Raw genomic sequence first — 72,089 nt, forward strand, 5'->3', positions numbered from 1 at the left:
AATGGTCCAGGATGTAAACGTACGACATGTAGTGTATATATGAAGGAAGGTGAGCATGTAATTGTCCATAGTGTTCATGGATGTAAGAAGATTGATGGATTTGATCAATTATGAAAAAGATGAAAAGATTGTTAGTTCTGCATAGTGGTTGTTGTGGTTGAGAGACCTTATCGCCTGCGGGAAGAAGCTCCTCCTCAGTCTCTCTGTGTTGGCCTTCAAGGAGCGGAATCGCTTCCCAGACCGCAACAGAGTAAACAGTCCGTTATTGGGGTGACTGAGGTCCTTCACGATCTTCCTGGCCTTGGTCAAGCACCGCTTGCTGTAGATTGAGAGCAGGTCAGGGAGCTCGATGCGGATGATGCGCTCAGCTGATCGCACCACCCTCTGTAGAGCTCGTCTGTCCTGCATGGTGCTGTTCCCGAACCAGGTCGTGATATTTCCCGTCAGGATGCTCTCTATGGTGCAGAAGTAGAAATTCCTGAGCACCTTGGAGGGCAGTCTAAAGTCTTTCAAGCGTCTGAGGTGGTAGAGACGCTGCCGGGCCTTTTTTACCACGGTGTTGATGTGACAGGACCATGCCAGGTCCTGCGTGATGTGAACACCGAGGTATCTGAAGCTGTCCACTCTCTCCACTGGGCTCCTGTTGATGACGGGGGTCTGGTAGTTCCTCACCTGCTTTGTACTAAAGTCCACTATCAGCTCCTTTGTCTTACTGACGTTCAGGAGGAGATTGTTTCTCTGGCACCAGTTCTCCAGATTTCCAACCTCCTCCAGGTAGGCCGTCTCATCATTGTTCGTGATCAGGCCCACCACAACAGTGTCGTCAGCGAACTTGATGATGGTGGTGGAGCTGGTAGTGGCCACGCATTCGTGGGTGTACAGAGAGTACAGCAGGGGGCTCAGAACACAACCCTGGGGGGCTCCAGTGCTGAGAGTGAGGGAGGCTGAGACATGTCCGCCCATCCTTACTGCCTGTGGTCTGCCAGTCAGAAAATTGGAGATCCACTGACACATTGATGAGCTGAGTCCCAGGTGCTCCAGCGTGGTGGTGAGTGTGGAGGGAATTATGGTATTAAATGCAGAACTGTAATCGATGAAGAGCATTTTCACATAATTCCCCCTCCGAGTGTCCAGGTGAGTGAGAGATGTATGGAGGAGATGAGAGATTGCATCGTCGGTTTGTACGATAAGCGAACTGTAGTGGGTCTAGTGTGTCTGGTAGTGAAGAGATGATGAAGTCTCTGACCAGGCGTTCAAAGCACTTCATCACTACTGAAGTGAGGGCTACAGGGCGATAATCATTGAGGGAAGCAGGATGAGGTTTCTTTGGGACAGGAACAATGATGGACTCTTTGAAGCATGTGGGGATCACCGACTGAGATAAAGAGATGTTGAATATCTCAGTGAACACAGGTGCTAGCTGGTCTGCGCAGGCTCTGAGAATACGGCCTGAGATGCCGTCTGGTCCTGCTGCTTTCCTGGTGTTCACTCTCTTGAAGGCTCTCCTCACGTCATGCTCTGAGATGATGAACGCGCTTCCGGTGCTGGCAGTGACTTCCTGTCTGCAGCCGTTAGCGCCGCTAGCATTAGCATCGCTAGCGTCTTTAGCTGCAGCCTCGAAGCGAGCATAGAAAGTGTTGAGCTCGTCTGCCAGAGACACGTCTGCGTTTATCATACCGGATGTTGGTGCTTTATAATCCGTTATTGTTCTTAATCCCTGCCACAGGCTCCTAGAGTCACTCTGTTGGAGTTGTGACTCTAGTTTCCTCCCGTAGCGCTGCTTCGCAATTCTAGTTAAAGGAAACTAGAAAAATCTTGTATAGACAAAGATAAACACATTTCACAGAATATCTAGCTATGAGGGAAATTAAAGATATAAATAAGGCTACATACAACCAGAGTGTGTAAAATAATTCTAATGGTGTGTTAACGCTATGTATTGTTCCATATTCCAAAGAGTTTGTCATTTGTCAATTCAGTAGTTTATAATTAACTAATGCAATAGGCTACTTTTGCTCTTATGTGGTTTTATTATATGGTGTCCATTAAAATAAATTAGATGTAAAATATCTAAATCATATAAGTACTTTATGACTTTGATTAATAACCTTTAGCTCATACATGTTGATAATATTAATGTTACATGCCTCAGTGTGTTGTATCTTGTTTTCTTGCATTGGTCACAAACGCAGACCTAATTGTATGTGTGTGTCGGTGTGTGTGTGTGTGTGTGTGTGTGTGTGTCTGTGTGTGTGCGCGTGTGTGAGTGTGAGAATGCGTATGTGCATGTACGTTTAGATGTTGTGGTTACTCGCTGTTGGTCTTTCCTGTGAACAAAAATGTCTTAAATTAAACTATATAAGCATTACCTCAAACTCACTGAGGCTCCTGACCTAGAGTGTGGCTTTTTTGACAATTATGGTCTGCAAATCTATTTGTTACAATTCCACCCCTGATTGTGATATGATTTTAATGCCCTTGTTTCACAATAAAGAGGCTGCAGCAATAAACCCAGTATCGAGTCACTTATACTATTTACTGTGTTAATTTTATATGGTTATTTAAATTGATATCAGTGTCTCGTCTCTTTGTATAAATATGATAATTATTTAAAAAACAACTTTTGATCATATTGACACAGAATGCACACAAATACTGTAAGAATTAAAACATTTAAAGGTCATTATTTATACTATAAATACCTTTAATTCAGGATAAAGCTAAAGGCAGAAATACAGCCCAGGCCTTTATGCTATAAAATGTTGAAACATAAATCAGATCTTGTTTTAGCATAAATATCAAACACCATGAATAAACTTGGAAATTTATGTGTTCCGTGGAAATACGGAAAGCTAACTAAAGGATGGATTAATAATTTCCATCCCAAAACCTGCACAAGACTCTTACTCCTTATAGATCTACAGCCTTTACATCTGTAATAGAAATAATTATCTAATGTTTGCTGTGCTTTTTGGAGATAAACCAGTTTTTAAAGACCAACAAAGTGGTTTATGAAGAAAATAAATACATATAGAAACAATAGACAATACAGTTTTGCGAACATTCCGTAAGAGGAGCAAAGATTTTTAATTACCTTTGACTTGAAAAAATGAGCAAGTCTTGGTTTACAAGTACCGAGTATCATATAGCACGCATGCGCTTTTTGTTTTGAGCACATGATCACAACTAAGCCTGGTTTTTCTTTTTCTTGTGCCTCGGAAATTGTGGGTAATCGTCTCCCCTGCTTGGTGTTTGTGCTCACTGGTATGATCACCATTCGTGTACGCATGTGCGCGTAAAGCATCTTTTATTTTGTGTTTGTATGCGTGTGTGTACAGCACGCATGTACTGTTTATTATAACACGTGTGTGTGTGTGTATGTGTGTGTGTGTGTGTGTAAAGCAAAGGAAAGTCTTATTAAAGAGGTTAACGATCCATCTGATTCCTCCTCTTTTCTTACTTTAGCCTCACATTCATACATTGGATTTGGATTTGTTGCTGAGTCATGCCGTGTTTGGTGGTAAAGTGCACTGAAAGATCTTAAATAAAACAATAATATTCATTGAAAAGTTGTATAATGAAAGTCTTACATAGTTTTTTTTTTTTTTTTGCAATCTTTTATAGTATGAGTTAATCCACATCAATTAAATGGAAATATGTATGCTTAAACATATTAAAAAAATCTGAATCTTGGAATCACTTTCACTAATCAGATCTAGTTTATACATGATTGTAAGGTTTAAATAGCACTTTTTTTTTTATTACCTTAGTGACAAATGCAGAACTCAAACATGTGTTTATGTGTGTATGTATATGTGTGTGTGTCTGAGAGAGAGAGAGAGAGAGAGAGAGAGAGAGGATGCTTTTAGCAGTTGTGGTTATTCTTTGTTGGCCTTAAATTAATCTATCTAAGCATTACCTCAGACTCACTGAGGCCACTAACTCAAACACAATGTGCTATTTTAGTGACTATTATGGTCTGTGCAGCACAGAATGAACCCAATATGACTCACACACACATTTAAATAATGGTCAATCAAAGTTAGCTGTTCATGTTAAATGAACACAAATATTTTAAGTTGGTTTAACATAATCCAATGGTGTTAAGATAATGTGGTGTAATCATGTGGAACCACTACACTATTGAATCATGTTCAACCAAACTGCTATTTTTTTGAGTGTACTTAAAAATACTTTAAAAAATAAATTCACTGATAAACTTTTTCCCTGGTGTAGAAAACCCCTTCAAAACATCTTTTCACCAATATACTTGTGCCCCCAATCTCTCTCTCTCACACACACACACACACACACACACACACACACACACACACACTTTTTTCTACTTATGAAAACCATGAATTGACATTATTTGTTAATTCATTAAACCTCAGAAACCATTTTATTTTGTTCAGTCTTACTGTGGATCCAAAGCGTATTCTAAAAACACTGGATGTGATGCAGGAATATACACTCAATACAAATCTACACACCATGCACACACATATTCACCTATAAGGGGCAATTTAACCATGACACTTTACTAGCATGCGTTTTGGGAGGTTGGAGGAAGGCAGAGAACAAAGAGAATAAAACCATATGAACATGGAAACATAGTTTTTGCAGGTGACACATTGTGCACATGGAAGTGCGTCTCTGCTCTTGTCTTAAACATCATCAATTACTTAAATGTAAAAATAAATAAAGTCATCCATTATTACTAATGCCATTTAATTTCCCATTTTGAGTAGCAGAGGCTTAGCAGCTTTATAGGAGATTTTGACACCATGACCAGGGACTTTTTATAATCTTTTTAAAATGTGTGAAAGCAAAAAAATTAAAGAAATATGATAGAATATAAACATTCTTGTGTTAATTCAATCTTTAAGAAAGACTTGCAAAAAAGTTAGTTTGATCCTTTAGATTAAAACTTTTCAGACAAATCAACTAAATGTCCAGTTGAGATTAATTATAAAGCTGAGTGAAGTAGCAGTGGAACTGCACATGCTCAGTAATTAAATAAAGTTATGTTTTGTAAATTATTTGTTGGTATACTTTAAATTGCATAGGTATAAAGTTTACGTGTAAAAAATAACTTTTTTCAGAAATGATGTGCTTCTCTCTCTTTATGTGCATGAACACAGGAAGTATATTGGCTTTAACAGAGAACACTGATCAGTCAGTCAGTCAGTCATCAGTGTGACAGGATGGAGCTGCGTCCACTCTGTGTGATGATCTGTAAGTAAATGTTTTATTTGTCTTTTAGAGTCAATAGTGGTTGAAATAAGATCTGTTGTCCTATGTGATGAGGTTAATAGGTGCTTAGGACACACTAGAATAGTTTTGTGTTTTGTGAGGTAATATGTATTAGTCAGGACTTTTTTTGTTTTATTTCTGACTTTTATGGTAGTTAATGATGTTAAAATAAGGATTAAGGTTATATATGCAGAAAACTGATAATTATCTGCCTTATTTTAAATCAACTGATTGAGAGAGGTTGAGAGAGTGAGAGAGAGAGATTCAAGAATTTTATACAACAGTAGTGTGAAATGCAACAAACTAAATAAAAATAAGACTAAGGAAACTAGGATATAAATTATATACAATATAATCTATAAAAATTATACAGAATAAAAAAAAAAAAATGTGATACCAGTGCAATGCTATGTGATAGTGACCACGTCACTTGTCACTCGGTCATTGGAGGTTTTGTGTTTATTGTCCTTATAGCCTAATGGAAAAAGCTGCTGTTCAGTCTTTCAGTTTGTGCCGTAAGTAACCGGAGTCTTTCACCAGATCGCAGCCACTAAAACGGATTATGATTATTGTGGAGAATATCTTTTATAGTGCATCTTACAATGGTCTCCTGGACCTGCACCACCTAATGTAAATGTCCTGTAGATCAGGTAATTCAGTCCCACAGTAGTGATGCGCTCAGCACACCTGATCACTCTCCTGAAGACCTTTTTCTCCTGGGAGCTGCTATTCCCATACCAAGCGGTAATATTACCAGATTGGAGGTTCAAGGAGTAGAAGGTTTTGCACAGACCCCCGGAGATCCTGAACTTCCTCAGCTGTCTGAGGTAGTACAAGTGCTGCCTAGCCTTCTTCACCAGTCAATAGATTTGAAGTGTCCATGGTACTGTATGAAGTCCTCAGAGATATGGATACTTATAGCTGGTCACCCTCTCCATGAGAGAGATGTTCATGTAATTTGCATGGGCTTAATTTAGTAGTTTTTTGTGCTCCTTTAATATCGGGTTAGTGTGATCAGTAACCTGTAGCCTGTATGTGTTCATTATTCTGTATGTGTTACTGAGACGGAGTTCACCCATATAGTTCACATGACCAGGTCTATCATATATTGCAGCACATGACATTGCTTTTAATGATATAATGCGTTACATCATGTTCTCTGTTCCTCTCCTTTTCTTAGTGCTTATTTCACTTATCCAAGTCGGACAAGTTCAAGGTGATTTACACATCCTTTATTGCTTAAGATGTCTTGATGTTGGATTTTTATTAAGATGGAAAAGATTATGTTTGAATCTAAAAAAATTTAATTTACACTGACTGTGTGCGTGTGTATGTTTGCTATTTGACTTTTCCTGCAGAGTTTACCCCAGTTCTGTCTGCGCAGCCAAATTTACCACAAATATTTAGTGGAGAGACAGTTACACTTACATGTACTGTTCCTGGAGGGAGTTGGCTGTACAACTGGTACAAAGATGGTGTTAATGTTCACAGGTCTAATGAAAATACCTACAATATAAAAGTATATCAGAGCCACAAATACGACTGTCAGGCAAGTAGGGATGGAGGACAAGTGGCATGGAGTAATGAAGTGACTCTCTCAGTGATAGGTACATGTCTGATCTTACACTCCTGTAACATGCACTAATACATTAAAAAACAAACTGATTAAACATGAGCTGGTCAGAGAAGGGTGTGTGTGACTGATGTGAAGTATTTGGTGTAACTGTACAGAGAGACCAAAAGCCGTTCTGACTCTGCAGCCTGATGGACAGATATTCAGTGGACAGGAAGTCACTTTCACATGTGAAATACCAGGACATGCAGACACTGAGTGGACGTACAGCTGGTGTAAAGATGGTGTCCAACTTTCCTCCTACAGTGTGAGCAGGAAATATTCATTCAGTGCTGTAGAGTCTTCCAGCGGTAAATACACCTGCAGTGGACAGAGAAAAGACGACTCTCAGACCTCAGAGACCAGCAACGCTGTTACACTCACTGTATCAGGTGTTTACTGTATGTGTATGTGTGAGTGTGTCAATCTCTTCCTTCTAAAAATATTTATTAACTCCAACATCACTACATGCAGTGTGGATTAAAGTCATAAGATTATTTAAGTGCCCTAAGTGTGTTTGTTTAGTTTTTAACTGTTCAATCAATTAATTGTATCAAAAGCAGGGCTTCTCTGTACTCTGGTTCTGATTCAGACCACACAGCAAGTCAATCCTGACCCAGCTCACCTCAAACTAGTAATGTAATATTACAATGTTTCCTACCTTGGGAAAAAGTAGTGGTTTTGTAGTCTATTTGGAGATCCTTACAGAGATCCTGGCTCAAGATTAAAGCTAAACATAATAGTTTCCCTGTTTGACAGCTTTGCCATGGCAACATTAACAGAAAAACAAGACTTCTGCATCAGCTGTCAGTTCTACATTTTATCCGCTTTGCAGTGAGGATGTAATGATCCAAATAAACCAAGAAAAGGTCATTGTCTCTGTCTAGTGATCATTTTGGTCTGAAGTCAGACTAGGCTGTCTGTCCTCCGGGATTAGCTGGTGAATCACTCCTCGTTTCTCATGCTTCAAGGATGAAAAGCACCACATCAGACCCCATGGGAGCATAAGCTCACGCACATTTTGGAAAGAAAGCAAATGATGCATGACTGGCATTTTCACACATTTTTAGATGTGACACACACAGGTAAATACACCTGTAGAGGAAGAGAGAGAGGAGGCTCACACACTTCACACAACAGTGATGCTGTTATACTGACTGTATCAGGTGAGTGTCATCATCTCTTCAGGACTCATTAATGCCTGAGCACTCAGTACTGGTGTAGATTAGAGCTGCACATGATGGACGAACACTGTGAGATGTGATAAAGTCTAGGATTTTTGCACTGAAATTGACTAATGTCCAAACAGTGCATCCTGATGTGCTTTATTCCCTTAATACCAGAGCAACATTGCAACATTTTTTTTATTAATGATGACACATGCATTTAGTTACTGTACATGCATGTCATTCACAAGTTCTGACACGTGTCTTTTGTTACACAGTGTCACTGACGACTTCAGACGTTTCGTTGATTTCTTTGTCTCTTGTTTATTTTCAACATCAAAAACAACGGTTGTTACAGTTTCTTGCATTAATCCACTGTAGTCACGACAAGTCGCTTGCTGTGTTCTGTAGCTTCGATAGATTACAGTTACAACAACTTATTTTACTGTATTCCTTTTAGCTTACTGTCTCACGGTCAAAAGCTTGTGTGCTCCACACCTTTCTGTATCCTTCCGTGTCTTAACAACAACTAACAACTGACGTGCGTGATAGACATGGAACTGCATAACTGTGGGATGATGTCACAGAACAACTCATGAAATGATGTCACAATACAAATTATGAATATGATACTTAATGCTTAATGCTTAACTAATAAACTGAAATAAGATAAACATAACAACAAATCACAAGAATGAAATATGGCCCTTACAGTTACATTGAGTTCCATGAGGCACATTATGACTTTTACTTCTTGTAATCATTTACATTAAACCAGCCATAAACATACATTTTCTTACCAATTTCCTTCCTTTCTCTCACTGAACTTAATGAGAAAAAGGCATTTTGTCACATTATTGAGAAGCCAGAAAGGCTGAAAATTCTCTGATCTGAATACTTTTTATTTCATGGCAGAAATCACAGTGCTGAAAATAGAGACTCTTTCCATAAACATTAAAACAAATGCACCCACTTAGAAAACATCACCACATTAATGATAAATGTAAAAAAAAAACATGTTCAGTGTAGTGTCTTTGATTTATAACCGTATTAATGTACACGTGAGTCTTTATTAGGGTTTTGTACAAGATTTTAATATTACAATATTTGTTTTTCTACTTATCCTGTCCCGCACTTACAGGAGCTCCAGTGTCAGGGCTCAGACTGATCAGTAGTCTAGTGACGCTCTCTGTGTATCTGATACTGACCATCGTTCTGGCAGAGAAATGTTACAGATTTCGAGGTAACATTTATTCTTTTTTTTTAACATCTATAGATTTTAATGAATGTTGCAATAGTCTGGTCTTTTTAATGATTTTTTTGTTTTGTTTTGTTTTTTGACAGCTCAGACTGATAGAGAAAACACCCAGATTGCTTTTATCGAGGAATGAACAAAGTTAATCTACAGAATCTTGTCAGGGTCCTCTCATATTTGTCACATTTTCATTTGTATCTCAGGATTTTTATGTTGATGTTACCTCATGACTGTGTTTTCCATCATACTGTACAATGCACCCCAGCCATGTTCTAATTGTATCCACCTGCACCTCGTTTAGTTGATTAGTCTGTGTCTATATAATCCATGTTGAGTTGTTGTTCCTTTCGTCTGTGCTGTTCTGTTCAATTTTGCTATCTGTTATGTTTAAACTGTTCTATTGAGTTTATAATTTTTTTTGTTTAATGTTGGTATCTTGTGTTGGTTTTTATTAGCAATTACCTTAGCACTAGTTCCTAGCCATAGTTCATGTAGTGACTTTCATGTTTGTGTTTGTGTTATTTAAATTTCTTTAAACTCCACTTTAGAAAATACATAAATATTACAGAAAACAGAAACAGAAATACATACATAAAAATATAACTTTATTGTAGTCGGTTTTGAGATAATAGTGATGTGTTACTTTATTTTCAGTTTTACATGATGTTCTGAAGCCTACACATCCTTGATTGGTGTCACAGTGGAAATTAACAGTGTGTGAAGTTGAACAAACTCCACATATGCAATAAAATTTACTTTTAATTAAATTTAATTAACTACTCAATTATTCTAAAAAAAATATTTTTGGTCTGTCTGATTTAGTTTTTCTTGCTCAGCATACAGTACTGTATACAGACAGGTGCATACATATTAGGTCATTAACATTTTTTTTTGTCTTTTAAGTTTCATAGACAGCCTGTTGTGATCAGGTGAACAGTTTAAGAATTACAACACAATTATAACTGCACTTTTTAAAAAATATTATTATTTTGCTCTTTTTGAAGAAAACTAAAATAATCAGAAAATTGGCTCACCTGCTGATCTTTGACAAGTTTGTATTCTTTACTCATTATTTCAATAACAAATAGGTAGAAAACCCATTTAAAACATCTTTTTACCAATATACTGGGTGCTTCTTTCTTTTTTACCCATAGGGACAATGTTTGAATAAGTTGGTTTTTATATGATGATTACATCTCTGAACTAATGCAATATATGAATCAATGGCTTGACATTGACTATTGATGTTGTTGTTAGTCTTTCGGCTGCTCCCGGCAACGGGTCGCCACAGCGGAATATCCAGTCCACACAGCAACTTCGCACAGGTTTTTACGCCGGATGCCCTTCCTGATGCAACCCTCCCATTTTATCCGGGGTTGGGACCAGCACTTGACTATTGATAAAATATTAAATTTTAAATGATTGATTAGAGGTTTCTGAGGCGTTGGATGCATACAGTATCTCTAAGTAAATAATAGCCATGAAATATTTAGTATAGTAATAAATGTAGTAGTAAATATATAAAAGGAAAGTCTGGTTGGTTGTTTTTAATGGACCTGATGCAGCTGATTAAATTAATATAAAAAATAATTTGCTGGTAAATGCTATATTGTTGGTGTAGCAGGAGCACTGGGGTGTCAGGTGTGACTGTGGAAAATACACATCTTAACACAACGTGTTTTTGTGTGTGTGCGCGCGCACATGTACAGTATATATACAGTTCTTGGTAGATTGCTGTAACGGGTTTAACCCTTTTTGCACGTGCGGCACCATAAAGCACAGACACGAGGGGAGGTCTTACGGGAAAAGGGTCATTTTTAGGAATAGATGAGGTAGGAAAGGGTTAAAGGAGGGAGGATGGAAAGGTTGGAAGGCTTTCCCCGGCTGGGAACAGGATCGTAACGTATACCTCCTAGCAGAGGGAGACTGGGGACAAAAAGTGACCCTGGACTTCCTGGCCCACAGCAGCCCACATCATAATACATTGGCTCATTAATGTAGAGATACATTTTTAACACCAGTTACTAGTATAAAAATATAACACAATACAGAAATCAATGCGATTTAAACATAATATTTGAAGTATCACTGAACATATATTGGCATATTAGTAAAACAAAGAAACAAAGGAAAGGACATCAAGACAAACAACATATAAAACTATAAAGACAATATTTTAAAAAGAATGGCAATAAAACTGAACAGGTAAGCTGAAATAAAATCAGTAACAGCATTAGCTCAATCTAGTAAACTAGTTACTTATTTTAATTATTATGGTAGTCAATATTAATTCGAAATAATGCTAAGAAATTATTATTTTAAATTAATATTGACTACTATAATAATTACTAGCATGAGTTAATGCTGCTACTGATTTTATTCCAGCTTACCTGTTCAGTTTGATTGTGATTCTTTTCACTTGGCTCTGGTAGATCAGGGGGTTGGTGTTGGTCATCATCAGCAGGCACTGGTTCATCATCACTGACCTGCTGCACTTACAGCTTACACTGATGAGTGGTATATCTTATGATGATACCCCCTGTGAAATGTTCATGATATCTCACAAACAAAAAGGTCAATTTGTCTTTTCCTCATAAAGTGTTTAGGTGAAATTCCACCCATACAAGTGTGACAAATATGCAAAGAAAAAAGAATTTAGTAAGATTGTTCCACTGGGATGTACCAGGTGGAGTTATAGCACTTTTAAAATCACAACACTGATAGAATAGACCAAACTAATTAATATTGTGGGAGGGCGATACATCCGCATGCACGGTAACATAAACACCAGGGGCCTCATGTACGAAGACTTGCGTTGAATTCATACTAAAACATTGCGTACGGACAAAGCTGTAAATGTGCTCAATTTCAAGTTAATTCGGATGTACAAGGAGAATATGCGTGGGATTCCATGACGCAGTGTTTCATACATAAGATTTTTTTTACTGCGTACGTGGAATCCCACGCATATTCTCTTTGTACATCCGAATTAACGTGAAATTGAGCGGATGTGCACGAGCACAAAACCCCTCCCTGCCTCCTCCTCCGTATAAATATGGTAATGACTCCACTTTGGCAAAACCAAACGAAAAAGCAATGGCAAAAGCAAGCAAGAAGAGAAACTTCACAGAATGTGAATGGGAGGTGCTCCTATCGGAGGTAGACCGGAGAAAAACTGTTATTTGCAAGTTTGTCCTCCGGGAATTAATAACAAAATAAAAAAAAAAAACTTAGCTGGAATAATATCTTTAAATACATTACTCACCAAGAAGCCACCCATCGCGCACCCTGCCAATTTGGAGCCTCATCCCAACCATGCTGTTTGTGAGGATGAATGAATCATGGGTTGACCCAGGCCACCTGCCTCAATATTTGTTAGCAGGGCTGGACTGGGACAAAAAATCGGCCTGGGCATTTTGACTAGAGACCGGCCCACTAGGTATTATTGGCAAAGCCATAAAGCCTTTGAATGAAAACAAACGCTGTTCTGACAGCGATGTACACTGTCCTGTTGGTATATATGTATCAATCTAATAAACTTAAACCTACACCATCCTCCCTATTCTGGTGTTCTAAACAGTACTTAGCGGAAAACAAAAAGACTGCTTGGTCGAGTTAACCTCCTGAACTATCTACAACACATGGTGGAAACCTGAAATTAAGACAGAGAAGACTAGAGGTAACACATGATCTATAATGAGTATTAAAATTAATAAATTAGAGATTTATTAGAGAAACTATTTATTTACCACATCAACAAACAGCATGGCAGCACAAAATATTTTTTAAACATGTCAACCTTTAAAAAGTGAAAAGGGACAGAGAAAGAAAGTTGAGAAAGAATAACACTTAATTGAATTTTGGATGCCATTTTACACACAGTACATGGCACAAAAACTGACAACACAAGAAAACACAGAGATCACGATCGCTGGAGTGTCATCCAGAGACCTGGGCTGCCACAACCAGCTAAACAGTAACACAAATGCACAGAAATCAATTATTTTTCTACAATAATTAAATAGATTCAACATCTTTCTTCGACATAATTTCAGACTGCACAGATGGTAAGCTTACTAGGCTTCCAGAGACTTAATATTTTTAGACTTAATATTTACTATAAACGAAAATGGATTTCTATATATTTAACATCAAATTACCACTTTGGTTGTAAGATTCAGATAATTATTTAAAAGCTAGACATTTAAAATGAGAAAAAGAAAGAAAAGTATTTCTTTCTGCCCCCCTTTCCTTGTTAATGCCCTACCTGGCCCCCTGGCAAAACTTTGCTAGACCCGCCCCTGCACAGTTACCAGCTGTCAGCTATGTAGAAAAGGATCCTGGTGTTATTTGTCTCTCAGAAACAGTTCATAACTTCACCTTCAACTCATTCATGTCACCTAAAAGATAAACCTGTTTCTCCATCACCTGTTCAACTCCTGGTTTCACCTTTATGTTTCTCTCTCACATATCCAAACCGATCATGACTAGCAGCTTTTATGGCTGTGGCTCCAGCAAACAGCTGATAAACCGATCAGTTGATCAACAGGAGAAGGAGGGGAGAGAATGAGAGAAGCCGAGGCAGCTGGATAACTCCAGTTTTGTTTTTTTGTTTTTTGTTTTTTTCATTCTAGCTGAAATACAGGACAAATCGCGTTTCTTTTCACCTCAATACGTAACGCGTAATATTTTCTCTGAATACGGGACGATTGCATTTTTTACGTTTGGCAACCCATACTAACTGACCTTATCAATAATTCACTCTCAGTAACATCATAGCACCAGCATAGAAACTCTGTCATCATGCTAACTAGTACACAGTAGGAATTATTGTAACTGACTGTAAAAAGTTAGCAAGCACAACGAAAATAAGCTACACCTACTTGGTTTATAAGTTTTTTTTATGGTTTTACTTGGTTTTACTTAGGCTACCTCAGGTTCAGTTCTGCCACTTGGACCGGCGTCTCTCCTCCTCCTGCCTCCGCTTTCCCTCTTCAACCTGCGGCTGCTGGCCTCCATCACTTGCTAATTTTACTGAAGTGGAAGCTCCACTATAGCCACCAAACAACTGTGATATTTTAGCACATTTGGCAGCATCTGCCTGAAGGGCTAGTTTATTTTTGGCGCTAATTTTTTCGGCTCCTCCTGCTGCTTTGCGTTTTTTGTTCTCCATTTTTGTTCAGCAATAATATGTGATTGCTGAGCCGTTGCAAGGGGGAGGGTGCATCTGACCTCCTCGGCTGTAATTGGTCCAGCCCAGAGTCGATCATGACCAATTGGCCAATCCGCCACATTTAATAGTTTATAACGTTACAAAAAAAAAAAAAAAAGAACATCGGCGGCCGGCCCACAAAAGACGAAAATCACCATCGGCCCACCGGGCAAATGCCCGGTATGCCCTATGGCCAGTCCAGCCATGTTTGTTAGGCGCATTTGAGCATCACATTATTTGCACATTTATTAATTGGAAATGTTTCCGATTCACGTATGCAAATTCGTCTTCAGATGGCGCCTTTATAGCAATGTGCGTGCAGTCGATCGCTCCGATTACATTAGGAAAACCGGCGATCGCTGCAAATTGCGCTTTTTGCGTTTTGTGAGTACGCAGCGTTGATACATGAAGCCCCAGCTCTTTCACGGCGAATGTGCGATCGACACGCTCAAATTTATGTGTAAAAATCAAAAGATGCAATATTATGGTTACCGTCATTTTTTATGTATTTACATAAAAAATGACGAAATCAGACTATAAAATAAAGAATCAGACTCCGGCTGATTCGCGGCTGTCCTTGTCGAAAAGATTAAAGGCACCTTACACTCACCTCTTTGAAGTCCCTGGGGCTCGTTTCATTGTCCCGTGTGCATGCCACTCTTCGGAGTGTTAGTGCGCAGCTACACTCCCCGCTGGGCCCGGGATTCATTTATGGCTTTCAATTTATTAGGCACCAGGATCCATTTATCCATTTATTAGGCACCAGGATCCATTTATCCATTTATTAGGCACCAGCTGTGCCTATTCCAACGGCCCAGCCCCCTCACATACCTGTTCTAAAGTCTACCCTGACTGGGTCACAGTAGAAGTTAACACTTGTGTGAAGTTAATCTTATTATTATGGCCTGCATGTTATTAATGGCAAATTCCAAGTACGCAATAAAATTTAATATTTAATAATTTTTTTAAATCTATATTTTTTGTTTCTCGTGAGCAATCCACTATGTTGATTCTATCATTTTGTGTTGCTTTGGTAAGCAAATTTTAATATATCACCCTAATTTCATTTTGAAATTATTCATTATGAGCCAACTTTCAGTAGGCCACGTGCATATTGCAAGGACCGAACTAGTTAGTATGATGGCCTAATGTTACCATGTGCAAAGTGTTAAATGGGTTATAAGACGAGGTAAAGAGTAATTTATAAGTGTTAAAGTACTTAATAACTGTCAAAAATTTGGATTAATGTGACATTTGTGGCCTGTGTGTATGCTTTTATAATGAAAGTGGTTGAATTAAAAGTTAATCATTATATTGCCTTGTGTTTTGCAAGGTTGGTTTTTTTTTCCCTTATGTTTGTGTCTATATAAACACGTTCTTCTGCGAAAGTTTCTGCTTTGTGCGGAATGTAAACCCATGATGAGGGATCGTTCATGTATGGTACGCGATTACATGTGCACAAAAGGCCAGTCGGATTCAAAAGCTCCCTTTTTGATACTCGAACTTGAGTGGTTTTTTTTATTTTCGCTCCTGGAACAGAGAGACTTTTTTTTTTCTTCTGATTGGATCAGTGTCATCTCTTTAAATACAAGTAATAGAAATACATATATGTATTTGGAATTAAAATGCATTGGTTAAAGCTTTCTTTAAAAATTGTGAAACAAAAACAAAACAAAAAAAAGACAGCTACTATTCACTAAAACCACACATACACTTATGTGCTCTCTGTTGCACTGGTGGCTGTTAATATTTAAAAAGGTAGATTATTTATATTAAAAAAAGTAAATGATGTAAAAACACAAAACTTATAAATATACTTCGGCTTCTATCACTCTGTCTGGTCTGTTGTCCTCCTTAGACTCAGCTGTAAAATACAAAATAAACCATTTAGCCTCTTATTTAATGTTGTGGTTTCATTTTATGGAAAATAAAGACAGTGAGTTCAGTACTGACTGGGAGGAAACTAGAGGGAAACAGTATGGATAATAAATTAATAATACAATTTAAATGTTTAAATGTTTAAAACCTAATTGTTTAAATTGTAAAGATCTAAACAGTTAAGTTTCATTTTAAAATAAGTGTAAGGGTCTCTGTGGGTCGAAGGTAAAAAGTTCCAGTATCCAAAAAGTTAAAAAGGGATAAAGTTCCAGTAGCAGGAGATTGATGGATGAGATGAAGTGTTTAAGGTTGAGTGTGTTTCGAATTTGTGTTATCAAAACGTCTGGCTCTCCCTTTAAGTTATGCTGTTATAGTTAGTCCTGCCAGAGTCTCTGTTTGCACTCTACACTAAATATACATTTACATTATACATTATGTGACTGCGACCATACCTAACTGTTTTCTCTCCTGTTCTGCTCTACTCTCTCCTGTTCTCTCTCCCCCTCTCTCTCTTTCCTCTCTCTGTCGAGCTACACATGTCATTCCTGAGCTGCCAGTGATCCAGACTCCCTCTGCCCTCCGGACCTGTCTGACCCATCCCGTTGCCCCGCTTCTGGTTGAAGATCTCGTCGCATGGATGCCCCATGTGTCTCTTTGGGATGCGTCCGGTGTCTGGGGACGGTTTCACTTTACCATGAATTTGGCCAATGTATTGTTCATTGCATTTTCACCCTATACTGTTGAACAATACCGTTTAGTTTTGAAAGGAAAGTGTTTATTTTAAGAAATGTAGATTTGTGTTCTGTATTCTTAGTCGAATTAATTATCTTCCTATGATTTCTTTTGCAAATTAGAGTAATTGAATGCAATATTTTGGTTAGAAGTTTATTATTGTAAACTGATTTGGTCAAGGTGAAAGCGTTAGACTATTGGTTTTGAGAACTTTTCTTTGTGTGACAAAGTATATATATATATAGTGTATATACTGTATATACTGTATGTACAGTATGTCTGTGTGTTATTTGATTTTTGAATTTTTATACTAATAGAGGTAGGGTTCATATGAAAAAAAGCACATCACCTTGGACAAAGGGCAGTCTTTATTCATCACTTTGTGTGAGAACACAGGAAGTGTAGTGGGTTTAACTCAGACCACTGATCAGTCAGTCTGTCATCAGTGTAACAGAATAGAGCTGTGTCCATTCCGGCTGATGATCTGTGAGTAAATATTTCCTTTGTGTTTTCAATACCTTAAGTAGTGAGTTTAAAAATTAAAATATTTTAAACAAAGTTTGATGTCTTGTGTGATGAGATTAATAGGCGATTGAGACATTGTATAAACCAGATCACTTAGGCATGTTGGGCAGATCATGCAGAGAAAATAAATTTTTGATTAAAATAATTTAATTATGGTTACTGAGGGCCAGGCTCAATTCCCGTCTCTGTGTGCATGGACTTTGCATGTTCTCCCCGTGCTTGGTGGGTTTCCTCCGGGTACTAATTGGCGTTCCCAAATTGGCCATAGTGTGTGAATGAGGGTGTAAGTGTGTGTATGTGTGTGTCCTGCGATCGATTGGCACCCTGTCGAGGGTGTACCCTGTGTCATGCCCTAAGCCTCCTGGGAAAGGCTCCAGGTCCCCGAGACCCGGAATACAGGATAGAGAGGTATAGATGATGACGATGGTTACTGAGGTTAAGGGTTATTTATGTGTAGAATATCATTAATTAGTTACATTAGTACATTTATCAGTTAAAGTGTCTATAAAGATAAAATAACATATATTTTGTATATCATTGATACAGTGAGATAAGTGTGTGTGTGTGTGTGTGTGTGTGTGTACATGCATGTACTGTACTAAATGGTGTCTGTGCCCCTGTTTTGTTTTTGTTTTCTTAATGGTCCCTGTGATTATAATCATTTACACTCAAGGATAATGCCAATCTAATATCAGCTGTTTTCATGTTTTCATGGCACAAATTAAAAAAATCAACATAATGATAGTATTAACTCTTTGTAGAGTTGATGTTTCATTTTTCATATTATACAGATATAACATTTTATTTTCATGTGCCATGTCTGTTGAAAACTGCAATAGCAGATAGCAGTAGCCATCACAAGGTTGAAAAAAGTGACATGACGGTAAAGGTTAATATATTTATGGCAAAATGATAAAATAAAATTATGTACATTTAGCGAATTATGTACATTTAGCGAAAAATGACATAATATCAACATGTAAAATGTATACAAGTCCAGAAGCTGTTAAAGTTGCTGCGTTGTTGGACGGTGCTGTGGTCCTTGAGGTGTCCTTGACTGTACAACAGCTTTATGAGTGATGTTTTGTCAGGTTTGTGTTCTGTACATTGAATTTTAAAAGGAATGGCCATCCAAACATTATTACTGGGCTTGGGGATACACGCTCCCCTCAGACACAAGTTGAGAAACAAACTCTTGTTGCTATAAACACTTTTTTTGTGTGTGTCTGACATACCGAAAAAAAAAAAAGAATAAAAACAGTTAATTTTTATTAGCTTTTAATATGAAAGAATCAATAAGAGACTGATAAGCTCATTTTGTTTATTTGGTTATTTACTTAGTTTTACTACTATTTAAATATAGAACCTGCAAATTAGAACCTGTGTTTTAATTGTTAGAGTATTAGACCATAATTTGAACCAACTACATCAATGCACTGCAATGTAAAAAAAAAAAAAGAGCTAAGTCAACCCTAAAGACATTTCACAGTCATACACAGTACCAAATGTAGTGAAATGCTTATACGACCGCCAGTGACCTTAAAAAAATAATTAAAACTTATAATAAGAAAAAAATATGAATAAAAGAAATACGATAGAAAAATTAAATAAAAAATAAAAATAAAATTGAACTAGGAAAAATAGAAATATACTGTTGAAATTGTGAAATTTTGATATTTTGGGGAGAAAGATGGTGTGCAAATATGCATAGAAAAAAAAAGTGACTTTGTGCAATGGTTACTAAAGTGTCTTTGTGCAATGGTCCAGATGTAAACGTAAACATGTAGTGTAGATGTGAAGGTAGATGTGCGTGGAATTGTCCATAGTGTCCATGGATGTAAAAAGTTTAATTGAATGATTGTGAAAAGATTGTGTTAGTTCTGCATAGTGGTGTGGTTGAGAGACCTTATCGCCTGCGGGAAGAAGCTCCTCCTCAGTCTCTCTGTGTTGGCCCTCAGGGAGCGGAATCGCTTCCCAGACCGCAACAGAGTGAACAATCCATTGTTGGGATGGCTGAGGTCCTTCATGATCTTCCTGGCCTTGGTCAAGCACTGCTTGGTGTAGATCGAGTGCAGGTCAGGGAGCTCGGTGCGGATGATGCGCTCAGCTGATCGCACCACCCTCTGTAGAGCTCATCTGTCCTGCATGGTGCTGTTCCCGGACCAGGTCGTGAGGTTTCCCGTCAGGATGCTCTCTATGGTGCAGGACAGTTTTCAACATGTGAATCTAAGGGAAGCATGTGTCTTCAAATCCAATAAAAATGTTTTGAAGGCTTCATAGGTGTCTGTCCAGTCCTTTTGGAATTCATTGTACAGAGCACAATCCTGATTAAACTCCTGATATCACTCGTACAGACACCCGGCCCTCAAGGACTACAGCACCCCCCAACAACGCAGCAAATTCAACAGTTTCTGGCCTTGTTGATGCTGATATTGTGTTAGTTTTTGCTAAAATAAATTAACATAATTTGGTTTAACGCCCCAACACCACAGCAAAGTCAACAGCTTGGTCACAGTCCTCCAGTAGGTCCAAAAGGCCATCTGCCCCCCAACCCACCCCCCCCCCCGACCCGATCCTCCACAGCAGAGCTCTGGTTAAAGAAAACTAGAGAAATCTTGTAAAGACATAGATAAAGATAAATACATTTCACAGAATATCTAGTTATGGGGAAAATTAAATATATGAATAAGGCTACATACAACCAGAGTGTGTAAAATAATTCTAATGATGTGTTAACGCTATGTATTGTTCCATATTCCAAAAAGTTTGTCATTTGTCAATTCAGTAGTTTATAATAAACTAAAGCAAAAGTAGGCTACTTTTGCTCTTATGTAGTTTATTATTATACTGTATGGTGTCCATTAAAATAAATTAGGTGTAAAATATCTAAACCATATAAATACTTTGATTAATTACCTTTAGCTCATACATATTGATAATATTAATGTTACATGCTTCAGTTTATTGTATTTTGTTTTCTGTATTGGTCACAAAGGCAGACCTAAATGTATGTGTCTGTCTTTGTGTGTGTCTGTGTGTGTGTATGTGTCTGTGTGTGTGCGCGTGTGAGTGTGAGAATGCGTATGTGCATGTACTTTTAGAAGTTGTGGTTACTCGCTGTTGGTCTTTCTTGTGAACAAAAATGTCTTAAATTAAACTATATAAGCATTACGTCAAACTCACTGAGGCTCCTGACCTAGAGTGTTGCTTTTTTTCACAATTATGGTCTGCAAATCTATTTAATACAATTCTACCCTGATTGTGATATGATTTTAATGCCCTTGTTTCACAATAAAGAGGCTGCAGCAATAATTCCAGGTTATAGTCACTGATACTATTTATTGTGTTAATTTTATATAGTTATTTAAATTGATATCAGTGTCTCGTCTCTTTGTATAAATATGAAAGTTATGGGTTATAAAAAACAACTTCAGATCATATTGACACAGAATGCACACAAATACTGTAAGAAATTAAACATTTAAAGGTCATTATTTATACTATAAATGCCTTTAATTCAGGATAAAGCTAAAGGCAGAAATACAGCCCAGGCCTTTATCCTGTAAAATGTTGAAACATAAATTAGATCTTGTTTTAGCATAAATATCAAACACCATGAATAAACTTGGAAATTTATGTGTTCCGTGGAAATACGGAAAGCTAACTAAAGGATGGATTAATAATTTCCATCCCAAAACCTGGACAAGACTCTTACTCCTTATAGATCTACAGCCTTTACATCTGTAATAGAAATAATCATCTAATATTTGCTGTGCTTTTTGGAGATAAACCAGTTTTTAAAGACCAACAAAGTGGTTTATAAAAATAAATAAGAAAATAAATACATAGGGAAACAATAGACAATATTAGAGCATTGGAGAACAAAAATGAAAGACACAAGCTAATAAGGATTCTCATTGATGCAAGACGAGCAAAGATTTTTAATAAATTTTGACTAATTATTTTGAATAATCAAGTCTTGGTTTACAAGTACTGAGTATCATGTAGCACGCATGCGCTTCTTGTTTTGATGCAGAGCATGACATGATCACAACTGAGCCATTGGTTTTTCTCTCTCTTGTGCCTCGGAATTGTGGGTAATCGTCTCCCCTGCTTGGTGTTAGTGCTTACTGGTATAATCAACATCCGTGTACGCATGTACTGTTTACGGTAGCACTGTGACCATGTGTGTGCGCGTAAAGCATATTTTATTTTGTGTTTGCACACATGTACTGTTTATTGTAACACACGTGTGTGTGTGTGTGTGTGTGTGTAAAGCAAAAGAAAGTCTTATTAGAGAGGTTAAAGATCCATGTGATTCCTCCTCTCGTCTTACTTTAGGTTCACACTCATACACACACACACAGCGCCTGCATGCATAAACGGAAACACTTATCTGTCGGGATTTATTTTTACTTTTTTTTAAGTTAAAGTGCAGTTAAATTTGTTTTATTTTTACTTTATATTTTGTATTAATTATTTTAATGTATTTATTTTTTTGGGCTGTGAAACAAATACTTTAGTTACATTACAATGTAACTATACATTATAGTATACAATACAATAGTATATAATACTAGATTTACATTATTTCTTAGGGGGAAATTAACTTTAATTTATAAGTTTTGAAATACGAGCCTGCTTCTGGAACAAATTATGCTTATTGTCCAAGGTTTCACTGTAAAGTGTTTTGTTGGATTCAGTTATTGGACAATTATACAATGCAGGTCTGGGTAGGTTGGCCTCTCTCAGATAATGTGTAAATAATATGGGAACCAACAGGGACATTTGATGAGCCATGTCCTGTTTAACATCTTGAATAATGATCTTAGCTGAGTAAGGGAAAGGAATCTAAACTTCATTGTAAGCAGATGATAGGGCAAACTGCACTAACTAAAGTAATCATGTTTGTGTTAATTAAATAATTCAAAGAGCATTAAACATCATGAGGAACTGGTAAATACAGTACTTTAACACAGGGCTTTACAGATTGGAAACACACAAACAAGCTTTTCTAAAGTACAGATAGTCCTGGGTTTGGATTTGTTGCTGAGTCATGCCGTGTTTGGTGGTAAAGTGCACTGAAAGATCTTAAATAAAACAATAATATTCAATGAAAAGTCGTACAATAAAAGTTTTATGTAGTTTTATGCAATCTTTTATAGTATGAGTTTATCCAAATCAATTGGATGAAAATATGTATGCTTAAATATATTAGAAAAATCTGAATCTTGGAATCGTGTGTATGTATATGTGTGTGTGTGTGAGAGAGAGAGAGAGAGAGAGAGAGAGAGAGGATGCTTTTAGCAGTTGTGGTTATTCTTTGTTGGCCTTAAATTAATCTATCTAAGTATTACCTCAGACTCACTGAGGCCACTAACTCAAACCCAATGTGCTATTTTAGTGACTATTATGGTCTGTGCAGCAAAGAATGAACCTAATATTACTCTCTCTTACACACGCACACATACACACACACACACACACACACACACACACACACACACACTTTTGTCCACTATCCGTATGAGAACAATAAATTGGCATTATTTGTTAATTCATTAAGTTTAGAAACCATTTTATTTTGTTCAGTCTTACTGTGATGAATATACACTTAATAGAAATGTACCGGTACACACCATGCACACACATATTCACCTAAAGGCAATTTAATCTTGACAATTTACTACATAAATTGAAGAACTACATACAGTACATACAGTATACATTAAACTTTATATAGCTATATATATCTAGCAGGTGACACATTGTGCACATGGAAGTGCGTCTCTGCTCTTGTCTTAAACATAATCAGTTACTTAAATGTAAAAATAAATAAAGTCATCCATCATTACTAATGCCATTTAATTCCCCATTTTGAATAGCAGAGGCCCTACTTAGTAGTGGCCTTAGTAGCTTCATAGGAGATTTTGACACCTTGACCAGGTACCTTTTTAATCTTTTTAGAATGTGTCAAAGCAAAAAATAAATAAATAAATAAATAAATAAATAAATAAATATGATAAAATATAAACATTCTTGTGCTAATTCAATCTTTAAGAAAAACTTTCAAAATAGTTCATTTGAATCTTTAGATTAAAACTCTTGAGACAGATCAACTAAATGTCCAGTTGAGATTAATTATAAACCTGAGTGAAGTAGCAGTGGAACTGCACATGCTCAGTAATTAAATAAAGTTATGTTTTGTAAATTATTTGTTGTTATACTTTAAATTGCATAGGTATAAAGTTTACGTGTAAAAATATATATAAAAAAAACTTTCTTCAGAAATGATGTGCTTCTCTCTCTTTATGTGCATGAACACAGGAAGTATATTGGCTTTAACAGAGAACACTGATCAGTCAGTCAGTCAGTCATCAGAGTGACAGGATGGAGCTGCGTCCACTTTGTGTGATGATCTGTAAGTAAATGTTTTATTTGTCTTTTAGAGTCAATAGTGGTTGAAATAAGATCTGAATTCTGATCTTATACAGAATTATGTTGTAAAAAATGTGATACCAGTGCAATGCTATGTGATAGTGACCACGTCACTTGTCACTCAGTCATTGGAGGTTTTGTGTTTATTGTCCTTATAGTCTGATGGCAAAAGCTGCTGTTAAGTCTTTCAGTTCGTGCCGTGAGTGACCAGAGTCTTTCACCAGATGGCAGCCACTTAAACCGATTATGATTAGCGTGGTGAATGTCTTTTATAATGTCTCCTGGACCTGCACCACCTAATGTAAATGTCCTGTAGATCAGGTAATTCAGTCCTGGTGATGCGCTCAGCACACCTGATCACTTTCCTGAAGACCTTTTTGTCCTGGGAGCTGCTATTCCCATACCAAGCGGTAATATTCCCAGAGACGACAGATTGAAGGTTCTAGAAGGTTTTGCACAGACCCCCGGAGATCCTGAACTTCCTCAGCTGTCTGAGGTAGTACAAGCGCTGCCTAGCCTTCTTCACCAGTCAAGAGATTTGAAGTGTCCATGGTATGGAGTCCTCAGAGATATGGGTACTTGTAGCTGGTCACCCTCTCCATGAGAGAGATGTTCATGTAATTTGCATGGACTTAATGTTGTAGTCAGTTTTTGTGCTCCTTTAATATCGGGTCAGTGTGATCAGTAATCTGTAGCCTGTATGTGTGCATTATTGTGTATGTGTTACTGAGACGGAGTTCCCACAGGTAGTGCACATGACCAGCTCTATCATATACTGCAGCACATGACATTGTTTTTATTTAATGATATAATGCGTTACATCATATTCTCTGTTCCTCTCCTTTTCTTAGTGCTTATTTCACTTATCCAAGTCGGACAAGTTCAAGGTGATTTACACATCCTTTATTGCTTAAGATGTCTTGATGTTGGATTTTTATTAAGATGGAAAAGATTGTTTTTGAATTTTGTCATGCAGAATATTAATTATTTACACCGACAATGTGTGTGTGTGTGTGTGTGTGTGTGTGTGTGTGTGTGTGTGTGTGTGTGTGTGTGTGTGTGCATTTTGACTTTTCTTGCAGAGTTTACCCCAGTTCTGTCTGTGCAGCCAAATTTACCACAAATATTCAGTGGGGAGACAGTTACACTCACATGTTCTGTTCCTGGAGGGAGTCGGCTGTACTACTGGTACAAAGATGGTGTTAATGTTTACAGTTCTAATAAAAATATCTACTATATAAATATATATCAGAGTCACAAATACGAATGTCAGGCAAGTAGGGATGGAGGACAAGTGGCATGGAGTAATGAAGTGACTCTCTCAGTGATAGGTACATGTCTGATCTTACACTCCTGTAACATGCACTAATACATTACAAAACACACTAATTTAATATCAGATGGTTGGAGAAGGGTGTGTGTGACTGATGTGATGTATTTGGTGTAACTGTACAGAGAGACCAAAAGCTGTTCTGACTCTGCAGCCTGATGGACAGATATTCAGTGGAGAGGAAGTCACTTTCACATGTGAAATACCAGGACATGCAGACACTGAGTGGACGTACATCTGGTATAAAGATGGTGTTCAACTTTTCTCCTACAGTATGAGCAGGAAATATTCATTCAGTGCTGTAGAGTCTTCCAGCGGTAAATACACCTGCAGTGGACGGAGAAAAGACGACTCTCAGACCTCAGAGACCAGCAACGCTGTTACACTCACTGTGTCAGGTGTGTACTGTATGTGTATGTGTGAGTGTGTGTGTGTGTGTGTGTGTGTGTGTGTATGTGTGTGTGTGTGTGTGAGAGAGAGAGAGTGTGTGTGTGTGTGTGTGTGTGTGTGTGTGTGTCAATCTCTTCCTCCTAAAAATAATTAGTAACTCCAATAATGCTACAGATTATTTAAGTGGCCTTAGTGTGTTTGTTCAGTTTTTAACTGTTCATTCAATTAATTATATCTAAAGCAGGCTTCTTAAAGTCCGTACTCTGGTTCTGATTCCAACCACACAGCAAGTCACTCCTGACCCAGCACACCTTAAACTAGCAATGCAATATTACAATGTAACAAAGTTTATGTTTCCTACCTTGAGAAAAGTAGTGTTTTTTATAGGCTATTTGGAGATCCTTACAGAGATCCTGGCTCAAGATTAAAGCTAAACATAATAGTTTCCTTGTTTGACGTCTTTGTCATAGCAACATTAACAGAAAAGCAAGACTTCTGCATCTTCTATCAGTTGTAAATTTCATCCACTTTGCAGTGAGAATGTTACGATCCAAATAATCCAAGAAAAGGTCATTGTCTCCGTCTAGTGATCAGACTGTGCCATTTCTCAGACTAGGCTTCTATGGATTTTGACTGTTTTTGGTGCAGTTCACATGTCGCATATTCTGAATGCTCAATTTTGTTATTTAAATGAAAATGTATGACAAGTATGCTTAAAATAGAAAGCAACACCACTGCGATGCTCATGTGTTTTCCATGAGCGCCCATGCAGCAGCAAGAAGAAAAATCCAAACCTTTTAGAATTCCACAAGAGCACTGCAGGTCACGTGACAAGAACAAACCAATCAACTTCACCTTTTCTGTCCTCCGGGATCAGCTGGCGAAATACTCTTCATTGCTCATGCTTGAGGGATGGAAAGCACCACAGCAGACCCCATGGGAGCATAAGCTCACACACACTTTGGAAAGAAAGCAAATGAGGCATGACTGGCATTTTCATGCATTTTTAGATGTGAACAACTTCTTAGGACAATATATAACTTTTACTTCAAAATCAATTTTTGTTTTGGTGTATTGTTAGTATTGTATTGTCAGTTTGTTTAATCGGTTAATTCATGCTTAAAAAAACCACTTTGTTCATTTAGCTTGTTTCGGCATAAAAATGAATCAATGAAGATTTTTCACCTGTAAACCTTTTAATGTTGAAAGGTGGAACAATTTGCCAGCAAAGAGTGCCATTACTTTTGCAATAATTTGAAACGTATTTTAACTTTTGATCTTTATTTAAAATCAGATCTGGACCCCTGAATATTAGGTTTGAGAACCCCTGATCTAAAGTATAATGATAATCATAATAAAAAAAAAAGGTTGTGTAATAAAGTGGAATCAACTGCAACTGCTCAACACATCATGTGATTAGGATAATTAAACATTGTTTATGTTGTAAAGAAAAACATTTTGATTCCATTATCATTTTATATCAACAGCAAAACCCAAACCGACTGTAAGTGTGATGTCTCAGAGCTCCGTCTACACTGGAGACAGAGTTACTCTGAGCTGTAATCTGCAGTCTACTGGATGGACTTTTCTCTGGTACAAAGATCAGCATCTTCTATCCCAAGTAGCTAAAGACACCAACACACTCCATGATACAGTCTCTAATGCAGGAGTAACAGTGTATCAGTGTAAAGCACGCAGAGGAAACTACGACTCAGAGCTCAGTGATCCAGTTACAGTTACAGTCAGAGGTACGTCATAATCTTTACAAAACACACTGAATAAATATCAGATGATCAGAGAAGGGTGTGTGTGACTGATGTGATGTATTTGGTGTAACTGTACAGAGAGACCAAAAGCCGTTCTGACTCTGCAGCCTGATGGACAGATATTCAGTGGACAGGAAGTCACTTTCACGTGTGAAATACCAGGACATGCAGATACTGAGTGGACGTACATCTGGTATAAAGATGATGTTCAACTTTCCTCCTACAGTGTGAACAGGAAATATTCATTCAGTGCTGTAGAGTCTTCCAGCGGTAAATACACCTGCAGTGGACGGAGAAAAGACGACTCTCAGACCTCAGAGACCAGCAATGCTGTTATACTCACTGTGTCAGGTGTGTGTGTGTGAGTGTGTCGATCTTTTCCTCCTAAAAATATTTATTAACTCCAACATCACTACTACAGATCATTTTAGTGCCCCTGGTGTGTTTGTTCAGTTTTTAACTATTAATTAAATTAATTATCTCTAAAGCAGGGCTTCTTAAAGTCCGTACTCTGGTTCTGATTCAGACCACACAGCAAGTCACTCCTGACACAGCACACTTCAAACTCGCAATGTAATATTACAATGTAACAAAGTGTATGTTTCCTACCTTGAGAAAAAGTAGTGGTTTTGTAGTAGGGCTGCTCGATTATGGAAAAAATCATAATCACAATTATTTTTGGTCATGATTGAAATCACGATTATTTTACTTGATTACTCATTGACTTTGAAAATATGTTGCATTTATTAAACAGAACAGTGAATTCTCCTTAAAACAAATTAAGACAGATCAAACAGATAAAGGCAAACAAGATCTACAATGTAGTGCACTTCCACAATCTTTTGAAAACAAGTAATAAATAAAATATAAATATTAAATAAAATTATAAATAAATTATAAATAATAAATTATTATTAATGGTGTCGAGATGGCAAAGCATAACGCTTGTCCAGAGTATTTATAATTTTCCTGAATCCTCCATTCTTAACCGTGCTAATAGGGCACATGTCTTTGGCTAAAAAGTATGCAACTGCATCAGTTATTTTTTTGTGCCTTTCTGACCTGGATGGATACGGAGTTGCACTGAAGGGCGTGTCTTTCATGGATGATTGTGTTGCGAAGGAAGTTGTGGGGGTTGCTCGTCATTCTTTCTGTTTTTTTTATTAGTTGGTCATATGTCGGTCTGTGTTTAAATTTTAAATGGTTAAAAAGATTTGTGGTGTTACCAACCGGTGCCGACACAACCGCGTAGCAAATCTTGCACTTAATATGTTTTTGGTCCATGTTCGCTTCTTCAAATCCATACTGTTCCCAAACAACAGAGTTGCTTCTACCTCTTTTGTTGACCAAAGACTTCTGTAGCTGTTTTTTTTCTGCCATCTACACTCGCGCTGATTTTTAAATGTGATCAGATACCACATATGCAACTTCTTTGCTGACAGTATAGAGTGAGAAAGTTTGGGCTTCTGGAAGGGCGAAAGTGCGGATGCGCACGCGCATCAAAAAAGCAGGTCAAAATAACTTAAAAAAAAGTGAATAATCTTTTTTTTTTTCGATTACACCATTTTTGTGATCCTTGAGACCAGAAATCGAAATCGAAATTCGATTAATTGCACAGCCCTATTTTGTAGTCTATTTGAAGATCCTTACAGAGATCCTGGCTCAAGATTAAAGCTAAACATAATAGTTTCCCTGCTTGACATCTTTGCCATGGCAACATTAACAGAAAAGCAAGACTTCTGCATCTTCTGTCGGTTTTACATTTCATCCACTTTGCAGTGAGAATGTTACGATCCAAATAATCCACGTAAAGGTCATTGTCTTCGTCTAGTTATCATTCTAGTCTAAAGTCAGACTGTGGCATTTCTCAGACTAGGCTTCTATGGATTTTTACTGTTTTTGGTGCAGTTTATGTCGCATATTCTGAATGCTCAGTTTTGTTATTTACTGTAACTAAAAATGTATGACAAGTAAACAAACCAATTAACTTCACCTTTTCTGTCCTCCGGGATCAGCTAGTGAAATACTCGTCATTGCTCATGCTTGAAGGATGGAAAACACCACAGCAGACCCCATGGGAGCATAAGCTCACACACACTTTGGAAAGAAAGCAAATGAGGCATGACTGGAATTTTCACGCATTTTTAGATGTGAACAACTTCTTAGGACAATATATAACTTTTCATTCAAAATTTATTTTTGTTATGGTGTATTGTTGGGATTGTATTGTCAGTTTGTTTAATCGGTTAATTCATGCTTAAAAAAACACTTTGTTCATTTAACTTGTTTCGGCATAAAAATAAATCAATGAAGATTTTTCACCTGTAAACCTTTTAATGTTGAAAGGTGGAGCTGTTTAGGTTTACAAACAACAATTTGTCAGCAAAGAGTGCCATTACTTTTGCAATAATTTGAAACATATTTTGACTTTTGATCTTTATTTGAAATCAGATCTGGACCCCTGAATATTAGGTTTGAGAACCCCTGATCTAAAGCATAATGATAAAATAAAAAAAAAGCTGTTTGTTTAATAAAGTGAAATCAACTGCAACAACAACACATCATGTGATTAGGATAATTAAACGTTGTTTATGTTGTAAAGAAAAACATTTTGATTTCATTATCATTTTATATCAACAGCAAAACCCAAACCGACTGTAAGTGTGATGTCTCAGAGCTCCGTCTACACTGGAGACAGAGTTACTCTGAGCTGTAATCTGCAGTCTACTGGATGGACTTTTCTCTGGTACAAAGATCAGCCCCCTTTATTCCAAGTAGTTAAAGACACCAACACACTCCATGATACAGTCTCTAATGCAGGAGTAACAGTGTATCAGTGTAAAGCACGCAGAGGAAACTACGACTCAGAGCTCAGTGATCCAGTTACAGTTACAGTCAGAGGTACGTCATGCTTTACACTCTTTCACTGCAACTTATTTCTTATTATTTCTTAGATGTTCAGAAGTAAAAAGTAAAGTACAGCTGAGTGTGTTTTTAGAAAAATAACCAATATTATAAGATACACAAACGATCAGATATCAGTGTTATGTAGGAATAATTGAAAATAAATCACTTGCTTTGTCTACAGTATAAGTGCTGACTAATCACACAAATGTTAAATGGGGGCAGGAGCCAGATAACATCAGGACCTTTACAATATGAATTTGTACAATATACATTTTTCTTAAGCTACACTCTATTTTCTTACCAATAATAAAAACATTGAATTATAAAGAACAAAATATTATATAAAAAATATTAAAATCTTTTTGAATTATTTGCAAGCATGATAACAAGCAAATTAATGATTTCAGTAAATATTTCCATGTCTGTGTACAGAAATCCCAAAACCTGTGGTGTCCATAGATCCTGATAATCAGGTGTACAGAGGAGAGACTGTCACTCTCAGATGTGATATACAGGATGAACAGATCTCTTACTGGAACTACAGCTGGAATAAAGATGGTTCTGGTGTCAGTAGTGAACAGGAGTACAGAATCAGTAGTGCTGAAATGACACACACAGGTAAATGCACCTGTAGAGGAAGAGAGAGAGGAGGCTCACACTCCTCACACACCAGTGATGCTGTTACACTGACTGTATCAGGTGAGTGTCATCATCTCTTCAGTACTCATTAATGCCTGAGCACTCAGTACTGGTGTAGATTAGAGCTGCACATGATGTGATCAAGTTGTGGGATTTTTGCACGATGATGTGAGCTGCTGTAAATTAGCATAAATGTTATGTCTTTTATTTATTTAATAACTTTATTTAGGTGGAATGTGTTTATTAATAATTAAACTGTAACAAGAGTATTTTCAGTGTATCAGTAACAGTCAATATCTGTCTCTAGTGATGAGTGTATTAAACACTGAGAGCATCATGTAAACTCTTAATATCCTATGGTGTGTGTGTGTGTGTGTGTGTGTGTGTGTGTGTGTGTGTGTGTGTGTGTGTGTGTGTGATTTCATCAACAATGACAGAAAAACGTAAACCTAAAATCACATCAGACCTTAATGGAGCTGCACTGATAGGAAACTCAGTGACTCTGACCTGTACACTGAATCTGCAGTCTAATGGGTGGAAGTTTTACTGGATTAAAGACACACAGAGCACTAAGACTGAGACTGAAACACACTCCTACACCATCAGATCAGTTAGTGTCTCTGATGGAGGTCAGTACAGGTGCAGAGCTGGAAGAGGAAACCCAGTCTACTACACACACTACAGTGATGCACTCTGGGTAAATGTTACTGGTGGGTGAACAAGGTCAAAAAACATGGCTTTTTTAACAAACATTTGATATTGTTACATACATGCATGCCTACATATTCGCTGCATTATCGCTAATCACTTACATACAGTAAAATACAGTAATATTAGAGCTGTATATTATTGAAGTGTGTCTGTATATGAGGTGATAAAAGTATGTTTCTGCAGAGTTGCCTAAAGCGGTGGTGACCATAAAGCCTGATAATCATGTGTTCAGAGGAGAGAGAGTGACTCTCAGGTGTGAAATACAGGGAGGAGGAGACACTGAGTGGACATACAGCTGGTATAAGAATGATTACACACAAAACCCATACCGCTTATTACAGAACTTCAGCCTCAGCTCAGTTAGAAATGATAACGGGGGTAAATACACCTGCAGAGGGAGGAGAAGCAGTGACTCTCAGAGCTCAGAGATCAGTGATGCTCTTACACTCACTGTATCAGGTGTGTATGACTATTTTATCTTGTCATTAATTATACAAAAGTGCCCCTCTATATTACTTTATGTATTTATTTTAAACATTTGTTATCCATCAGACCCAGCAGAGACAGTAGTGAGTGTGTCTCCACTGAGCTGGCTGACTGAAGGAGACTCAGTGACTCTAAGCTGTGAGGTTAAACACTCCTCTACAGGCTGGACATTCAGCTGGTACACAGATGTTCCCTACAGAGACAGTCAGGGTTCCCTCAGGTACAGGACAGCGCTCCTCTCAGACAGCAGCAGAGGATCTGGAGGCTCCTACACTCTCAGTCCTGTTACTCTGAATCACACAGGAGTTTATATGTGCAGAGCAGAGAGAGGAGAACCAGTCTTTCACACACACTACAGCAAACCACAGGCACTGTGGATCACTGGTAAGGAAATACATCAACAACGATAGTATTGAGTTTTAGCAAAATAGTATTGAGTCTAGCAAACGTCTGCATTAAGATCAAATGGATTAACAGTATGTTTACTAATTTAAGTTTTATGCCTATCTGTGCTAGTGGTTTGTAAAATGCTAGGTGATGTAAAATATAAATATAAAATTGAAACTATTTAGTGACGAATGTGTGAAGTTGCTGAATAAGGATCTGATAGTAGATTTTTTTTCTGTGTCATTGTCTAATCCAAGCAAGTATTAATTCTTGGTTAATTTTTAATGTTTATATATACAGTGGAACCTCAGATTACGAGCATAATTTGTTCCGGAAGTGGGCTTGTATTCCAAAATACTCGTAAACCAAATTTAATTTTCTCATAAGAAATAATGGAAACTCAAATTATTCTTTCTATAGCCCCAAAAAAATACATAAAAATAATTAATAGAAAATATAAAGCAAATAAAACAACCTGCACTTTACCTAAAAATAAATCCCGACAGATAAGTGTTTCCGTTTGTGCACACAGGCGCTGTGTGTGTGTGTGTAATGTGCATTCACACACATTCACACATTAACGGAGAGACTGTTTTATCTGAAAAATTAGCAAGGAACATCGCTAATCACACTCGCGTGAGCGCATACTAACGGAATCACTGCTGTGAAGTAAAAAAAAAATTGTTGAACCTGCACTTTACCTTTGAAAAGAATCACGACAGAGCGGAGTTCCTGTGTATGTGTGTGTGAAGCCAAGAGTAGAATGGGAAGGGGGCTGTAAAAGCGAGTGTGTGTGTGTGTGTGTGTGTGTGTGCGTGGTGTGACTGAGATGCATGGTGTCAAATAATGCACGCGTACACACATTTACACACACACACACACGCCTTTTCAGCCCCCCTACAACCCCCTCCTCCTCTCGGCTCCCCCGACACACACACAACCTCTGCCTTACCCAGAAACTCTGCTCTGTCGCACTTCTTTTCAAAGGTAAAATGAAACATGACAGGCTGATACAGAGAGGGAGAGAAAAAATTGATCGTTACCCTCTACTAAGACTTGCTTTTGCTTTTACGCGTGCGCAGACACGCTTACAAACACAAAATAAAATATGTTTCACACACACACATGGCCACAGTGTTATGGTAAACAGTACCCGCATGGATGGATGCTGATTATACCAGTGAGAGACGAGCACTAAGACCCAGCAAGGGAGACAATTTAACCACAATTCCGCAGCGCAAGTAGGAGAGAAAAAACGTTGGCTCAGTTGTGATCATGTGACGCTCGGCGTCAAAACAAGAAGTGCATGCGTGATACATGATACTCGGTGCTCGTAAACCAAGACAACACTCGTTTTTTAAGTCAAAATTTATCAAAAATCTTTGCTCGTCTTGCGGAACATTTGTAAACCGCGTTACTTGTAATCCGAGGTTCCACTGTATCTTAAATCAAAGTGTATGTTAAAAGTAACACCATGATGTTTCATTTTCAGAATTAGATCTGATTTAAAATATTTCATGTTTCAGCTGAATCTCTCTCAGTATCTCTGATCATCAGTCCCAGCAGAACTCAACACTTTACTGCTGACTCTCTCTCACTGAGCTGTGAGGACCAGAGAGACTCTACTGGATGGACAGTGAGAGGATACACACACAGTGAGACACTGTACAATTGTTCATCAGTTTCAGGATCTACATGTAACATCAGCTCCCTCTCTACATCACACACTGGAGTTTACTGGTGTCAGTCTGAATCTGGAGGACGCAGTAATTCTCTTAACATCACAGTGCACAGTGAGTCTTTAATGTAATATATTTATAATAAACAAAATAATAGATGAATAAAAGTAAAAAGAATCATATTGTAAATAAATTATCGTGTGTGGTTTCACCCACATTGATTTGCTGCTGATTCCAAAAATTAGACACATACTTTCCTCAGCTCATCTTTTTAATGAGAGGTTATTAACATAATCTTATATAAAAGGCAGAACCGGCAGAACTAATAATTGCATTAACAGACTGATCGAAAAGAACTAAAAAAAAAAAGAGCATACATATACTGAACAAAAATATAAACGCAACACTTTTGTTTTTGCTCCCATCTTTTATGAGATGAACTCAAAGATCTGAAACATTTTCTACATACACAAAATAACCATATCTTTCAAATATTGTTCACAAATCTGTCAAAATCTGTGATAGTGAGCACTTCTCCTTTGCCGAGATAATCCATCCCACCTCACAGGTGTGCCATATCAAGATGCTGATTAGACAGCATGATTATTGCACAGGCGTGCCTTAGACTGGCCACCTGTAAAAGGCCACTTTGAAAGGTTCAGTTGAATCACACAGCACAATGCCACAGATGTCGCAAGTTTTGAGGGAGCGTGCAATTGGCATGCTGACAGCAGGAATGTCCACCAGAGCTGTTGCTCGTGAATTGAATGTTCATTTCTCTACCATAAGCCGTCTCCAAAGGTGTTTCAGAGTACATCCAACCAGCCTTACAACCGCAAACGACGTGTAACCACACCAGCCCAGGTCCTCCACATTCAGCAGGTTCACCTCCATGATGGTCTGAGACCAGCCACTCGGACAGCTGCTGAAACAATCAGAGTGCATAACCAAAGGATTTCTGCACAAACTGTCAGAAACAGTCTCAGGGAAGCTTATCTGCATGCTCGTCGTCCTCATTGGGGTCTCGACTTGACTCCCGTTCTTCATCGTAACGGATTTTGACAGATTTGTGAACAATATTTGAGAGATATGGTTATTTTGCTTATGTAGAAAATGTTTCAGATCTTTGAGTTCATCTCATTAAAAATGGGAGCAAAAACAAAAGTGTTGCGTTTATATTTTTGTTCACTATACATGTTCACCTAACACACAAAAATCCATAAACAGTTCCATGGATCTTCTCTTGACATTTTTTTCTCTCCTCCAGATGGTGATGTGATCCTGGAGAGTCCTGTCCATCCTGTAACTGAGGGAAATCCTCTGACTTTACGCTGTTTATATCACAACACAAACATTTCAGACTCTGGTGCTGATTTCTATAAAGATGATTCAGTTCTCCAGAAGCAGACTACAGGAGAGATGACCATCAGTAGTGTCTCAAAGTCAGATGAAGGTTTCTACCACTGTACACACCCAGAGAGAGGAGAGTCACCGAAAAGCTGGGTTTCAGTCAGAGGTGGGAATGTTGATTCCCATTGTAACAGCATCACTAAACATTTCAGTTATTACTACTACAATAACAACTACTACTACTCCTCCTACTATGACTTCTACTACTACTACTACTACTACTATTATTATTATTAGTAGTAGTAGTAGTAGTAGATTACATTACTTTTATGAAGAACATAGCACCTAACGCTTAAACTGACTGTATATATGTATGTAAAAGGGAAAAAAAAAGACTAGCAGTAAGAAAAAGAGAAAAGTCTCATTACAGAACGTGTTTTAGGGAAAAGACTAAGGTGGATTATGGCACTAAATAATAGAGTGTTGCTTTACATGTGTAAAGTAAGAAGTTGTTGGTTTGATTCTCTGTGAGCTGTGTAACCAGTGTTAATAAATATGGACTATAGGAAATATATTTTCAAACATAGCACAGTTTTTTAGATGTCTTAAAAACAGTTTAAAGAGTAAAATACATTGACATAAATGTGAAACGGTGAAATCATTCAGAAGGATTTCATCATCATTCTAACTAAATAAGAGCTACGTAAAAGCTGATAAAAATTAATTGCTGTAAGTGACATTAAATTTAAGCATTGGCAGACACCATTATGCAGAGCGACTCACATTTTTATCTAATTATACATCTGAGCAGTTGAGGACCGTGCTCAAGGGCCCAACAGGGGCAATTTAGTGAGAGTGGGGTTTGAACCTGAGACCTTCTGGACCATAGTCCAATGCCTACATGCCTCCAATGTCCAAATTATACCTACATGTTTTTTAACATTTTATGAAGGTTCAGTGGAAATGCCATCAATATCAACTACAATATTTGTAATTTGAAACATCTGATTTTTATTTTTAGTTAAGAATGTTGAAGTCCATTAGTTTGGATCTTGAATTTGTAGTTAGTGGCAGAAGAGCTGTGGTAGACCGCATGCTGAGATAAATTTAAATATGTGTAGAATAGCTACAGTAGGATAGTAGCTAAGATCATTTTGAACATTTGGGCAAGTAAATGCATATGTGCTTCTAATTAAAAAAAAAAGAGGGGGGGGCAAAGAGCTAACACTTAAGGAATATTATTGCTGGGTCAGGAAAGAAAATTAATATCTATTACCAGAATATCTTTGATGGAAACAAACCAAAACTTATTTGGGTCTTTCAACCACTGTCAGGACAGCAGATTTTTTATTTTCTTATAATTTGCAATTTGCATGTGTGTTTTTTTATTCCTCAGTTTCAGGTTCTGGATCCAATGTTGTAAAAATAGCTGTGGGACTGAGCTTGGCCTTGTTGTTCATCATGATTTCAATAATTCTGCTGTGGAGGCTCAAATCGAACAAAGGTCTGATGTTATACTATTTAAAAAGCCTTTATTAAATAACTAGTTATAACCAATTAAATGTAAAAAAAAAGATAGTTAGAATATAATGTATGATTTACATTTACACAATATAATTTGATATATGTTATTTTATGCTTTTGCTGTCTTTAATGTTACTTTGCAATTTGGGAAATAAATTACAATAACAATAAACATACAGTAAAGAGAAAAACCTTGAACAAGTTGGTGTGTATGATGTACTTTATATGTACTCTAGAAAAATGACAAATGACAAAAATCATCTCTTAAACCAAATTTGTGAATTGAGCAAATGAGGAATGTCAGTATTTTTATATATAAGAAAAGACATAGTACAAAACAGCAGTCAGACACTGGGCCAGAAACCTATGACTTACAGTGAGGATGCACACCACTTCAGACCATTTAATGTGTTATTTAGCAAATATATTTTCTTATGTATATAGTAATTCAATATGGAATATGTTCTTACAACAAGTTTGTTTAAACAATAATTTCAATGCAATGGAACACACACACACACACACACGTGTAAAGCAGGATTTAGTTTTCGCTGAAGCTGTGTTTGTTTTATGTTTTTCACAGTTACTGTAGATAATGATGCTGGACCCACTGATTTGACTTACAGCGAGATTATACCCAAGCCACTGAAAAAAAAAAGAAAAAATCAAGGTAAAGCAAATAAAAATAAATAAATATAATAATAATAATAATAATAATAATAATAATATAGAACATAAATTAAGGTAAAGCAAATAAAAAACAAAGTAAATAATAATATAAAATATAAATCTGGATGCACGATACCTTTTAATGTTTTCTGAATGATCAACAAATTTAAGATCATACCTAAGTCATATTTTGGATGGGTTGTAGTTGCAGATATAAATTTATGCTTCTTGTTTATACCTAGTGAACACAAGTGCGGGATCTGAAACTATTTACTCAAATCTGGCGTACAACACACAGGTAAAACAAAGCTGTCTTCACAAATCAAAAGATCAGAGTGATTTTAGGTGTCACCAATCAGCATGTGCCTGATTATGTAAAATATGATCATTTAACTAAACACACACAAAAAAAACACATGCAATTGTTTTACATTGAACAATGATCATTCATTTAATTATTTGTTATTCATGTATCATGAGTATGTATCATTTAAAAGTAAAAAGTGAAAAGTAAAGTTTGCAAATATACTTCAGTGTGTCATGTAAAAAAAGGTACTTTATTGCATAACTCATGTCTTCATGATTAAATATAAAGGAATGTTTGGATTAATAATAAACATATCTTAGGTAATACCTTATACACCAGGTTATTATATAAAACAGAATAATATACAGAAATACAGAAGTGATGAGCAGGATGGAACAATAGCATTAATTTACAGTAACAGCATATCTTCAGTTAGCATGAAAGTTAACCTCTTTCTTTTAGAAGAAAGCTCACATCTACATTAGCTTCATATACAGTGTCTGGCCCAAAAAAAACATCATATTTAAAAAAATCACCTTTAGTTTTACAGTGAACAATGTGGTGGCCAGGTCATGTGTGCAAATGCTTCCTCATGCTCCCAGAACAACTATTTCCCAAGTCTGGTACTGTATGTGCCTGTGATATTAGAGAATAAATATTCTATAGACGTTATAGCCTGGTCATTCAGTGCATTCAGGTCATCAATTCATTTTATTCCCACATAACGTTGCTAAGCCTAGATCTGACCATGCGAAGGAACCCCAAATCATCACACTGTCTCCAGAGGCTTGTACAGTGGCCACTATGTTTAATGTTGACATTGTTTTGGAATAAGGTCTGTTTGGACTCATCAGACAACATGATCAATTTCCATTCAAAGTCCAATCTTTGTGCTCCCTTACAAATGATTTTTTTTTCTGTTTACCCTCACTAACAAGTGTTTTGTTTTTTTTTTTTTTTTTTTAATGACCATACAGCTGTTTAATACCAGTCCTGTGCACATAATTATTTTTTTACCATGCTACCAACTGTTTAAGTGATCTTGCTTCATGATTTTTCTGACCACATTTCTTTCACAAAGTTGATGGTTCAGCAGTATCCTTCCAGATTTTCATAATGTGTTGAATAGTTCTTAACCCAGTTACAGTAATTTAAAATCTTTTAATAAAAATTTTCGTTAAAAAGTGGGCCTCCGAGTGGCGCAGTGGTAAAGTGCTATCATCCGGAGATCGTTAGTTCGATGATGCTGTTACCTCCGGAGATCGCTGGTTCGATCCCCGGGTGATGCTGTTACCTCTCACAGCTGGAGGCCTAGAGAGAGCTGATTGGCCGGGCTCTCTCAGGGGGGAGGGATGAGAGGTACTTTGCGCTCCCACATTAATCACGGCTTTACAGCCAATCAGGGGCGTCTGTGAGCTCGCACACGCGGAAGAAGCGGCTAGCGCTTTCCTCCAAGTGTGTTACTCCGCCCCCAACAGTGAGTGAGCAAGCAGTTCGAAAAGATGCGGTCGGCTGACGTCACGCAAATCGGAGGAAACACGTTATAGCCATGACTAAATTAGGGAGAAAATCTGGAAAAAAATCCAAAAGAAATTATTAATATAAAAAAAAGTCAGTGTATTTGAATAAATGTTAACTAAATATCTAGCTAATGTTTGTTCTTGACATGAAAACTTAATATAAGGCATTGTTGTGTGATGAGGTAATATGATTCTGTAAATAAGAATGTTTTGCTGCTTTTTTTTTCAGAGCATCTCAGCCATGAGAGCAAATTGGCAGTTGAACGAGCAAGTTTAGTCTTGGAGTGTGTACTGTACATCCAAGCTTGTAATATTGACGTGAAAATTATATAAATTTGCATAAAAAGGCAGCACTAGCAATCTATTGCAGGTTGCTGGCAGCCTTACCAACTACTGAATATCATGATGCAATCACTGCATAAGGAAATTATAAATACATCATAAATATAGGTGTCTATTCTAGTTACTCTCTCACCTGGGCAGTGTGCAGTTACTGTAGGATACATTATTTTAACTTAAAGTGTTGCATTTATTTAAACACAAGAAATGTTCATATAATCAATCACAATTTAATTCTTAATTTGACTATGAATACTAAAATATATATTTGCATTGCCTTAACTGATTTACTGTTGGCTGAATATGCCAGTTTAAGCATTTAAGCATTTGACATTAAAATCTAAAACAAATCCAAAACAAATCTAAAACAACTTTAAACGATTATTTACCAAAAGTGTGTGTGTGTGTGTGTGTGTAAGAGAGAGAGAGAGAGAGAGAGAGAGAGCATCTTGTATCTATTCAGGGTAAAATTGGACGCTTAGCTTGAAATACAAGTGTGTGTATTAACAGCAATGCTATTATGGGTTCTTTTAAATATTGGTTGCTTCCTGTAGTTAAAAACATTAAGTATTATTTCATCACAACCAAAGCAGTGTTTTCACAGTATTTTGGTATTATGCATTTTGCTAAATACAGTTGTTAGACTGTTAAACTCTTAGATTGCTAAAATGTTGATTTTTAAAGACATAGAATTTACTACTGTATGGCATTTAATTACATATAAAATTATAACCTTTATGTTTACTTGAATAAATACCAGTCTGTATAGCTGTGTGAGTCAATTCTTTCACATCATCTAAACCTCTAAAATATCCATTCTTTTACATCATCTAAACAGTTCCTAAAATAAATTTTAGCAACGACTTTTGGCCTGTTATGATTGTTTTTGTACTGTAAATACACATCTCTCTCATTTAATTATCCGTGATGTATTTGTTACTTATTTATTTGTATTATTTTTATTTATTATCTGACTACATTCTAGCAGCTCACATCAATAAATAACGCAAGTGACAAATCTTCTACAGGATAAACACTTATACTACTACTATTAAAATATATAATTGCTTTGGTGTTTTGCAATTGACATTCAGTTTTATTTGTTATATATGTATTTAGTTTCTATTATGCATATGAGTGTCCAGGTGTACTCAGAGCACTGTGAGTGGCGCTCAGATGTAGTTTGACCTCTGATCTACATTGCAGCCTGCATCAACCCAAGTGCTGCTACAAAGACACTGATATACCAAAAAGCAAATTCACAGTAATAATACAAATCAGTTTTATGTGATTTTGAGATTTTTGTGTTATAACAAATAAGTGCTCTTAAAAAAAATTAAGGTCATATCTATTATATTTTATTACAGAGTAATATGACGTTGAGATGTTATACAAATAACAGTAAACACAACATGTGCAGAACATATGGAGAAAAAGATATAGGCACAAAATGAAAGATTTCCACTTTCATTTAAAAATATGTTATATGATTTATTGGGTTCTGTATACCATCAGGTTATGTCATGTAGAGTGACACTTCAAATCTTATTTACAGTAAATTGATTCTCACAATTAAAATTGCTTCATGTTTCTTTTGTTTCTAATCGTTCTTCATCTTACATTATCTAACAGTTGCTGTTGTGATCGCAGTTGCTGAGTTGATGTAGCCATCATCTACATAAGCTATGACCTATGTTAAATGTATATTTTGTCTCTTACAATAGCTACTCTACAGTGTTGCTGCTGTAGCTGTACTGCAGTTTTAGTCAAAAAATGTTGTTTTAAAGCAAACATGAAGTTAAAGCAGATTTTCAAGCTTTACACACTCTGACAAAGCAGACAAAGCATGCATTTACTTTCATAAAGTAGGCTTAAAAAAGAAATGTATTCTCTATGGAAAGTACATATTGACACTACATCCACATGTTGTAACGGGTTCGACCCTATGTGCACGGGCAACATCATGAGGCACGGATACAAGGCGAGGTCTTATGGGAAAAAGGGTAATTTCATTCAGGTAAAAATAGGGAAGAAAATGATTAAAGGAGGGAGGATGGAACGAAAGGGAAGGAAAGAAGTAAAAGGTGCACATGCAGGCCCGGCGGGAGTGCCCAGCTGGCATGCGGAGTGGCAGAACGCAGCACACAGAGGCAGCATTCCTGCACGCTCCCTAAACGGGTATTCTCCTCGCTGACGTCTGTCGGCTAAATGGCTTTTTCCAGCTGGGATCTGGGGCCTTAACGCAATCCTCCTCGCATACTTTCCTCTTCGGCGGCACGGCTGCAAAGACAGGCTCGGCGCGGGAGTGAAGGTGCCGTCCTCAGCACAGAGATCTGAGGGCGGGATTCCAGTGTCCTTTTTACAGTCCCTGGGGCACGTCATATCACCACACTCGCATGCCACTCTCTCTTTTATAATGCTGGGCAAAAATGGCATCCGTGAGAGAGTTCAAAGGTAAAAGCCACTACTGGCCAAAAAGAACACAAAGGTTCATCTCACATTTGCCAAAAAAATAACTTGATTAGAATTTCATTAAAAATATCTTAGGAGAATTTTATAAAAAGAACATAATACCAACAGTAAAACATAGTGGTGGACAAGTGATAATCTGGGGTTGCTTTGCATTTTCAGGACCTGGATCAGTTGCTATTGTACCAATGTATTTTGCACTTTACCAGAAAATTCTGAGGGAGAATGTCCAGTCATCACTCATTAGCAGACAGAGGAGAACCAGTGAGTCACATCCACTACAGCATTGTAGGGTCTTGCAACAGGCAACATGGGTCTTGCAACAGGCAACCCCAAGGGCAACTACACCCCGGATGTTCATTTAGGCAGATCCTCGTCAACCCTAGCACATGGTCACTAGCCAACGCCGCCAAGAGGTAATCAGAGGGAATTGTTTCTCATGCTCAGTCTCAGTGCGCCTGCATCACTATAGTTAATATCCTTTAATATCCACACTCCGTGTGTGAGTGGTTGTGCACAAATAAACACACACAAACACTAACAAAAACACTGCTGTGTCATGATTAAGGTAAAGTGAAAAGTGCAGGTTAATTTGTTTTATTTTTACTTTACATTTTAAATCAATTATTTTTATATGAATATTTTTTGGGGGTGGAACAAATCATCTGAGTTTACATAATTTCTTATGAGAAATTTCACTTTAATATATGAGTGCTTTGATATAAAAGCATTCTTCCAGAACAAATTATGCTTGCAATCCAAGGTTTAACTGTATCTGAATTGTAATGGGTGTGCCTTTGGTGAATCTTTTAACACTAAATAAAGTTTAAATTTTTTGTTTTATCCTGTTTTTTTTTTTATCATAGACATTTACTCTTTGTTCCTGTAACTGGAATGATTCTTGTACATGTGGTTTTCTCTTTCCTACAGATGATCAGGTGATCCTGGCAAGTCCAGTCCATCTTGTAACGTACAGTTTTTTTTAAAATTTTTTATATTATTTATATTGTAACACTGATCCTGCAGTTGAATAATGTCTAGTAACAGTTTGTAATAAGGAGAGCACCTAGATTGCTGTTATTATAGAAGGGTGGTAAACAAAGTTAATTATATGACAATGTACAGTATATACACTACCGTTCAAAAGTTTTAGAACACTTTCTAAGTCCATGATTGTTCCTGATTTTTATTTCTTTCTACATTGTAAAGGAATGCTGAAGGCGTCCAAAAAATGCATTAATCTCCTTTGAACAGTTAATGGTGAGATGTTTCTGCTACTTCTGCTCTGTAAAGACTTCATAACGCCTCTAATCTGAGGTGCTGTTAATTGGTCATTTTTCAGGCTAATAACTCTAAATGAACTTCTCGTCTGCGGCAGAGGTAGGTTTTTGTCTCACCCTCCTGGGATGGCCTTCATGAGAGCCAGTTTCATTATGGTGCTTGACAGATTTTGCAAATGCACTTGACAATACTGTTTTTGCAAGAACTATTACAGAAAGGCTGACCTCTGTGTTTTAAAATAACAACTAACTGTTGTTGTTGTTACGTAATTACCTAATTCCATATGTGTTATTTTATAGTTTTGAAATCCCCAGTATTGTTGAAGAACGTAGAAAATAAATCACTAAACAAAAACAGAGAAATTTGCAAGTGTTCTAAAACTTTTGAACGGTAGTGTATATCTTGTCTACATATTGTATATATATATATATATATATATATATATATATATATATATATATATGTAGCGAGAGAGAGAGAGAACTTTGTCATAGGTTCATTATATGACAAAGTACAGTATATACTGTATATATATAAAGAAAAATCAGGAACGAACATGGAGTTGGAAAGTGATCCCAAACTTTTGAGTGATATACATATAAGTTTTGAGATGATAGTGATGTGATTTTTTTAATAAGGTTTTACTAGATACTCTGTTGTTGTTCTGTGTCAGGAAATACCCCTGGAGGGCACTCTGCACTCATGTTTTGTTTGTCTTTTACTTTGTTTGGTGCATGGGACTTTTATGTTGACCTGATGCACAGGTGTTGAGTATTGTTGTGATTAGCTCCTTTATTTAAACCTCAGTCCATTCTAGGTTTTTTGTTATGCACCTGGTTTGTTTATATTGTCATGTCTGTGATCTGGTTGTGTATCATGGTCTGTTTTTTTTCTTTGGTTTTTATGTTTATTTTTCTTATTAAAGTCTTAACATCTGCACATATGCCTGCATTCTGACAGAATGTACAGTAGGATCGACAGTGAGACATAGCAGATGAGTCTCCCCAAATAGTTAGCAGTATTTGCAAACTGTGCAGGCTCCTGGCTTGTACAGTAATGCAAGGTGTGCCTTCATAACACTAGTGTCCTTAGGGTAATGTGGTTCACTGCAACACCTTGACTGAAATTGAGCTGAGATTCTAACTCCTACTGTGAGCACATCATGGGTAAATTCCTCACCGCAAAGCTTTGGCAAGAATTAAAACAATCAAGCAACAAAAAAGAACATCAGCATTACTATGGTGATGTTTTTCTACGGTGCATGTTTGGGTGTTTCTGCATATTAAAAGCAAAACCAAACTCTATGGATATAACACCAGGGCCTGTATTTACCAGAGGTGGAAAGTTGTACTCAAAAAACTTTGTACTCAAGTAAAAGTACTGTTACTTTGGTGAACTTTTACTGAAGTACAAGTAAAGTTACCCTTATAAAAATCTACTCAAGTAAAAGTAAAAAGTAGCTCATTAAAAAATTACTCAAAGTAAAAGTTACTGAGTTCCTTTTTTTAACAGTGGGGGGTGGAATAGGGGATGGAACACCCTTGCATAATAAATCTGTTGCCTTTGTTGTGCTTGAAATCAAAGTGGTCGCTTAAATATGACCAGGGGTTTGCTTTAAAAGAATTTGTTGCCAATTCACTTTCAGCTGTGTCTGCATCACTGGCATCTGTTTTGTCCGTCTTTATCGCTCTTGTGAATTTAGCGCGTTTGTTCTTCCCATCCATCAATCAATTAGTGCAGTGGTTTTCAGGGTGCATTTTTTTTCCTTTCCTGTTTTATTATTTTTATTATTTTAAATTTTCATTTTTTTATTTTTTTACTCAGTAGTACATATGATTTAAAATGTACTGAAGTACAATACTTTAAACAAAACATACTTAAGTAAAAGTAAAATTACAGATTTTAAAAACTACTTTAAAAAGTATAAAGTAAGTACACAAAAAATCTACTCAATTACAGTAATGCGAGTAAATGTAAATCATTACTTTCCACCTCTGGTATTTACTACGCATTTTAGATAAGGAAATTTCTCTCAAGTAGCCAAAAATCCTGGTCCATCAATAAACGTTCATATGCTGACTCTGCAAGTGACTTTTACTTTAGTAACAGCTTTAAAGTAATGATGATTTGGGCTTGTCACAGCCAACAATGTTGGAAATAATAAATTAAACTTTGCTCTTATAGCACCACAGGCACAGATTCATGCATTTCCCAACCAGTCAGTGTGTTAATATATACAGTACAGTACATACCTGTATACTCACTCACTATTCATCTATACTTCTTTACTGTATCATGTATTCAGGGTCTTTTTATTATCATTTTGATCAGACTATGACAGTCCTACACCACTCTATTATAGGGGCTTGAAACCATTGTGCTTGAAGCAGACTGATTAAGATAACTTCATGCACCTGAGTAACATATTTATAAGCTTTATCCACAGGATGTTAATGTAAATAGTTTTTGTTAATTGTTTTACATTTTTAAGGTCACAGGAGGTCGTATAAGCATTTCACTGCATATCGTACTGTGTATGACTGTGCATGTGGCAAATAAAATTTGAATTTGATTTGAATTTGAGTATGTGCATTAAGCTTTCACACTAGTGTAATTTCACTGTTCTATTCTATACACTATACTTTTCTACCATTTAAACATAAAAAAAACAGTCAAAACTACTGTAAAACATGCACTATAATGTGTAGCCTACTTTGTAGTTCCCAGTGGCGTAAACAGTGATATCATATGCTTTCCTATGAGCAGTCCTACTCCTCACTTAAAGTAAGTGTCATGATCGGGGTGTTGTGGCAGGTGTTGAACGCCATGGGCGGAAGGAGCAGGCATAGAGGCAGAGGGGTGGTGTAACCCAAAAGAGTCTTTTTAATGATAGTTAAACACAAAGTATAAATAAAGATACAAACAAAGGAACAAACAAACTCAAACCATACTTAACTTTGTGCTAACAGGGGCTCTCTGGCAAGACACAGGCAGGGGGTTACACAAAACACGTCCTGTGGCGAGACACAAAACACGTCCTGTGGCGAGACACAAAACACGTCCTGTGGCGAGACACAGGCAGGGGGACAAACACATAACAGGACACAAACGAGGCGTGAAGCTGAAACTGGACACTAGAGAAGAACGGGAGACACTAGAGAAGAACGGGAGACACTAGAGAAGAACGGGAGACACTAGAGAAGAACGGGAGACACGTAAAGACTAGAGACAAGAGACCAAAAGAGGGACGGGACGAGGGCTAAAGACATGGCAATCAGCTAGGCATGGCTTTTAGCTAAACATGGTTAAGCTAAGCTTAACCATGGCAGTCAGCTACACATACACCTAGCTAAGCATGTCTTTAGCCCCAACATGCACTAAGCTATACTTACCTAATAGCTTAAACTCACTAGGGAATAGGGGCACAGAAACACAGACAAAGGATACCCAGTGGCTAGGCGAGGCAGCCCTCCAAGACTAAGCGAGGCGACACTCACAAGCTAGTCGTTACTCCAAAGCCAGGAGGGACAGCACTCTAAACCTAGGCACACTAGGACACTAGGGGGAGAGGAAACACAGGACAGCTAGAGACACAGAGGGGCTATGGCTAGAAGCATGCTAGTTACTGTAACTCAACATAGAATTTAGCTAATCATGCTCCTAGCCACACACACACCTACTGTAACTACTTACCTGCTCTAGCTAACCACAAGAACACAGGAGGACAGGGCTGAATCAGCTCCACTAACACAGACACACAAAACATACACAGAGACATTGCCAATAAGAGAGCCCAAGTCAACACAACTAAAATCAAAGTACAAACTAAACATATAACAAAACAGAACAAAAAGCCCACACAAATGACAGTGGTGTTACCAAAAATGCTCGACCCAGTTTCCCAGTCTAAGCAGCTATTTATAGATTGATTGATGGCTACCTCGGTTCAGGTGTGCACCCGCATCACCTGACCGAGGTGCCTGCTGGGAAACTGAGTCGGCCAACAAAACTACAAAATAAAAACAGTGGCCTCTAGTGGCGGACCCTTACAGTACCCCCCGCCTTAAACCGCTCCTCCGGAGCGCTATTGGTGATCCCGGGGCACTTCCCTGGTGTCCCGTGTCCTTTTACCCGACCCCGCCGGGCTAGCTCCCATAGTCAACTGTGTGGCGGAGGCAGCACCGGATCGTTGTTATAGGCCGGGCGGAGGGGGCAGCACTGTATTGCTCTGAGAAGTAGAGCCCCTGAAGACAGTGCTGAGTTGTCCCCCAATCCGGGCGGCCGATGCAGTACTGGCTTTTCCTCCGCCGTGCAGCGGTGGGTGCCCGACATCGAAGCCGGGTGCTGGACGCTGTGCTGGGGTGTCGCTCCGAAGGTGGCAAGCCTTGAATAAGGGCTACTGGAAGAAGGTGGGGGTAAAAGGTGGGGGCCTCCACCTGAGGCTTGCTGGTGTGGCTGGGACCTCCACGAGGCGCTCGGCGATGGCTGCTGCTGCTGGAACCTCCACGAGGCGGTCGGCGATGGCTGCTGCTGCTGGAACCTCCACGAGGCGCTCGGCGATGGCTGCTGCTGGAACCTCCACGAAGCACTCGGCGATGGCTGCTGCTGCAGCGGTGGCCTCCACGTGAGGCTCGAAGCGTGCTGCAGCGGTGGCCTCCACGTGAGGCTCGAAGCGTGCTGCAGCGGTGGCCTCCCCGTGAGGCGCGAAGCGTGCTGCAGCGGTGGCCTCCACGTGAGGCGCGAAGGCTCAGACTAAGACTATGTCCTACTCTGATCTAGTAATATTTTTTTTTCCTTAATTAACTTTGAGCTCAATTCCTAAGAGTTATTCATCCTAGGATGATTAGTAAATGCAGACCCTGGTTTCATATTGAAATTTATTTAAATCCTAACAGCAAACATTTTATTGTAATGCATCCCACACGGAAAAAACCTATATAAAACATATATGTTTTAATATAGGTTTGATATAGGTTTTTAATATATGTGACATATATAAAATTGGCCGTTTTCCTATATTATATGTACATATATGTACATATATGCCTGCGTGCATATATGCGTGCATATATGTACCTATAGACATATATGTGACATATATAAAATTGGCCGTTTTCCTATATTATATGTACATATATGTACATATATGCGTGCGTGCATATATGCGTGCATATATGTACCTATAGACATATATGTGACATATATAAAATTGGCCGTTTTTCTATATTATATGTACATATATGTACATATATGCGTGCGTGCATATATGCGTGCATATATGTACCTATAGACATATATGTGACATATATAAAATTGGCCGTTTTCCTATATTATATGTACATATATATGTACATATATACGTACATATGTACGTGCATATATGTACCTATGTGCATATATATGCACCTATATTTTTACCTAGATATTAGTAAAATTATTAAAATCTATAGCTGTTAGACAACATAAATAAAAGCCCAAAATGTAGAAATTTTAATTTTTTATTTTTTTAAGAACAATCAAATAGTAAAAGAACAAAAATAAGACAAAAAAACTCAACAGGAAGAAAACATATATATATTTTGAGGACCTTCTCAGCTTCGTGAGATTTGAATTGATAGATGTGCCTGTCTGCCCTCGGGTGGCTGCCGGCCACTTCTTCAATGTAGCATCTAGAAAAGACAAAAATAATAAGACAGTATAATAATAATAAATGGTTATTTATTAAAACGTTTATAAACATCTGTAAACTCCATAAGGCATTAGCTTAGCCACCGGGAAATATCATGTTTGTGCTACATACAGAAAGGCAGCATGTTAGCATGATTTACCTAAACTATGTAAATGGCATTGAAAGCCAATGTGTCACACAAGCTGACAAGAGCTAGCTGAAGTGAGGAAAATATTTACTAATATTAGTTTAATATTATCAGAATAAGAGTTATATAAGACTTAATAACTTACCCAGTGTGTCCTCCTGGATTCTCTCTTCAAAATGCTCCCCGTTCGTCGTCAGGGCCACACAGTCTTCTTCTGAGGTAAATGTAAACTCCTCCCACTTTCCAGAACATTCTGAAGAGTTTTCTTATCCGGGGGCGTGGCCTAGTATGTAAATTAGCCGGACTGATTTCCGTGTGATTGGCGTGTGGGCGTGTCCTGCCTCGGGTCATTAGCAGATAATGCGACAGAAATTCTAAAATGTGTTTTTTATTTAGTTAGTTCTTAGTTATTGCCTTGATAATAGAAATATGAGCGCATCATGTATGACAGTTGCCAAAGTGAGATATGAGCTAAAATGACCAGATCCTGCCATGAGCTATATAGGAGACATATCTTGTATGTACATATAGGGCTTATATGTGGATATAAAGAAGCAATACAGGAGACCTGTATGGCCTGTATATGCACATATATGCACCTCAATTTTGCCTATATGCAGCATATATATTATAATATATATGCATATATACTGCATATAGGCTTCATATATGCGCATATATCCCCATATAGGTGAGGATAAATGCACATATATACTGCATATAGGCCTTCATATATGCGCATATATCCTCATATAGGTCAGGATATATGTGCATATATACTGCATATAGGTGAAGATATATGTGCATATATCCTCATATAGGTGAGGATATATGTGCATATATACTGCATATAGGTGAAGATATATGTGCATATATCCTCATATAGGTGAGGATATATGCGCATATATACTGCATATAGGTGAAGATATATGCGCATATATTCTCATATAGGTGAGGATATATGTGCATATATACTGCATATAGGTTTCATATATGCGCATATATCCTCATATAGGTTCTTTCCATGTGGGATAACAGGCAGCAAAAATTATGTTAGTGTTATTTGCATTTTACAAACTGCATCTACAAACTTTGATAACTTAGTTTAGCAGTGTATGTCTGTGTCTGTCTATGTATAACTTGCTTGCCAACTATTTCCACTGCTGTTTTCTGTGACTTTGTACCTGTTTGTGGGAAAAAACAAAACTATTGATTATATTTTTTTATAATTGCAAATGGGTAGCAGTGTTGATAAACTTTAGGTTGAATAAAATAAATGCGTTGCATATACTCATGCATTTATGTCTTTGTGTCATTCTAAATTCAAATACTGAAATAAATCTGACATAACACAAAACTTTCTTTATTAGTTATATTATAAGATATTTAGCTTGTCAATTAAGTTAGATAGAAGTCTGTGCATTCAGTTAAGTAGTAGAGGAACTATACAAGTTCAGGAGTTAAATAAAGTTAGGGTTGTTATTAGAATTTCTAGGCCCATAGAGGTTAAATAAATTGACTTGGACATAAAGGATGGCCTTTCTCTCTTTCTCTCTTGTGTAAGAACATAGGAAGTGTAGTGGCTTTAACACGGACCACTGATCAGTCAGTTAGTCAGTGTGACAGAATGAAGCTGTATCCACTCTCTGTAATGATCTGTAAGTAAATATTTTCTTCAATAGCAAGAGTAATGAGTAAAAAAAAATATATATTTTTTTTTAATCGGATGTCTTGTGTGATGAGTTTCGGAGGACATTTTTTTTAGACTTTAACCAGATTACTTAGGCTCAGTGTGTGTGTGTGTGTGTTTGTATTGATTAATCAAGTCAATTAAATATAAGCTGTTTCTTTATATACTGTAGTGAGAGATGTCTTGCTGCAGCTTTGAAAAGCGCATTCAAAATAGTCATCAAAATGCATTTATGAATTCAATGTATGTAAACTATTTCAAAAAATATTTTTAACAAAATGTAGAAGGTTAAATAAGGGCAAACGTAGTATGTATATGTTAAATTAATTGAATAGAATTAAGTACATTTATACACCTAATATAGTTTTAGTACAACTGACCTAATATCAACATGTAAAATCTACATGAGGCCAAAAATTTTTTTTTTGAGTATAAGACATATAATATTTGCTAGCCAGTATAGAAATACAATTTTTTTTCAATACTTAATATGTAATTAAAACAAACAGAGGATGTTTTATAAAAAAGGGAAATGGAGGATAGAGCAAGAATCCACATAGGTGCAGTTAGAGTTATAATCTTTAATGGGGTCAGGAGTAGCTCAGTGGTTAAGGCATTGATCTACGATCCAGAAGGTCCCAGGTTCGAACTCCACCACCACCAAGTTGCCCCCGTTGGGCCCTTGAGCAAGGTCCTTAACTGTCAACTGTTTAGGTGGTGGTTTGAGTCACACACATTCAGTTAAAATCTGACAACTTCCCACCCACCACCTGTCATATACATCTTTGTATTAAAACATGCAGTGCCAGTAGGATGCAATCTACTGCCATTACTGTTTACATGTTACAGTACGAGTCAGTGACTCTTGCTTGCGCATAGTCTGAAGGTCTTCAGCTGCTAGTGTTGACATACTGATATTCTGGAATGTTGTGTGAACTGTAATGATTTGCTTTCATAGTAGATGTAGGCATATAATAATTTTTCCAAACACAGTTGATGGATTCATGGGACTCCATCCACAGGAGATCATCATTATTGTCAAATGACATGTCATTCACACTATTATGCCTTTTTTCACTATGGAGCATAAACCTAAACTTGTGGGACTTCATTATATTGTGCTGTGTTGTACAGAAATACAATATATACAGTACAACAATCCATGCTTTTGTTTACGTATTTCACTTTTAGTGTGTAAGCAATCAGCAAATTCTGTAACTAAATAGTGCTGGACAATGAATTGCATCAAAATGGAGCTTTGGAGAGTTTGTCTATATATTGCCACTCGATTTGGCACACCTGGTGACAAATGAGAGAATAAATAGATCTCGCGCTCTGGCCACATTATAAAAGTGCTGTGGGGAACTAGGTTAGGGGTCCAAAGTCCAGAGTAACAACGGCACAAGTGAAACTTCAGAATTAAAGGCTCAGAGCCTAATTTTGTGCGGCCAACGCTAAAGGCGAGAGAGGCATGCGCTTCAGAAACTTTAAAGGTGGTAAAGGAGGTACTGCCAATTGATCACCACATGAAAGAGATTCTGGCCTTCCTTTGGCATGCCAGCATGCAAGCTGCACCAGAGTTTCACAACAGGCATAAAGTAGCCACCTGTTGGAGACTCACAATTGGACATGAGACACACATGTTGCTTCTAAAGCACGCACACATTTGTCATAGTAATTGCAATGTGATAACTTGATTAAATTGCGCAACACTACAAATCACACAAATAAGAGTTAATTTTCATAACTTTTAATAAGAAATTGATAATAAATTCGATAATAAATATCAAGTTTAAACATGTTGTCAATATTAATTATTTAGACACGGTGTGTAGTAGTTTAGCTTGTATCCTCATGGTCTACACTGTGAGTCTTATATACAGTATAGACCATGAGCAGCTCAACTTGTGTCCTCACACAGCAGATTCTAAATTTGGTCTGCATGTGGTCAGGATGTGTCCTGGAGCGATAGGGGCCAATTTAAGAACATACAAAATACATCATAGATATTATACACACACATATACTGTACACACAAATATGAGATGAGATGTCTGCCAGACATGCTGAGATCCGGGTGGAATGCTGAGTGTCTGAAGGAGGAAAGGAGAGAATGAGTTGTGTGTCTGCATAACAATGGTACTTGTATATCAAAGCACTTTCAAAATCAAATTTCCCCATTAGAAATAATGAAAACTCTGGGTCCACAACCCAAAAATATTCATATGAGAGTAATTCATACAAAGTATAAAGTTAAAATAAAATGAATTAACCTGCATTTTACCTTTGAAAAGAATCATGACAGAGCAGTATTTCTGTTAATGTGTGTTTGTATATGTGTGTGTGTGTGTGTGTGTGTGATTGTGCGCGCATGTTTGTGTGTGTGCGTGTGTGTGTGTGTGCGTGAAAGCCGTCCTACACAGTTGCCCTCTTCCATGTCTTTTTTCTCTCACACACACACAAACACACTAACAAAAACGCTGCTTTTTTAAACAAGGAACCTCTCTAATTACACTCGCATGCTTACACACACACTAATGGAATGTGTGTGTAAGCAGGCGATTGTAAATCTGACAGAGAGAAACTCTGGAAACTGGATCTTTAACAAGGAACCTCTCTAATGATACACTGAAAACCCTAATAAGTTAATTGGACTAAATTGATTGAGTAAACTCGTTGCCTCAATTTAATTAAGTAATGGAATCTTCCAAAACTTGCATATTTAAGTTTATTTAACTTGGCGGTTTTGTAGACTGTACTTAAATCATTAAGTTCAACAAACTTAGCACTTATTTAATGTACTTAAAAAATTGCGTTCACTTGGTATAAATTTTTTTTAAGTGTACTTATATATTTAAGTTAACTCAACATGAAAATGTAACTTAAACCTGTTAAACAATGTTCTTATATTTGACTGCAAGCTTTGTGCACACCAAACTGAAATAAAACAATGAACAGCATTTTTAAGTTTAGATTTTTTTTATTGACAAAATGCCACAATTTTCCACCAGAAAGAATGTTGGAGAGTACTTTATTAGGCACACAGCATGTACGGCATGAGCAGCACATTCACACAGGAACCACCATCCAATTCAGCCTCAGCATGAACCAGAGGACATTTCACACATCACCCCTTACCCACACACACAAAAAGGGCCGAAGCCACTAACCCAAACACACTTCCCCAACATGGTGAACACACCCTGCAAAGCATGCTGGTCGTCAGCCGCCGCCCCGCCCACGCCACATTCACATTTGTGAAAATTGACCTTTTGAAAATGTTTTTTCCCCCAAAGGATTACAGTTTTTACCAATTGCTTAAACACTATTGACAGATGCTAAAACCAAAGGAACCCAACTTGAAGTTGTTGTGGCTGTTCCTTAAACAAAGTGTAACCATACCATAAACAAAAGTGCTGCTTTGCACTTTGGTTGCAATTCTGCAAAACACTAGCTCCTTTCTACAACACACTTGCTCCTGCTCACAACACACTATTTCATACATAAGACACTTTGTTCAAAAATGAAATCTCGCAGTACCATTGGGAAAACACATCTATTCAAAATACAAAACACAGTCTGTCATTGAAAACAATTAGACACACACCTGAAAACATTTACTAACAAAACTGAACACCAATCAGTCAGCTACAAAAAGGCCTTAGCTAAGCCATTTTGGAGAACTTGCCAGCATGGAGGGAGAGAGAGCTAGAGGCAGAGGCAGAGGAGGACGTGGACGAAGAGGCCGTGCAAGGACCATCATTTCTGATGACATTAGGGCAACTTTGGTGGACCATGTCATAAACCATGGTCTGACTATGAGGGAAGCTGGACAGAGAGTCCACCCCAATCTTAGCCGTTTCACGGTCGCATCCATCATAAGGACATTCCGACAGGAAAACAAGTATGTCTTCAATTCCTCTACTACAGTAATGTAGCTTGAGTATTTACAGTACTGTCTCATCTTACATGTATGTGTTACGTACATGTACTGTTACACCAGTACTGTACTGAAGGGTGGCTCCTTGTTTTGTGAAACATATAATCATGTCTTGAGATGTTTTACAGTACTGTAACACAAGTACAGTAAATACAGTAAAATACAGTTTGTACAGTACTAAATAATAGACGAAAACAATTACAAATTCTGGTTGCATTTTTTCTACAGAATGATTAGAAGACCTATTGGCGGTGGACGTCAACGCCTATTTACTGAACAACAAGAACTTGTATTAGTGGACATGGTCAGGGCAAATAATGCGATCCGTCTCCACCAGCTACAGAGTCACATAATTGCAGATAGACAGGTTTTTGGCCACCATTAGACGCATCTTGACAAAGCACCATAATACAATGAAACAACTGTACAGGGTTCCATTTCAGAGGAACAATGCCAGAGTGAAGGAACTTCGACGTGAATACGTACAGGTAAGTGTTTCAGTCCTCTACATTTACAATACAAAAGAGGAGCAGTCAAATAGCTGAGTCTGTACCATTGGATCAGTACCACATTGACACTGTATATTCAGAAAGCTAAACAGGCCCCTGTGTGATGAGGTGGTTCAATTCTGTATGTGTATCAGTGTAGTTGTGTACTTTGAGTAATGCCATCCATACAGTACTGTACAGTACAGTAATATGTACTTTTTCTTGCAGAGAATGCTCGCCATGGATGGAGCTGCTCAGCCTCATGAGTGTATTTACATCGATGAGGCTGGATTCAATCTGACAAAAAACAGACGACGGGGGCGTAATCTTATTGGCCAAAGGGCAATTGTGCACGTCCCTGGGCAACGTGGAGGAAATATTACATTGTGTGCTGCCATTAGCCTTCAAGGGCTACTGCACCATCATGCCAAATTGGGGCCCTATAATACACAGGAAATACTCACATTTCTTGATGGTCTTCATGACATAGTCATACAGAATAGACCAGAGCAGCCCAGGTTTGTTGTTGTGTGGGATAATGTTAGTTTCCACCGGGCTGCTCTGGTCCAAGACTGGTTTACTAATCATGAAGGATTTGAAGTGGTGTACTTGCCCCCTTACTCCCCATTTTTGAATCCTATAGAGGAGTTTTTTTCAGCATGGAGATGGCGCGTATATGACCGCCAACCCCACGCCCGAATGCCACTTTTACAAGCAACGGAACAGGCCTGCGGAGATATTGAAATCAGGTCAATTCAGGGATGGATTAGACACACAAGGGGATTTTTTCCCCGATGTTTAGCCAGAGAAAATATTGCTTGCGATGTGGACGAGGTCCTGTGGCCTGACCCCGACAGACGGCAGGATCCATACATGTAACTTCTTTTGTGTGAAGTTCAGTTTGTTTTATTTTTGCTTTAACTGAATTTCCTGTCATATAAATTTCACTACTGTAATGTAATTGCAGTATTTCGATTTCAGTATTTTATTTTTGGAATTATGTGAAACATTTGGAATTGTAACTGAATAAAAACAGTAAAAGTGAAAGACTGCAGTGTTTTATATAAAGTAGACTAGTGTGTTGCCGCTGATATGAGAGTGTATTGACATGTGGAAGTGGGCATCATTTAGTCATCAAAGTGAGGTTTTGACAAAGGATTGTTCAGTTTTGATGGCAGAGTTTGTATTTGGCATAGATGTGAATGGTTTCCCAGTGTTTTTCCTTACTTCCTTGTGTGTAGAGTTTTGGCACCATGAGCCAAGTTTTGCAAAATGTGTTCAAGCAATGGACAAAAACTGTAATCATGATTTTGAGCTCACACTCATTCACTTTACGAGTGAGGCATGCGCACTGAGACTGAGCATGGGAGATGATTACCCACAATCTCGCAGCACGCAAGAGAGAAAAAACATTGACTAAGTTGTGATCACATGGTTCTCGGCAGACAAAGCACGACAAAACACATACTACTTATATGTCAAGCCCTTGCTCGTTTATTAATAGATAAACACACAACCTGTGTTTTTGAGCATGTTAAGCCATCACTGCCCGGGTAAAGAAACTTGCACGCTTGCACACTTCACACACTATATGGGGCTGATGTGTGTGTGTGTGTGAGTGTGTGTGTCTGAGTGTGTGTGTGTGAGTGTTAGTGTGGTTGAGAGAGAGAGAGGTGTGTGGGTGTGTCAGTCTGTGTATGACGAGTTGATGTATCTGTGCACATTTGTGCGTTAGTGCGTGAATCTGTGTGTTAATATTTGTGATGTGTGTATTAGTATGTGTCAGATGTGTGTGAGACGTGATGTGTTAGTGTGTGTGTGTGTGTGTGTGTGTGATGTACGTGTGTGTTTGTACGTGCGTGCGTGTTTTCAGCATAAGTTTGAGGCATCGTCATGGCTGACCTGCTTAAGAAAAGAAAAATTGCATAAATTCCCTAGGAAGAGTGTATAACATTTTTTGGGTGCATTTTGCAAATGACTGCAAATGCAAATAATGTATATTCAATTCAATTCAATTCAATTTTATTTATATAGCGCTTTTAACAATGGTCATTGTCTCAAAGCAGCTTCACAAAAATGAAAGAAATTCATTAAAAAATAATAATAATAAAACAAAAATAATAATAATAATAAATTGTGTATGTGTGAGAAAAATGTGTCTAGATAACAATGAGATGAATGAATGAAATGTCTCTGATGAGCAAGCCAAGGGTGACGGCGACAGTGGCAAGGAAAAACTCCTTGAGATGGCAATAGGAAGAAAGCTTGAGAGGAACCAGACTCAACAGGGAACCCATCCTCATTTGAGTGATAACAGAGATGATATAACATCATGTGTGATATGCAGCTGAAAGTACAATATAACAGAAATTCTTTAAATTAACAGCATAGGGATGAGTCAGTAGGTGCAGAGGGCAGATGGGGTCTGGATCACTGGGAGCACAGGAGCAGCATGCCTCAGGAACCTCTCAGGGTTGGCCTTTGTCTACTAAAGCTGGCACAATCTCCAGATGCCTCGGGATGGGTAGAAAAATACAGAAAAGATGGAGAGAATTAGGGTAGTTGCCATTCAGGATAGGTGTACTTGTTTATTGAGGATGCAGGACAACCACCTAGTAATGCATTACAATAGTCCAGTCTGGAGGTCATGAATGCATTAACTAGCATTTCTGCATCAGATACGGATAAGATGCTCCTAAATTTGGCAATATTTCTAAGATGGAAAAAGGCTGTTTTTGTGATATTGGAAATATGATTTTCAAAGGACAAGTTACTGTCTAATATTATGCCCAGGTCTTTTACTGTTGAGCTAGTAGTAACAGTACATCCTTCTAAAAGCAGGCTGAATTGTAAAAGCTGTTGTGTGCTGGTTTTTGGGCCGATGATTAATATCTCTGTCTTATCTAAATTTAGTAAAAGAAAGTTATTGGTCATCCAATCTTTTATGTCCTGGACACACTCTGTTAATCTAGACAACTTGGGTATTTCGTCTGGTTTTGTTGGGATATATAATTGGGTATCATCAGCATAACAATGGAAACTAATCCCATGTCTTCTTATGATGTTACCCAAGGGAAGCATGTATATTGAGAACAGCAGAGGTCCTAAAACTGACCCTTGTGGGACCCCATATTTCACTGGCATTACACCAGATGGTTCTCCATTTAGATCTACAAAATGGTATCGATGTATGTATGATCTAAACCATTTTAATGTCTGTCCCTGAATACCTATGTGATTTTGTAAGCGACCTATGAGAATATTATGATCTACAGTATAGTGTCGAATGCAGCACTAAGATCAAGCAAGACTAGTATTGAGATGCAGCCTTGGTCCGAAGCTACTGTAAAAACAAGTGATTTGCAATCTTAACTAGTGCAGTTTCTGTGCTATGATGGGGCCTGAAACCTGACTAAAATTCTTCAAGGATGTTGTTTTCCTGCAAGAATGTGCATATTTGAGCTGATTCTACTTTTTCTAATATTTTTGATATAAAGAATTTAAAAAATAACATAGTTTAGGTTAGTATATACTAGGTTTAGTTTAGGTAAGCATATACTAACCTAAACTATGTTAATGACATTGAAAGGCAATGTGTTATGTAACTGGGCAAAAGCTAGTCAAAATGAGGAAATTAAGATATTAGTTTCATATTATCATAATAAGAATTATATTAGACTTAATATCTTACTTATCATAACGACTTGCTCGATACTAGCATATTCTCCTTGGGTGAATCAAATCACTCTTTAAAGTCCACCAGTTCATGGTCAGTCTCACAGTGTTCTTCTAAGGAAAAGGTAAATGCTTCCTCACTGTCCAGATTCTTCTGAAGAGCTTCCACACCTGTACAGAGTGTACCATCTTCCAAATGCATAACTCACTGAATCTGTGTGTCAAACTTGAGTTTTTCATGTCACTGGCTGAGAGGTGTGGACTTGTACATACAGTAGATTACGTACTGTATTTATATAGTACTCACTAAGTATTCTTTTTCTTTATTTTACAAAAGCACAATGTTTTCTTGATATTGTGAGAGTACATTAATAAAAGTGGAATATTTATAGATTCAAATGACGTACCACACTACACTGATGGAACATTTTACGTTCTTTTTACGATTACCAGAAAAAAAAAAGTTGTTCCCCCTGTCGTACAGCTGATCCCTGAATATATATGAATGACCAGGTTTTCCTATCAATGGATTTTTTTCTTCCCTAAATATATGAGCATTCTCCAAGTTAACAATGCCAGGAATCAACAGACTCAAATTATGAAAGAGAGTTTCAGTATGATTCAAGTATGAGACATAATTTTTACACATAGATTGGCCACCACCTTCCAGACCTTAACCCACTGTGAATCTTCGGTATCCATCATCAATAAAGGATCTTGGGGAGAAAATAATGTATCTCTGGACAAAAAAAATTGTTGTAAAATTAAATATATAAAATATTATAGTGTATTTTTTTTACTTGATAATTATTTTTTTTTTGCCAGGTATACTGTACAATTCCGTGTTTACAGAACTAAAGGCGGTTGACCTAAGCAAATGACAACATTATTTTTTGTAAATCATTTCTGGCTTAGAAATGCAAATTTATGTTATTTCACTTTCCTGATAGTTCATGCACAGAGTTTAACATGTAAACTCTTTAGGTCACGGAGTTGTGAAATAGCAAAGACACCCACTGTTTTAGCATAGTGCATACAGTGCATAGCATAGTGCATACTTAATGAACCATGTGTGTGTGTGTGTGTGTGTGTGTGTGTGTGTGTGTGTGGGTGTGTGTATGTGTATGTGTAGGTGTTTGCACGTTCACTCTTTAAGCATTTGTGGTAAGTCTCTGTTGGCCTAAACTGATACTATCTAAGCATCACCTCAGTAAGGTGTTATTCTAGCGACTATTATGGTCTGTGAAGAATGTACCTGAATATCAAACATGCAGCTGCACTTTTCCGTGACAATACAAACTAAATAATTAATTTAGCATTAACACACACACACACACACACACACACACACACACACACTCACACACGGTTATCATGTTTTTATTAATGCATGGACAATGTTAAAAAAATAAATAATAAAATAAATACTCCACACAGGACTGTTCATTAACAACAACTGAAAAATTTCAACATAAAATAAAAAATAATTTGAGGTATCTGCGGACCTTTTTTTGTTTTGCATAAAGAACATAACTGGTTTATTGTATTCATTTAAAATTAAAATGTAAAATTGTAAAATTGTAGTAAAATGGTACTGTAGTAGTTTGGCATTATATTTGCCAAGCTGGTTACCATGTTGTGTGATGTCAGTGTAGAAAGATATGGTACTGAGAGTTTAATTATTGTGCAAACAAATTACTGGTATCCAGTATCAGATTGAGAACGTTTTATTTTATGGCAATTATTACAGAATTACGATGTGGCAGTGGCACTTTAACTTCCCCATTTTGTGAGTAGCAGAAGCCCTGCCTCACAACCTGTCCAGTGAATTTTTTGGAGTGCATCAAACTCCAAAACCAAAGTAAATCTGACAGGATAGAAAAAAAAGATAATGAGCTTCTAATCTAACCAAATTAGATAGCATATCCTGTTAAGACAGACTATAAACCTGAGTGAAGTAGCAGAGGAATGGCACAAATTTAAAAGTTAGATAGAAGAAAGTTAGATTCTGTAAACTGTTGCTTGTTGTTATAATGACTTGGCCAATATAAGTAAAGTAAAATCCACATCAACTTGCACAAGGAATTAGGTTCTCTGTTTCCTTCTTTGTGTAAGAACACAGGACGTGGCTTTAGTGGCTTTAGCCTGTGAGTAAATCTTTCTTTTTTGTCTTCATTAGGGTGAGTAGAGCATGAAGATGCTTAAATAATTTCTGATGTCTTTTGTGAGACATTATGAAATGTCATAAAGTTCGATAATTGTCTGGATAGTGTGACAAAATGTGTGTGTGTGTGTCTAGAATCTACATGTATTGCATTTTATGCTCTTGTAATATCTGGTGTAATGTCTAAAGGTCTGTAAGGCTTCATGTCAATTTAAAATTATGTCTCTATAACATATATTTTCAGGACATTGCACAATCCTGTCCAATGGGTGTTGATTAGTCCATCTGGGTTATTTAGTCTCTATGTGCTACTGAGATTTTACTGAGTTGTTCTCCATATACTGTATGACACATGATCATAATGGCCATGTGTATTGCCCTGTAACTTTATTGCACATGAGCAGCTTTATAATGTGAAACACAGAGAAGGAAGTGTTAAAGTTCAGCTTCGGATTAGCAGATGTGGATCAAAATATACATGAGACAGTTATGAGCAGAAGTGACTTAAGTCAAAGTGGCTTTTTCTTTACACCATGTATTATTAAAGATATGTTGGAGACATACGTTTGCATATTTTGCATTTCATATACTGGTGGTGAATTCAAATAACCATATATTTCACACCTATATATCACACCTGCCTAAATCTTTGTGTGTGTATGTATTTGTGCATGTGTGTACAATTGTACAATAACAGTCCAAAGTTTAGATACACTTTTTAATGGTCTTTCCTGATTTGTATTTCTTTACACAATGTAAAACAATGTTGAAGTCATCCAAAATATGCAATAATCTCCTTTGAACAGTTGATATTGAGATGTATCTGCTGCTTATGATCTGTAAAACCTTCATAACAGCTCTAATCCAAAGTGCTGTTAATTGGTGATTTTTGAAGCTGGTAACTCTAAATGAGAATATCCTCCTCATCAGATTTAAGTTTTGATCTTTCCTCATGGTTTCATCATGGTGCTTGATGGGTTTTGCAAATGCACTTGTCAATACTGTTCTTGCAAGAACTATTACAGAACAGCTGACCTTCATGTCTTAAAATAACAACTGAATGTTGTTGTTACATAATTACTTAATGCCAAATATATAGAGGATTTAGTTTTTCTGAAGCCATTCTGTTGGACTTGTTTTGGTGTTTCGAGACATTGTCATGTTGAATCACCTGACGTCGACAGACTTTCAGCTGACCTACAAACATTCTCACATTATCCTGAATATTTTTTTTTTTTTACAGTATACTTTTGGGAATTAATCTTCCCCTCTAATCGGCCAGTCCTTGACGCAGCAAAGCAGGGAAGATTTATCTTTGTAAAGATGAAAATGATTCACGAAACATCTTAGCCCTAAAAACAACTCGTACGGTACAAATTGTTAAGAGTAGAGAGGAGGACTTTTTTAGAAGCCTTAAGAGTTTCTAAAGCAAAGGACAAAATGGCGGAAAGAAGAAATATTCTCCAAACACTGAACATTAAGATAAAAGTAAACAAAGCTCTTGTGTCCAATTTTGTTCTCTTGTTGTTTTACTTCCTTCCAGAAGATTGTTGGCTACATGCCATCCAAAAATGCAACATAAATAGACTATCCTACAATCATGTAAATTGGTAAAAAGCTGAGCAATTTTGCTCCCATCAATCTGAAACGGATCACAAGAAATAAAGCAGTAGGGTAAATTAATGTAAAAACTTAAATATAGTATCTACTGGGTGGAAATTTGTTGCTTCAAAAGTAGACACATTTTTGACATTTGGCTGTTTAATTATCTTAATATAACAGAAATTTTGCATAAAGTAGCCTGTAGTAATGATTATACAATTTCTTCATAAACAAACATTATGATTTCACTGTCTGTTCTATTATTATCATGTATTCTATTTTCCCATAGTTCTATTTTTGTATTTACAAAGCTTTTTAGAATTTTCTCAGAGAGCTTCTATCTTAGCTTAAAAATTCCTAGCTGGGAGTCCTAGACTAAAAGTGATTTAGGAAACTTCTCAGAGCAACTCTGAGTAAGGAAAGACCTTTAAAAGACTGAGATAAAGACCTCAGTGAGGAGGTGTGGTTGATCTCATTGCTAGGGATGATGCAGCAATTCAAGGACTTTGATCGGTTGATAAAAAATAATCTCTGACCTCTGCAAAGGTCTTGAAATGCGCTCTTTGTGAAAATTGAATACATGCTAATAGAACAGACAGTGAGCTCGTAGTGTTTGTACATGAAAAAATTGTATAATCATGACTACAAGCTACTGTATGCAAAGTTTCAGTTGTAGGCTAAATATCTTAAAGTTAATTAAACAGTCAAATGTTGAAAATGTGTCTACTTTTGAAGCAACAAATTTCCACCCAGTAGATACTATATGTAAGTTCTTACATTAATTTACCCTACTGCTTTATTTCTTGTGATCCGTTTTAGATTGATGGGAGCAAAATGGCTCATCTTTTACCAATTTACATGATTGCAGGACAGTCTATTTAAGTTGCACTTTTGAATGGTATGTAGCCAACAATCCAAGCCAGAAAACCAAATTGAATAGAAGAGCAGTGTTTACTTTTAGCTTTACGTTCAGTGTTTAGAGAATATTTATTCTTTCCGCCATTTTGTCCCTGTTATAGAAACTCCTAATCCTCTTAAAAGTCCTCTTCTCTAATCTTAATTTTTTTTCCTCTCTACTTTTAACAATTTGTCCAATCCTTAGGAGCTGTTTTAAGGTCTGATTTATGGATGCAGTGAGAGAGGACATGAGGTTAGCTGGTGTTAGTTTAGGTCTAAGATGTTTCATGAATCATTTTTATCTGTACTAAGATTTAGTCTTAAATTTAAGGGGAAATTCTAAGAAGATGTCATAATTCTAAAAGAATAAAAGAATTTCATTACTAGGAGCAACTTTTAGGCTTAAGAAACTTTGTGAATACAGGCCCAAATCTTTTAAAATTGATGAAGAAAAAAAAGGAAATTCCAAAAGGTTCACATTCGTATATACATTATTTTATAGTTGCTTTCAAAACAAGTCAGTGTTGAATAATTTTCTCTGTTTGTTTTTTTTCTCTTTTTAGTGCTTATTTCACTTATCCGAGTTGGACTAGCTCAAGGTGATTTATACATATTTTATTGGCTATATTGTGTAGATGTTGGATTTGTTTTAAAGTGGAGAAGATTGTGTTTGTACTGTAGATTGTCCTGCAGAATATAAGATATTTACACTGACACGGTTTCTGTTTGCTTTTTGGCTTTTTCTGCTGTATTGATAACAGTTCTGACAGTGCAACCGAAATCACCACAGATATTCAGGGGAGAGACAGTTACACTCACCTGTTATATTTCTGGAGGGAGTGGACCGTACCACTGGTACAAAGATGATACTCATGTTCACAGCTCTGATAAAAACTCCTACAGCATAAAAGTATATCAGAGTCACAAATACAAATGTTATGGGTATAAGGGTCTATGGGCAACATCATGGAGTGATAAAGTGACTCTCTCAGTGATAGGTACTGTACATGTCTGATCTTACACTCCTGTAACATGCACTCATACACATAATTATTACAAAACACACTGATTAAATATGAGATGGTCAGAGAAGGGTGTGTGTGACTGATTTGATGTATTTGGTGTAACTGTACAGAGAGACCAAAAGCTGTTCTGACTCTGCAGCCTGATGGACAGATATTCAGTGGAGAGGAAGTCACTTTCACATGTGAAATACCAGGACATGCAGACACTGAGTGGACGTACGACTGGTATAAAGATGATGTTCAACTTTCCTCCTACAGTGTGAACAGAAAATATTTATTTACTGCTGTAGAGTCTTCCAGCGGTAAATACATCTGCAGTGGACGGAGAAAAAACGACCTTCAGACCTCAGAGGCCAGCAATGCTGTTACACTCACTGTGTCAGGTGTGTGTTTGTGTGTGTATGTGTGTGTGTGCATTGCATGGCCCATTAAAATATGATTTATTTTTATATAAACATTATTATTTTACTCATCTCAGTTAAACACTTGGCTTCACTCTTATATATTTACCAAATACAGTAAATAATAGTAAGCTGTCTCTCATTTTCTTCATAAACCTGCATGTGTACTGGGTTATTGTATTGTGAAAGAAATTTTATCAAAAAACAAACAAACAATCAATTAAATTATTTTGTGACATGTAAGTGATGATTTGAAACACTGGTATGATCATTCAGACTGTCTGTGATGGATGTGACAGGTGGTACAAACAGTCGTGTGATAGCGCCCTCAATGGAGGGACATTATTAATTGATAAGTGTTTTTTTTTTTTTTTTTTGGTTTCTTTTACATTTTTTAAATTTATGTTTATTTGACATCAATGGCATTTACTACATAATGAATAATTGTGGTGTTTGTAAATTAGTTTAATTTTTGATGTTCTAAAAAAAAACATTAATTTATTTAAAGCTTTTTTTGTTTCTGTAGTTTGACTTTGCGGCAGCAAGGGATGAGATTCACTTATTAGCATTCATAATGATGACACTTAAAAACAATCACCAGCGTCACTGTAGTGCTTTACAAATCCTCACAGTGTAATATACAGGAGAGAACCACTTTTCCCAGACCTTTAGGGAATTCTGTTCTCCCTGTATTCTCACTGTGGATGAATCTTTTGTGAGTGAAGTGTGATGGATAGTGAAGCTGGATAAAATAAAGAAATAACAGCTGTGGAATTTAAAAGGAAAAGAGAGATAGATTACCACAATCACTGATGAATTTCAAACGCAGTTTGATTAAATATATTGGAATATTTGTGGAAAACCTCCTTTTCACCAATAATCTAGTTTGTAATCCTCAGTTTATTTAATGCAGTAAATAACCCTCTTTATGGTTGTCAGGAATGAACCCTAGGTGAAGCCTTGCGCTCAGAGACTTTAGTTTAGCTGGGACTACATTTCCCAGAGTGCACCTCGGTCAGGTGATAGAAGGCACTCACCTGAAATGAGCTGGCTGGTTAGTTCCATTATAAAACGTTTTTTAGTTTAGATTTTGTCTTGCATCTGTTCTGGTTCGTTCACTGTTATTGTTCTTCATGCTGTTCTGCACTTGCACTTGTTTTTTCATCTTTACTATGGTACATTAGTAATTCACTTCTGAATTTAAAGTAAAAGCAGGTGTGTAACTGAGATGAGTAAAATAAAATAATAAAAGACTTGACACATTCCCTCTAGTTGATATTAAGAGTCTCTAAACTATGCTGTATAATCTGTATTTATTTGCAAACTACTAACAAACAGTGAAGTGCACCTTATGCTGATGAAAATAAACTAATAAGGCTAAAAATGTAATAATCATTGATTAATATCCACTCACACAAAAAAGCTCCTAATCACACAAAAGACCCTGAAAAACAGAGCAGAATCAGAGTTAAATTAGCATTTAAAAAATGCATTTTGTATATTCTCAGGTTATCTTTATTTCATATTTAAATTAATTTGATGATTTAAATGATTTAAGTGTAACAAATATGCAAAAAAAAAAAGAAATTGGAAAGAAGAAAATACTTTTTCACATCAATGCATATTATATGAAATACAGATTAATGAAACAGGGAGATATCAAAAACATTATTCCTAGTCAGACAAGCTTTAGATGATTTAAACATTTTATTGCCTATACTCTGAGAGTGGCACATGAACTCTTAACAATTAACATCATCTCCAACTGCAGAAAAAACTAAACCTGAACTCACATCAGACCTTAACGGAGCTGCACTGACAGAAAACTCAGTGACTCTGACCTGTACACTGAAGCTGCAGTCTGCTGGATGGAAGTTTTACTGGATTAAAGATACACAGAGCACTGAGACTGAGACTGAAACACACTCCTACAGCATCAGTTCAGTTAGTGTCTCTGATGGAGGTCAGTACAGGTGCAGAGCTGGAAGAGGAAACCCAGTCTACTACACACACTACAGTGATGCACTCTGGGTAAATGTTACTGGTGAGTCAACAAGGTCGCAAAATTTTTCCTAAAAGACTTTAGATTTTATTAAATATACAGACATTGTATCATCACTAATCACTTCTGTATATAATATATATTATTAAAGTGTTTAAATTTAATGGGTTACTAATAAACTTATGTTTCTACAGAGTTGCCTAAAGCTGTGGTGACCATAAAGCCTGAAAATCATGTGTTCAGAGGAGAGAGAGTGACTCTCAGATGTGAAATACAGGGAGGAGGAAACACTGAGTGGACATACAGCTGGTATAAGAATGATTACACAGTTTCCCCACAACACACAACAGAGGATTACAACCTCAGCTCAGTTAGAAATGATAACGGGGGTAAATACACCTGCAGAGGGAGGAGAAGCAGTGACTCTCAGAGCTCAGAGATCAGTGATGCTCTTACACTCACTGTATCAGGTGTGTGTGTTTATTTTATCATGTCATTTATTATATTTAAGAGGATTACCTCGCCGTTTAATTATATTAATTTCCTTTTATATTGATTGTCCATCAGACCCAGCAGAGACAGTAGTGAGTGTGTCTCCACTGAGCTGGCTGACTGAAGGAGACTCAGTGACTCTAAGCTGTGAGGTTAAACACTCCTCTACAGGCTGGACATTCAGCTGGTACACAGATGTTCCCTACAGAGACAGTCAGGGTTCCCTCAGGTACAGGACAGCGCTCCTCTCAGACAGCAGCAGAGGATCTGGAGGCTCCTACACTCTCAGTCCTGTTACTCTGAATCACACAGGAGTTTATATGTGCAGAGCAGAGAGAGGAGAACCAGTCTTTCACACACACTACAGTGAACCACAGCCTCTGTTTGTCACTGGTGAGGAAATACATCAACAATGTTTCCAGTATATGGAGCATAGAAAATATGCATGCATTTCTAAATCTCAACTGGATAAATAGTACATTTATGTTATTGTTGTTTAATGTGTTGTGTAATTAATATTTATATTGAAACTACCCAGGAATTAATGTGTAAAACAGCTGAAAGAGCACCTAATAGTAGATTTTTATCCAGGTAACAGTGTCTATTCAAAAACAAGTAATCATCTTGGGTTATTTTTTTATGTTACACATTACACATTCAATAAATTTTACACTGACGTGAAAATCATAATACTGTTTTTATTATTTCATGATTTACAGTAGGATAAGATCTGAACAATGATGTGTGTGTTTCAGGTGAATCTCCTCCAGTGTCTCTGATCATCAGTCCCAGCAGAACTCAACACTTTACTGCTGACTCTCTCTCACTGAGCTGTGAGGACCAGAGAGACTCTACTGGATGGACAGTGAGACGATACACACACAGTGAGACACTGTACAATTGTTCATCAGTTTCAGGATCTACATGTAACATCAGCTCCCTCTCTACATCACACACTGGAGTTTACTGGTGTCAGTCTGAATCTGGAGGACGCAGTAATTCTCTCAACATTATAGTGCACAGTGAGTCTTCAATGTTTTAATGAGTAATATATGTACAAAACACAAAAGTAAAGATAAAAAATAATTATACTTGAAAATAATTTATAATATTTTTGTAAATAAATTATTGAGTTTCTTAGTTGACAGTTTCGCCTGCCATGCAGAAGGCCCGGGTTCGATTCCCAGCCAGTGCCCAAACCTCAGCCACTGGATGCAGTGCTGGTCCCAAGCCCCAATAAAATGGGAGGGTTGTGTCAGGAAGGGCATCCAGTGTAAAACCTGTGCCAAGTTGTAGTGCGGACTGTGTATTCCGCTGTGGCAACCCCTTTGCCGGGAGCAGCCGAAAGACCAACAACAACAATTCAAAGACCAGAACAAGCATCACAATGGAAATAGAAATCTTTATTTCCCCAAAAATAAATAAACATCATCGGGATTACTTTGGACATCCCGAAAATCTATTTCGTAAAATAAAATGTGGATGACTACTAAAGAAAAGACACATTAAAAAATGTTATCCCATCTTAGATTACACCATCCCTCTATTCGGACCAAAGTTTGTTATATACAGTAACTGTTTATATACGGAACTGGACCATGCACCATGAAAATAATTGAAATCATTACCAGAAAATCAACCAAGGACTGGCTAAAAATGAAGAAATAGAGAGTTCTGGAATGGCTGAGTCAAAGCCCAGATCTTAATCCCATTGAGATGCTGTAGGGTTACTTGAAACGAGCTGTACATGCAAGAAATCCAGCAAACATTTCACACCTGAAGGAATTCTGCATTGAGGAGTGGGGAAAACTTTCCTCAGACCGATGTCAGAGACTGGTAGATGGCTATAAGAAGTGTCTCACTACAATTATTTCAGTGAAAAAGGCTAAAAACTTTTTCCTTAGTTAGAATATGCATTTTGTAGTATTAATTTTACAGAAGATCCTAAAGTTTTTTTTCAGTTTGAATTGTTTATTTTATTTTTCTTCAATCTCTCAGTATTTACATTGAGATTAAATATACCTATATTGAAAAAAATGTTAGAAAATACCCAGATTTTCATAGGATGTCCTAATTTTTTCACATAAGTGTATTTGCACCTAAGGGAAGCACATCTAGCAAGGGGAGGACATGCAAACTCCATGCACACAGACCCTGAGATGGGAATCAAACCCTGCACCCTGGAGGTGCAAGATGACAGTGCTAAGAAAGCCACCATGCCGCCCAATCAATAATTAATTAGCTATTAAAATTAATAATAGTCAGGTGCCCATCTTCCCATCAGCTTAATTTTATCTAAACTAAACAGATCAGTTAAGAGAATACCCAGCAGATCATAATGTCATGTTGGAGCTTCAGTTCCCACTCATTGTAAAGACTGAGGCTAGCATGTCTAGCTGAAGGGTGGCATATGCCCGCTAAACCTTATCTCAGTGAGAATATGATACCAGACAAAGACACAGGAGTCCCTAAACTTGCTCTCTCAACTCTTAGTGTGTGGAACATGGGACCCTTTAATAGCACACTAGCTTTCATTTTAATGCTATTTGAGATTCAGACCCAAAACTTCGTAATTGCTATTCTAAAGCGGGAATAAAAAGTTAATCTTGTAGGTTTCTCAGGACTGACTCTTACCTTCATGGTTCATTCTCCTTACTGTTTGGCTATACGGTGCCACTAAGATTTAAAAACCTTTTCATCCCTGTTAATTACATTAACTCCTGGTTGCTAATTAGAAGAAAATAAGCTAAAGGCTAAAACACAAACCAAATTATTTCATAATAGACTAACAGCAAATACTTTCCTAAGGATGCAAAAAGTTCACCTAACACACCAATAACCACAAACAGTGTAAAAGGACTCACACCAGAAAAAGGACTATTAGTATGAAAAATGCAAGGCCACAAACCTTCCTTAGCTATTCAATTGTGCAATACATTTTCTGATATCCACCAGTGACAGCTCTCCCAGTTAAAATCATTGCTGTATTCAACACACTTACTTTTTTCAGTGTCAACTTTCTCTTTCCTACAGGTGGTGATGTGATCCTGGAGAGTCCTGTCCATCCTGTAACTGAGGGAAATCATCTGACTTTACGCTGTTTATATCGCAACACAAAGATCTCAGACTCTGGTGCTGATTTTTATAGAGATGATTCAGTTCTCCAGAAGCAGACTACAGGAGAGATGACCATCAGTAGTGTCTCAAAGTCAGATGAAGGTTTCTACCACTGTACACACCCAGAGAGAGGAGAGTCACCGAAAAGCTGGGTTTCAGTCACTGGTGAGAATTTAATTTCCACTGTAATATATCATTAAAAATCTGCAGTAGTACTTCTACTCATTCTCTTTTTCTTCATCTTCTACTTCTTTTTATTATTATTACTATTATTATTAGTATTATTATTATTATTATTATTATTGCACATTTTATTCATGTAGCAAGTAATGTTGAACCTAACACTTCAAGTGTCCATACTGATAAAAAACTAGAAATGCATCAAAAAAAGAGATCAGTACAGAGCACATACACTACAGTCGAAGGTCTGGGGTGGATTATGACACTAAATGTTCTGCCCATTCTTCTTGGTCTGGTTTTAGGAAACACTTGCAGATCAGTCCCAGTAGACTATGACTTTGAGGCAGTGAGTAGAATGCTAGGGCAAAGTCATGTGTATAAAGTGAGAATTTGTTTGTTTGACTCTGTGAGATTGGTAATCACCATTAATCTTATGAATCCTGACTACAGCAAATATCTTCTCAAGGGTAATTTAGGTTTTTAAATGTTTTATCTAAAATGAGATGAAGAGGAAATGACAAGAATCTAAATATGAAACAATTAAATAATGAAGCAGGATTTCAGCATTTTTCAAAAGTCATGCAAAGCTTACTGTAAGAGTTAATATTTATGTGTGGTTAAAGATTATAATTAAATGTTTAACATTTCCTGAAATTTTTATGATAATGCCATCACTATCAATTAACGTATTTGGAATTTTAAACAGCAGAGTTTTAGTTTTAGTTTAGTATACAGTTCATGGTGTGGGTGAAAGAGCTGTGGTCTACCTCAT

At 37.1% G+C, this 72,089-nt stretch overlaps 1 protein-coding gene and 1 pseudogene across 1 annotated transcript; both read left to right on the plus strand.

The window, feature by feature from the left end:
- The first annotated feature begins 5,207 nt into the window (after positions 1-5,207).
- On the plus strand, positions 5,208-48,456 carry LOC128520608 (basement membrane-specific heparan sulfate proteoglycan core protein-like). The gene is made up of 17 exons (XM_053494927.1): positions 5,208-5,238; positions 6,437-6,472; positions 6,615-6,863; positions 6,988-7,260; positions 27,282-27,542; positions 27,639-27,911; positions 30,201-30,461; positions 30,900-31,166; positions 31,544-31,816; positions 32,001-32,276; positions 32,370-32,687; positions 34,217-34,483; positions 35,637-35,885; positions 37,116-37,223; positions 37,827-37,907; positions 42,301-42,532; positions 48,204-48,456. Exons 1-17 carry the CDS (start codon positions 5,208-5,210, stop codon positions 48,454-48,456), a joined length of 3,708 nt encoding a protein of 1,235 aa, XP_053350902.1.
- Positions 48,457-61,070: 12,614 nt separating this feature from the next.
- LOC128520616 (Fc receptor-like protein 5) overlaps positions 61,071-72,089 on the plus strand; it is a 15,877-nt pseudogene continuing 4,858 nt past the window's right edge.

This window comes from Clarias gariepinus, chromosome 1 (assembly GCF_024256425.1).
Source record: "Clarias gariepinus isolate MV-2021 ecotype Netherlands chromosome 1, CGAR_prim_01v2, whole genome shotgun sequence".
Taxonomy (NCBI): Eukaryota; Metazoa; Chordata; class Actinopteri; order Siluriformes; family Clariidae; genus Clarias; species Clarias gariepinus.

Coding starts and splice junctions, on each gene's coding strand:
- LOC128520608 (XM_053494927.1), top strand. CDS start 5,208: ATGGAGCTGCGTCCACTCTGTGTGATGATCT. Junction 30,462..30,899: donor AGTTACAGTTACAGTCAGAG/GTACGTCATGCT, acceptor GTCTGTGTACAG/AAATCCCAAAACCTGTGGTG. Junction 31,167..31,543: donor TGTTACACTGACTGTATCAG/GTGAGTGTCATC, acceptor CAACAATGACAG/AAAAACGTAAACCTAAAATC.